Source organism: Bombina bombina, chromosome 4 (genome assembly GCF_027579735.1).
Source record: "Bombina bombina isolate aBomBom1 chromosome 4, aBomBom1.pri, whole genome shotgun sequence".
NCBI lineage: Eukaryota > Metazoa > Chordata > Amphibia > Anura > Bombinatoridae > Bombina > Bombina bombina.
Genome location: NC_069502.1, coordinates 473,299,694 through 473,371,782, shown reverse-complemented (window position 1 = coordinate 473,371,782; position 72,089 = coordinate 473,299,694).

Below are 72,089 nucleotides of genomic sequence, written 5' to 3'. Positions count from 1 at the left end.
CATCGCCGACACCTACCTTCAATTATTAACCCCTAAACTTCTGATCGGAGCTCACCGCTATTCTAATAAATGTATTAACCCCTAAAGCTAAGTCTAACCCTAACACTAACACCCCCCTAACTTAAATATAATTTACATCTAACGAAATTAATTAACTCTTATTAAATAACTTATTCCTATTTAAAGCTAAATACTTACCTGTAAAATAAATCCTAATATAGCTACAATATAAATTATAATTATATTATAGCTATTTTAGGATTAATATTTATTTTACAGGCAACTTTGTAATTATTTTAACCAGGTACAATAGCTATTAAATAGTTATTAACTATTTAATAGTTACCTAGTTAAAATAATAACAAATTTACCTGTAAAATAAATCCTAACCTAAGTTATAATTAAACCTAACACTACCCTATCAATAAAATAATTAAATAAACTACCTACAATTACCTACAATTAACCTAACACTACACTATCAATAAATAAATTAAACACAATTGCTTCAAATAAATACAATTAAATAAACTAGCTAAAGTACAAAAAATAAAAAAGAACTAAGTTACAGAAAATAAAAAAATATTTACAAACATAAGAAAAATATTACAACAATTTTAAACTAATTACACCTACTCTAAGCCCCCTAATAAAATAACAAAGCCCCCCAAAATAAAAAATTCCCTACCCTATTCTAAATTAAAAAAGTTACAAGCTCTTTTACCTTACCAGCCCTGAACAGGGCCCTTTGCGGGGCATGCCCCAAGAATTTCAGCTCTTTTGCCTGTAAAAGAATAAATACAATACCCCCCCCCCAACATTACAACCCACCACCCACATACCCCTAATCTAACCCAAACCCCCCTTAAATAAACCTAACACTAAGCCCCTGATGATCTTCCTACCTTGTCTTCACCATCCAGGTATCACCGATCCGTCCTGGCTCCAAGATCTTCATCCAACCCAAGCGGGGGTTGGCGATCCATAATCCGGTCCAGAAGAGGCTCCAAAGTCTTCCTCCTATCCGGCAAGAAGAGGACATCCGGACCGGCAAACATCTTCTCCAAGCGGCATCTTCGATCTTCTTCCATCCGGTGCGGAGCGGGTCCATCTTGAAGCAGGCGACGCGGATCCATCCTCTTCTTCCGATGTCTCCCGACTAATGACGGTTCCTTTAAGGGACGTCATCCAAGATGGCGTCCCTCAAATTCCGATTGGCTGATAAAATTCTATCAGCCAATCGGAATTAAGGTAGGAATTTTCTGATTGGCTGATGGAATCAGCCATTTAGAATCAAGTTCAATCCGATTGGCCGATCCCATCAGCCAATCAGATTGAGCTCGCATTCTATTGGCTGATCGGAACAGCCAATAGAATGCGAGCTCAATCTGATTGGCTGATTGGATCAGCCAATCGGATTGAACTTGATTCTGATTGGCTGATTCCATCAGCCAATCAGAAAATTCCTACCTTAATTCCGATTGGCTGATAGAATCCTATCAGCCAATCGGAATTCGAGGGACGCCATCTTGGATGACGTCCCTTAAAGGAACCGTCATTAGTCGGGAGACATCGGAAGAAGAGGATGGATCCGCGTCGCCTGCTTCAAGATGGACCCGCTCCGCACCGGATGGAAGAAGATCGAAGATGCCGCTTGGAGAAGATGTTTGCCGGTCCGGATGTCCTCTTCTTGCCGGATAGGAGGAAGACTTTGGAGCCTCTTCTGGACCGGATTATGGATCGCCAACCCCCGCTTGGGTTGGATGAAGATCTTGGAGCCAGGACGGATCGGTGATACCTGGATGGTGAAGACAAGGTAGGAAGATCTTCAGGGGCTTAGTGTTAGGTTTATTTAAGGGGGGTTTGGGTTAGATTAGGGGTATGTGGGTGGTGGGTTGTAATGTTGGGGGGGGGGTATTGTATTTATTCTTTTACAGGCAAAAGAGCTGAAATTCTTGGGGCATGCCCCGCAAAGGGCCCTGTTCAGGGCTGGTAAGGTAAAAGAGCTTGTAACTTTTTTAATTTAGAATAGGGTAGGGAATTTTTTATTTTGGGGGGCTTTGTTATTTTATTAGGGGGCTTAGAGTAGGTGTAATTAGTTTAAAATTGTTGTAATATTTTTCTTATGTTTGTAAATATTTTTTTATTTTCTGTAACTTAGTTCTTTTTTATTTTTTGTACTTTAGCTAGTTTATTTAATTGTATTTATTTGTAGCAATTGTGTTTAATTTATTTATTGATAGTGTAGTGTTAGGTTAATTGTAGGTAATTGTAGGTAGTTTATTTAATTATTTTATTGATAGGGTAGTGTTAGGTTTAATTATAACTTAGGTTAGGATTTATTTTACAGGTAAATTTGTTATTATTTTAACTAGGTAACTATTAAATAGTTAATAACTATTTAATAGCTATTGTACCTGGTTAAAATAATTACAAAGTTGCCTGTAAAATAAATATTAATCCTAAAATAGCTATAATATAATTATAATTTATATTGTAGCTATATTAGGATTTATTTTACAGGTAAGTATTTAGCTTTAAATAGGAATAATTTATTTAATAAGAGTTAATTAATTTCGTTAGATAAAAATTATATTTAACTTAGGGGGGTGTTAGTGTTAGGGTTAGACTTAGCTTTAGGGGTTAATCCATTTATTAGAATAGCGGTGAGCTCCGATCGGAAGTTTAGGGGTTAATAATTGAAGGTAGGTGTCGGCGATGTTAGGGAGGGCAGATTAGGGGTTAATACTATTTATGATCGGGTTAGTGAGGCGGATTAGGGGTTAATAACTTTATTATAGTAGCGCTCAGGTCCGCTCGGCATATTAGGGGTTAATAAGTGTAGGCAGGTGTCGGCGACGTTGAGGGGGGCAGATTAGGGGTTAATAAATATAATATAGGGGTCGGCGGTGTTAGGGGCAGCAGATTAGGGGTACATAGGGATAACGTAGGTGGCGGCGATTTGCGGTCGGAAGATTAGGGGTTAATTATTGTAAGTAGCTGGCGGCGACGTTGTGGGGGGCAGGTTAGGGGTGAATAAATATAATACAGGGGTCGGCGGGGTTAGGGGCAGCAGATTAGGGGTACATAAGTATAACGTAGGTGGCGGTCGGCAGATTAGGGGTTAAAAATTTTAATCGAGTGGCGGCGGTGTGGGGGGAGCTCGGTTTAGGGGTACATAGGTAGTTTATGGGTGTTAGTGTACTTTAGGGTACAGTAGTTAAGAGCTTTATAAACCGGCGTTAGCCAGAAAGCTCTTAACTCCTGCTATTTTCAGGCGGCTGGAGTTTTGTCGTTAGAGCTCTAACGCTCACTTCAGAAACGACTCTAAATACCAGCGTTAGAAAGATCCCATTGAAAAGATAGGCTACGCAAATGGCGTAGGGGGATCTGCGGTATGGAAAAGTCGCGGCTGAAAAGTGAGCGTTAGACCCTTTAATCACTGACTCCAAATACCAGCGGGCGCCCAAAACCAGCGTTAGGAGCCTCTAACGCTGGTTTTGACGGCTACCGCCGAACTCTAAATCTAGGCCTTAATCTGCTGCACTATTTGGTATTCATTTTGTTTAAAATGAAACAAATACTGAATATTCGTGGAACAACATGGGTGTGTGGGTGGTGGGTTTTAATGTTGGGGGGTATTGTTTTTTTTTTACTATTTTGGGGGGATTTTTTATTTTATTAGGGGGCTTAGATTAGGTGTAATTAGTTTAAAATTCTTGTAATTTTTTTATTTTCTGTAATTTAGTGGGTTTTTTGTACTTTAGTTCATTTTAGTTCATTGTAATTAGTTTTATTTAATTGTAGTTAATTTATGTAATTAATTAATGATAGTGTTAGGTGTAATTGTAACTTAGGTTAGGGTTTATTTTACAGGTAAATTTGTACTTATTTTAACTAGGAAGTTATTAAATAGTTAATAACTATTTAATAACTATTCTACCTAGTTAAAATAAATACAAACTTACCTGTAAAATAAAAATAAATCCTAAAATAGCTACAATGTAATTATTAATTATATTGTAGCTATCTTAGGATTTATTTTATAGGTAAGTATTTAGTTTTAAATAGGAATTATTTAGTTAATAATAGGAATATTTATTTAGATTTATTTTAATTATATTTAAGTTAGGGGGTGTTAGGGTTAGGGATTAATTACTTTATTATAGTGGCGGGGGTGTAGGGGGGCAGGATAGGGGTTAATATGTATAATGTAGGTGGCGGTGGGCTCTGGGAGCGGTGGTTTAGGGGTTAAAAAATGTATTTAGTTGCAGCGGGGTCCGGGATCGGCAGGATAGGGGTTAATAACTTTATGTAGGTGGAGGTGGTATAGGGGGTGGCAGATTAGGGGTTAATATGTATAATGTAGGTGGCGGCGGGGTCCGGGAGTGGCAGTTTAGGGGTTAATATATTTATTATATTTGTGGCGGGGTCCGGGAGCGGCAGTTTAAGGGTTAAGAACTTTATTCAGGTGCGGGGTAGGGGTAAAACAGTATAGTATATTGTGGGTGCTTAGTGACAGGCTAGCAAGAAAGCTGCGAATAAGCAGATGAGCAGCGAGATCAATGACTGTTAGTTAACAACAGTCCGCTGCTCATCGCACCGTACTTGGTGCGTGGCTTTTTGACAGCTTTCTTGATAAATTTGGCAAACTTATTCTGGTCCACGGCGGCGATGTTAGGCGAGCTTAGGTGAGCATATTGGGGCCGTCGAATGCAGGTAAGTAGACAGCTTGATAAATAGAGGCCAAAGTGTTTAATGTCCCTTTTTTTTTATTAAGCATCACATTGTTTATTTTTTCCAGCTTTTTGTTGGTGGAGGTTTTGTTAATTTACATATATAGTTGCAAGTGGTGTCCAATACATAATTTCTCACCTCTCCAAATAAAAACTGATAGCAATGTGAAAAATACTAATAATAACCACAACACTTAGGAAATACCTTTGCAAAATGGATTATGTACGTTTGTTAAAGTCTCTAATGGGATTTATTAAATCATTGAATGTTCTGAGGGAATGTAACATTAATATCTGAGAAAGAAAACCTTTTTTCATAGTGATACTGAGAACATATAGTTTGACGTCACTCATACAATGTAAATGACATTAAAATTATGTAAGGGGTAAACATGAACTGGAACTATCTAATATTAACTAAATGAGTAGCAACACAGGAATAGCCATTCGCTTCCATATGCTCAGTGCAACACGTTAAATAACAGCAAAACCACAGTGCAGAGTAATTGTCAAACTCTAAACCAAGGAGACTAGGAGGCTAGTAAGTCGCTTTAATTGGTGAAGATAAGGAGTAAGTTTAGAGGTCAGACTATTTTGGCCCTTAGCAGTACCTTTGCAGTGTCCCATGTAGTCTACTGATGTATGGTCAGTATATAAACCCATATAGTGTGAAATGTTTAGTAGATCCCTCATTTTAGTAGTGTCTATCTAACAAACATATATAGTGAGTTAATTGGTATCAGGTGTCTACTTTATAACTTCCTAATAGCCACTTAAGCTATGGTTGTCATGTCCCTCCGGCCGCAAGAGACACAGCTAAATCTATTCTTTAGGGGTATTTATAGAGCTGACTTGTAAAGGTATTGTTATTAGCTGGAGCATTATATTAGGGCACACATTATATTAGAGACTAATAGAAGCTACTGGTATTTTCCAGCCTCAATGAAGTATACTGCTTGGGATCCTTAATATTATAGACATTATGTAATAGGGTGTTAATATAGTCTGAAATTAGGATACTAATTTCCTACCAGTGTCTTAATATAGACCAGATACTAAAATAAGTTAACACTATAAGAATTTTCTATGTACCATCTTATTCCTGTAGAGGAGACATTTCAGTTAACGAGGTATGGTAATCAGCTTAGACTAGGATTATATGGTGACACACTTAAATACAAACAATAGGCAAAAATTCTGCATTGTCCAGAAAACTACAGTTTACTGTATAAAAACATATATCGGTAGGACACAGTAACATATCAAACAACGACCCGTGATAGATTTGACTAACATTAAGCAAATACCATAAACATTATCATTACAAATAAAGCTGTTCAGGTAAATACCAGAAAGTTGTCACATTGTCCTCCAAACTGTAGGAATAAATTAGCTTAGGGTATGCAGAAGAGTGCAGTGTGATGTTGGGAAAGTAAGGGCAGTCGTATAGTCATTAATATAGTCTCAAACAAAAAGTCCTCATGAACACAACCACTTATTACCCTATTTTAGAGCTCATACTAACAAGGATATTACTGGTGATAGTAGTAATACACTGTAGTTTTTTGGCTGACTGCCAGATCGTGGCACATAAGATGTTAAAAGGGAACATGTGTAGGGTGGAAGTCCAGAACCAATAGGCTGCCTACCAACCGTAGGATTACAGTAAGTGCTGACTAATTCGGACCTCTTCTCCCCATCTGCTGCAAAAGACGTTTCTATAATTCCTGGGTGTCCGGACTATACCTCCCTCCATTTTGCAGACTTTCCGGCAGGAGCTGTGCTCAATAATGCTGTAGCCACGACAAATACAGAGTCCACACTGGTTGAAGACTCGGCAGCATTGATCTTGTCCGTTTTAGTGTTCGTGTACAGGTTTGCCTCCTTTGTATGAGATCCTGTGGGACCTTCAATACTCTCAAGGGGTAGACTATAGTGTTGTGAATGGGGTGATGGAAGTGCAAGCCCAATGGCCCCACTACCTCCTCCCAGTGTAATGATGTCTCTTTCCGCAGTGACACTGATCTGTAGGGCAACATGGGTAGGGTTGAAGGCCTCTTTTATAGCTGCTATGAGAGCCTTATGATGAGCCTCCAAAATGTCTCTGAGTTTAGACACAAGAGATGTACTAGTCTCCACATTTTTGTAAATGAGAGTTTGTTTGATGTCGCATTTAATATAGGTTAGCAAGATCAACTATGTCAGATAATTCAAGTACCTCAATGTGACATCCTGTGTTAATATTTTCATTCTTCAGCACAAATGGCTGGGTGATCTGATTATTCAGGATGCTGGGGGGGTAGATATGGTTCTAGGCCGTACCTAGGCCTCCGCTGTGCACCACATCTTTTTCGGTCTGCTGGGCTGATGACTAATATAAAAGTAGTGTAGATCAGCTCCACAAGTATTCCTTATCATCTAGTCATTAGAAACACACTGGATATATGGAATAAGGAGTGGTAAACAGTGGTTTCATCTGCTCCTTCAATCAGCCAAAATTAGAAAGCAGCTATCTTGGTCGATGGTCGTACACCCCCCTAATGTCCCTTTAACGTGAGGGATCCAAGAGCATGCGCTAAAGGATCTTCTCCTTTAATACAGGCTCTGAAATCCACCCCGCTAAGCTTCCGAATAGCATGGCCTGGAGCTCTATGAAGAAGAGTTAGGATTAGGGTGGCTCTCCAGCACGCTAGAGGTGGGTATTCAACCTCAAAAGCTCATTTAAAGGAAACAAATGCATACTGATGTATTTCATTAGTATTTATTTTCTTTAAATTTTTTAGTTCATTTGTCCGGATATTCCTTGCATGAAAACAAAACAAAAATACGTGTTTTCTTTAAAAATTTGCACAAGACTCCTTCACATTAAGTACATTTTATAAAAATTATCTCTAACCACCATTAACCCATAGCATGACTTAAATCCCACAATTATTAACACTAAACATGGTCATCCAACCTAAAATTACTTCATGCTACACAAGTAAACCTTCACTGTAAACCTTACACACTAGCAACCCCCATTTTATATGATAATGCAATGTCTCTCACCTGTCTCTTCACATATGCTTTTTCTGTAAAGCCCACCAACATGATCTCCTCTTGTTTGTCCCTATCACACTCATTCTAGATTGTAAGTTCCCACAGGAATAGGGCCCTCAATCCCTCCTGTATGTGTTTGTAAATTTTGTTCTGTATCTTACAAGTCTTGTATTGTTTTATTTAAATGAATTGTATCCATGGACAGCGCTGCGGAATATGTTGGCGCTTAATAAATAAAGTATAATAATAATAATAATAATTTGGTAGTCATTTCTTACAGACATTTTTAGTCTAAGGCTTCATTAATCATTTTTTTCACCCTGGCATTCAAATTGATATAATTGGTGCTTTACCCAGCAGCAATCATAATATGATTCAAGAAATAAAACATGGTTTATATCTATCAATTAATAACTTTTTCACATTTGGAACAGACTTGTGGGAAGGCTTTCTTTGATATATATTATTTGCTTTTGTAAATTATTTCTACTTGGTTTGTGTCTTATAGGCCGATTCTATAAAGTTTGCAAGTCTAGACATGGTTTTTGCAATGGGCTTGACACCCAGGCTTGTCTGTGAGGTAAAGTGCCAGGCTTTCTATTTGTTGTGTTAATAATTTTGTTTTGTAATTTTCCCTATGGAATTGACACCAAGACTGTCTGGGGTTAACTGTCCGAATCCCTGAAACCTGTGCAGATGTATGTGAATGCAAGAGAGCATTGTCGTTGGATGTGTACCCAGTCCTATTTGAGAGTACAGTCAATTTTCATATTTTATTTGTGTCTAGAGAAATTACAAAGGACCGGTGTCACCCTTGTTTTAATCTCAGTGTGTTTGGTTAAAGGCATGCATTATGTGGTTGTAGGTTAGGGACATGGAGGAAGAGACCTTGATTTGGTCTTGGGCCTCTCACCATTTGGCCAAATGCTCTAACTAACTCTTTGATTTTGCTTTTAATCTAGCTGTGTGCTTGCAAGAGAGTGTTGTGTTAAAAACCTATGGGATTGGCACCAAGGCTTTAGATAGAGATAGATAGATAGATAGATAGATAGATAGATAGATAGATAGATAGATAGATAGATAAATAGATGGATAGATGGATAGATATTTAGACAGAAAGATGGACATACAGAAAGATGGACATACAGACAGAGAGACAGACAGAGAGATAGATAGATGATAGATAGATAAATAGATAGATAGACCGATTGATAGAGTCCACTTCCCTTTACATAAGTCCCTGGTCACCTTTAAATTCACCCTTTCCCTCACAATCAACCATCTCTTCATACTCCCACTTCACGCAAAGTCTCCTCCTCACTCTCACACCTCTATTCCCCCCACACACATGTTCCTTTACCTCTTACTCCCTCTAACTCATCTTCTTAGCAACCCTCACAATCTGCTCACCCTCATTGTTAGCCCTCTCTCCTTAAACAAAACCTAATCCTCAATCTCTCTTTCCATCTGCCTAATATCCACTATCTCCCCACACTGTCACATAGCTTCCTGTTCACCATGTCTCTTCACAGTCTGATTCACACCCACGTATTCCTCTCTCTCTCTTTACTTCAGGTTTCCAAGTCTGCTTCATTTTTTACACTTTTATATGTTGCACTTAAGCTCAACACATAATTTACCACTTGCAATCTGAGAGATGATTGTGCACCCTTTGCTATCCATTAAAACTATAGAACATGCTAATAATAAAATGTCAGCTGCATTATGTTTCTGATTCACTAGTTTAGTGTCACAATATGTGTATCACACACTGTGTTATTGATAGCAACCCACTTGTAATATAGGCCACTGTAAGCAGGGTTTACCAACACCACTGATTTAAAAAAGGATATTGACTGTAAAAGCACTGATTAGTTAGTAGGACATTGACGATAGTGAAGTGTAATCCCTGTGGTTGGGATGTTACTGTTTGTCTCAAGATCAAACTTGCATACACAATTAGCCCTCGTATTGCTTATTAAAAATCCAATGTTAATTAGGTACGCAGATATAACAATACAATCTTTCCATTATCTGCCTCCAATACTAAGGTTTTGAATTAGCCAACATTAGCATAGATTAAAAATGGAGTAAAACATTTTTTAACAATATATAGCGCTAATACCACTTAAAATAGTGCTCTTATTCTTGAGCTAATATGAAAAGTTGATAGTAAAAGTCATTGGTCGAGTGAAAGCCTCAGATGAACTAAAAAACCCCAGAAGGTGCACTAAGACAAAGTGTACTAAAGCTGAATGTGTAGTATTCTTAATATACTGCAATAACGAGTAAATAATACCATGGGAAGAACCGGTTATAATCAGGAGTGAGCCATTCATGGATTATTCTAATAAGGTAAAGAGATCTCCTATGAAGTTATAATATATTATTTGGAGTTATACATTAGAAATAAAAGGTTACAATATATCGGTAGTGTAGGTTGGATATACTAGAGCCTGTATTTTTCAACTTGCTTGATTGTAAAAACAGTTCATGTTAAGCATTGTCTCAAGTATAGATATTCTGTAATTTGCACATTGTATGCTGCTTCGATGTAGCCATAGTAAATCAGTGATGCTACAAAGGGCAAGAGGTGGATCCCTGCTGGTGACATTGTAGCATAATAATGAAGTAAATAGTTTGACGGCAATCAGATTGAGTAACAGGTATGGCAATGTGCCTGTTTTAAAAAATTACTATTGGACTTTAATTTTGGGGGGGAAAAAATCCCTGGATTGCCACCAAAATGGAATTTTATCTTGTTCACGTGAATGTGATTTCTGAGACAAATTGTGTTTTCAAAAATTTAAGTAGTTTATTAACATTACAGAAATGCAATTATTAACTAATCAACAATATTTTAAGAACACAATTGGTAAATGCCATTTCCAGATGTTGTGGTCGCAATTTCTGTTTTCTCACAAATCTAGCTCTTTTGTGCTTTACAAGAATTCAGTCGGCTAGATTACGAGTTTTGCGTTATGAGCGGTGCAGTAATAACTTGCAAGTTATTGTCACCGCTCACTTGCCTACAGTGCTGGTATTACAGGTTTTCATAAACCCAGCGTCAGCAGGCAAGATGTGAGCGTAAAGCAAAATTGAGCTCCATACCGCACTCCAATACCAGCGCTGCTGAAAGCTGCGGTAAGCCGGTTTTACGTGCTTGTGCATGATTTGCCCATAGACATCAATGGGGAGAGCCAGCTGAAAAAAAGCCTAACACCTTCAAAAAAGCAGAGTAAATCTCCTTAACGCAGCTCCATTGATTCCTATGGGGAAACAAAATTTATGTTTACACCTAACACCCTAACATAAACCCAGAGTCTAAACAACCCCAATCTTACACTTATTAACCCCTAATCTGCCGCCTCCGACATCGCCGACACCTACATTATACTTATTAACCCCTAATCTGCCGCTCCGGACATCGCCGCCACTATAATAAACATGTTGGCATCTATTTATCAAGCCAACAACTTACCTGCATTCAACGGCACCAATACGCTCGCCTAAGATCGCCTAACATCGCTGCCGCGGACCTGAATACGTTCTCCAAAGTTATTAAAAAAAGCTGTCAAAAAGCCGCGCACCAAGTACGGTGCGATGAGCAGTGGACTGCTGTTAACTAACAGTCATCGATCTCGCTGCTCTTTAGCTTTTTTACAGCTTTCTTGGTACCCTGTCACTAAACATCCACACTATACTATACTGTTTACCCCCTATACTGCCTCTCGCGGACCCCGCCGCAACTCTAATAGATATATTAACCTCTAATCCGCCGCTCCCGGACCCCGCCGCAACTCTAATAAATATATTAACCCCTAAAACGCCGCTCCCGGAGCCCACCTACATCATACTTATTAACTACTAATCTGCTGCCCTATACACCGCTGCCACCTACATTATACTTATTAACCCCTAATCTGCCGCCCCCTACACCGTCGCCACCTACATTATATTTATTAACCCCTAATCTGCCCCCCCTACACCGCCGCCACTATATTAAATTTATTAACCACTAAACCTAAGTCTAACCCTAACCCTAACACCCCCTAACTTAAATATAATTTAAATAAATGTAAATAAATATTACAATCATTAAATAAATTACTCCTATTTAAAACTAAATACTTACCTATAAAATAAACCCTAAGCTAGCTACAATATAACTAATAGTTACATTGTAGCTAGCTTAGGGTTTATTTTTATTTTACAGGCAAGTTTGTATTTATTTTAACGAGGCAGAATAGTTACTAAATAGTTATTAACTATTTACTAACTACCTAGCTAAAATAAATACAAATTTACATGTAAAATAAAACCTAACCTGCCTTACACTAACACCTAAATTTACACTACAATTAAATCAATTTCATTAATTAAATACAATTACCTAAATTACAAAAAAACAAAACACTAAATTAGACAAAATAAAAAAGGAATTATCAGATATTTAAACTAACTACACCTAATCTAATAGCCCTATCAAAATAAAAAAGCCCCCCCCAAAATAAAAAAAAAAACCTAGCCTAAACTAAACTACCAATACCCCTTAAAAGGGCCTTTTGCGGGGCATTGCCCCAAAGAAATCAGCTCTTTTACCTGTAAAAAAAAAATTCAAACAACCCCCCAACAGTAAAACCCACCACCCACACAACCAACCCCAAAAATAAAATCCTTACTAAAAAAACCTAAGCTCCCCATTGCCCTGAAAAGGGCATTTGGATGGGCATTGCCCTTAAAAGGGCATTTAGCTCTTTTCCGCACAAAAGCCCTAATCTAAAAATAAAACCCACCCAATAATCCCTTAAAAAAAACTAACACTAACCCCAGAAGATCCACTTACAGTTTTTGAAGACCCGACATCCATCCTCAACGAAGCCAGCAGAAGTCCTCAGCGAAGTGGCAGAAGTCTTCATCCAACCTGGCAGAAGTCTTCATCCAACCTGGCAGAAGTCTTCATCCAACCAGGCAGAAGTCTTCATCCAGACGACATCTTCTATCTTCATTCATCCGGCATAGAGCGGGTCCATCTTCAAGACATCCGGCGTGGAGCATCCTCTTCTCTTGACGTCTAATGCAGTCAATAGGATTGAGCTTGCATTATATTGGCTGATTGGAACAGCCAATAGAATGCAAGCTCAATCCTATTGGCTGATTGGATCAGCCAATAGGATTGAAGCTCAATCCTATTGCTGTCTTGAAGATTGACCCGGATGGATGAAGATTAGTGATGTCACGAATAGTTCGCAGGCGAATAGTTCCCGGCGAACATAGCATGTTCGCGTTCGCCGCGGCGGGTGAACATATGCAATGTTCGATCCGCCCCCTATTCATCATCATTGAGTAATACTTTGACCCTGTACCTCACAGTCAGCAGGCACATTCCAGCCAATCAGCAGCAGACCCTCCCTCCCAGACCCTCCTACCTCCTGGACAGCATCCATTTTAGATTCATTCAGAAGCTGCATTGTTAGTGAGAGGAGGGACAGTATAGCTGTTGCTGATTGAATAGGGAAATCTATAGCTAGGCTAGTATATTCAGTGTCCACTACAGTCCTGAAGGATTCATCTGATCTCTGCTGTAAGGACAGCACCCCAAACATCCCTTTTTAGGGCTAGAACATCTGCTTTTTTTTTTTCCTGTGTAATCTAATTGCAGTTGCCTGCCTGCCAGTGTGTGTGTCAGGCTCACAGCGTATACTGTGCCCACTTGACCAGTGCCACCACTCATATCTGGTGTAACAGTAGTGTAGATTTAAAAAAAAAACACTTTTTTGACTGTGTTAAATAATAGCAATCAGTTTCCTTCACACGTGTGCGTTTAAGTGCCTGCCTGCCAGGGCACAGTTTCACCCCAGTGCAACTCAAATGTGGTTTAACAGTAGTGTAGATTTAAAAAAACAACACTTTTTTGACTGTGTTAAATAATAGCAGTCACTTTCCTTCACACGTGTGCGTTTAAGTGCCTGCCTGCCAGGGCACAGTGTCACCCCAGTGCAACTCATATGTGGTGTAACAGTAATGTAGATTTAAAAAAACAACACTTTTTTGACGGTGTTAAAAAATAGCAGTCAGTTTCCTTCACACGTGTGCGTTTCAGTGCCTGCCTGCCAGGGCACAGTGTCACCCCAGTGCAACTCATATCTGGTGTAACAGTAGTGTAGATTTAAAAAAAAACAACGCTTTTTTGACTGTGTTAAATAATAGCAGTCAGTTTCCTTCACACGTGTGCGTTTCAGTGCCTGCCTGCCAGGGCACAGTGTCACCCCAGTGCAACTCATATCTGGTGTAACAGTAGTGTACATTTAAAAAAAAATACAATTTTGACTGTAATAGATTGAATAGCAGTTAGTTGTCTGCAAGCGTGTGTCAGGCCTACCTCGTCTACTCTGCCAACTTCTGCCAGTGCACAGTGCCACTCATATCTGTTGTCATAGTAGCTTGCATGCATAGTACCACTAATTGAAAAAAAAATTACAGGCAGAGGCAGGCCACCCCGCAGGGTCCGTCGTGTTCGTGGTGCTGTGATTCCCTTTGGCCCTAGAATAATGCCCAGTGTTCAGAGGCCACATACCCCAAACTCGAACATTTCTGAGGACATAGTTGACTGGCTAACACAGGACACCCAATCTTCTACAGCTTCCGCTCGGAACCTTGACGCACCATCCTCCTCCAGCTTATCTTCGGGCACCTCTCAAGTTACCACTCGGCCTCCTGCCGCCACCACCAACACTAGCACCACAGCCGCTTCACTTGATCTGTCAGAAGGGTTATTTACACATCAGTTGGAAGAAATTAGTGATAGTGATGCGCAACCATTATTGCCAGAGGATGTAGATAACAGGGATATGACTCTGTCAGGCAGCATTACACACATGGACGTACGGTGTGATGATGATGATGTTGCACCCGCTGCTGCTTCCTTTGTTGACTTGTCAGATACAAGTGAAGCAGTTGATGATGACGATGCGTCCGTGGATGTCACGTGGGTGCCCGCTAGAAGAGAAGAAGAAGAGGGGAAAAGTTCAGATGGGGAGAAAGAGAGGATTAGAAGACGAGTTGGAAGGAGGGGGAGGTCGTCGCAAGGAGCTAGTGGCACAGTCAGACAGCATGCATTGGCACCCGGGGTCAGCCAGACAGCATGCCAATCAACGCATGCTGTTGCCACCACCAGAATCCCGTCATCGCAGAGCTCAGCAGTGTGGCATTTTTTTTGTGTGCCTGCCTCTGACAACAGCGATGCCATTTGCAAACTTTGCCAAAAGAAACTGAGTTGTGGGAAGTCCAACACCCACCTAGGTACAACTGCTTTGCGAAGGCACATTATCACACATCACAAACGCCTATGGGATCAACACATGAGTACAAGCAGCACAGAAACTCCAAGCTGCCATCCTCCTCCTGGTCCAGCATCTTCAGCCACGTCAACCACTGCTGTCCTCCTTGCCCCCTCTCAACCATCCGCCACTCCGTGTCTTGCCTTGAGCAGTTCCTGCTCATCTGTCCACAGTCAGGTGTCTGTCAAGGACATGTTTGAGCGTAAAAAGCCAATGTCACAAAGTCACCCGCTTGCCCGGCATCTGACAGCTGGCTTGACTGAACTCTTAGCCCACCAGCTTTTACCATACAAGCTGGTGGAGTCTGAGGCATTCCAAAAATTTGTAGCTATTGGGACACCGCAGTGGAAGGTACCCGGCCGAAATTTCTTTGCACAAAAGTCAATCCCCAACCTGTACTCGATTGTGCAAAAGGAAGTAATGGCATGTCTGGCACACAGTGTTGGGGCAAGGGTCCATCTGACCACTGATACCTAGTCTGCAAAGCATGGTCAGGGCAGGTATATCACCTACACTGTGCATTGGGTAAACCTGCTGACGGCTGCCAAGCATGGAATGCGTGGCTCTGCAGAGGAGTTGGTGACACCGCCACAACTTGCAGGCAGGCCTGCTGCCACCTCCTCTACTCCTCCTACTCCATCCTCTTCCATAACCTCCTCGGCTGAGTCCTCTTCTGCTGCTGCATCTTGCTCCACATCAACGCCCCCCCAGCTCCCCAGGTGCTATTCCACATCCCGGATAGGACAGTGTCACGCCGTCTTGGGGTTGACTTGCCTGAAAGCAGAGAGTCACACCGGACCAGCAGCCCTGTCCGCCCTGAACGCACACTTGGATCAGTGGCTGACTCCGCACCAACTGGAGATTGTCAAAGTGGTTAGTGACAACGGAAGAAATTTGGTGGCGGCATTGAATTTGGGTAAGTTGATACATGTGCCGTGCATGGCACATGTGTGTAATCTGATCGTACAACGCTTTGTGCATAAGTACCCATGCTTACAGGACTTCCTGAAGCAGGCCAGGAAGGTGTGTGGCCATTTCAGGCGTTCCTACACGGCCATGGTGCACTTTTCAGATATCCAGTGGCGAAACAACATGCCAGTGAGGCACTTGATTTGCGACAGCCCGACAGATTGGAATTCAACACTCCTAATGTTCGACCGCCTGATCCAACAAGAAAAAGCCGTTAACGACTATTTGTATGACCGAGTGCTAGGACAGCCTCTGTGGAGCTGGGAATTTTTTTGCCATGTTACTGGACGCTCATGCGCAATGCCTGTAGGCTCATGCGTCCTTTTGAGGAGGTGACAAACCTAGTCAGTCGCACCAAAGGCACCATCAGTGACATCATACCATTTGTTTTCTTCCTGGAGCGTGCCCTGCGAAGAGTGCTGGATCAGGCCGTAGATGAGCGTGAAGAGGAAGAGTTGTGGTCACCATCACCACCAGAAACAGCCTTATCAGCATCGCTTGCTGGACCTGCAGCAACGCTGGAAGAGGACTGTGAGGAAGAGGAGTCAGAGGAGGAATGTGGCTTTGAGGAGGAGGAGGAAGACCAACCACAACAGGCATCCCAGGGTGCTCGTTGTCACCTATCTGGTACCCGTGGTGTTGTACGTGGCTGGGGGGAAGAACATACCTTCAGTGAGATCACTGAGGATGAGGAACGGGACATGAGTAGCTCGGCATCCAACCTTGTGCAAATGGGGTCTTTCATGCTGTCGTGCCTGTTGAGGGACCCTCGTATAAAAAGGCTGAAGGAGAATGACCTGTACTGGGTGTCCACGCTACTAGACCCTCGGTATTAGCATAAAGTGACTGAAATGTTACCGAATTACCGCAAATCAGAAAGGATGCAGCAGTTCCAAAATAAATTAAAAAGTATGCTTTACACAGAGTATAAGGGTGATGTCACAGCACAATGGGAATCTAACAGGGGAAGAGGTGAAAGTAATCCTCCTCCTCCCACCACCATGCTGGCAAGGATAGGACACTTTACAGATGTGTTGTTGATGGAGGACATGCAGAGCTTTTTAAGTCCTACGCATCGCCACAGCCCTTCGGGGTCCACCCTCAGAGAATGAGTCGACCGACAGGTAGCAGACTACCTCGCCTTAACTGCAGATATCGACACTCTGAGGAGCGATGAACCCCTTGACTACTGGGTGTGCAGGCTTGACCTGTGGCCTGAGCTATCCCAATTTGCGATAGAAATTCTGGCCTGCCCCACTTCAAGTGTCCTGTCAGAAAGGACCTTCAGTGCAGCAGGAGGTATTGTCACTGAGAAGAGAAGTTGCCTAGGTCAAAAAAGTCTAGATTACTTAACCTTTATTAAGATGAATGAGGGATCGATCCCGAAGGGACTGACAGTGGGCGATACATTCGACTAAAAAAGGCCTGATGAGATGAGCTGCTAAAAATGGTCCACACGCTGCTGTATTTGATCTCTGAATGCCGGATGACTTGCGTGACTTATCCGCCACCAACTAGGGTTCAAGCCGCAATGTTTTAGGGCACTTTCTGCCTGGGAAACAAACATCAATTTTTAGGTATGCTGCAACAATACCTAATTTTTCAGGCATGTGTACATGCCTAATTTTTCTGGCCTCTGGTGCTGCACTGTGGCTTCAAAAACCAAACCAAAAAAAAGGCACATAACAGGGATTAAACTGATAGGAATAGTACTTCTATCTGGTGGCACATTAGATTGCATGCGGAGTGCCCCAAATTTGAAGTAGGAGGACCGACCAAGAATCTTTTTCCATCTCCCAGTTCCTAAAATCAATGCCATATACACGTCCCCTGATAGGGGACGTAACAGGGATTAAACAGATAAGAATAGAACTACTTAACACACCACTCCTATCTGGTGGCACATTAGATTGCACGTGCAGTGCCCCAAATTTGAAGTAGGAGGACCGACCAAGCATCTTTTTCCATCTCCCGGTTCCTAAAATCGATGCCATATACACGTTCCCTGATAGGGGACGTAACAGGGATTAAACTGATAAGAATAAAACTACTTAACACACCATTCATATCTGGTGGCACATTAGATTGCACGTGCAGTGCCCCAAATTTGAAGTAGGAGGACCGACCAAGCATCTTTTTCCATCTCCCGGTTCCTAAAATCCATGCAATATACACATCCCCTGATAGGGGACGTAACGGTTATTAAACTGATAAGAATAGAACTACTTAACACACCACTCATATCTGGTGGCACATTAGATTGCACGCGCAGTGCCCAAATTTGAAGTAGGAGGACCGACCAAGCATCTTTTTCCATCTCCCGGTTCCTAAAATCGATGCCATATACACGTCCCCTGATAGGGGACGTAACAGGGATTAAACTGATAAGAATAGAACTACTTAACACACCACTCATATCTGGTGGCACATTAGATTGCACGCACAGTGCCCCAAATTTGAAGTAGGAGGACCGACCAAGCATCTTTTTCCATCTCCCGGTTCCTAAAATCGATGCCATATACACGTCCCCTGATAGGGGACGTAACAGGGATTAAACTGATAAGAATAGAACTACTTAACACACCACTCCTATCTGGTGGCACATTAGATTGCATGTGCAGTGCCCCAAATTTGAAGTAGGAGGACCGACCAAGCATCTTTTTCCATCTCCCGGTTCCTAAAATCGATGCCATAGGAACTGATAGGAATAGTACTACTTAACACACCTTATAATAACGCAGAGAGAGGCAACGCAGAGAGAGGAGTCTGAAGAAGAGGAGTCAGAGGAGGAAGGTGGCTTTGAGGAGGTGGAAGACCAAACACAGCAGGCGTCCCAGGGGGCTTGTTGTCACCTTTTGGGGACCCTTGGTGTTGTACGTGGCTGGGTGGAGGAAGAGACCTTCAATGACATCAGTGAGGACAAGGAACGGGGCATGGCTAGCTTGATATCCAACCTTGTGCAAATGGGGAGTTTGCGGTTGTGCAAATGGACTGTTTGCGGTTGTTTTTGGTGCATTAAAGGGACAGTCTAGGCCAAAATAAACTTTCATGATTCAGATAGAGCATGTAATTTTAAACAATTTTCAAATTTACTTTTATCACCAATTTTGCTTTGTTCTCTTGGTATTCTTAGTTGAAAGCTTAACCTAGGAGGTTCATATGCTAATTTCTTAGACCTTGAAGCCCACCTCTTTCAGATTGCATTTTAACAGTTTTTCACCACTAGATGGTGTTAGTTCACATATTTCATATTGATAACACTGCGCTCGTGCACGAGAAGTTATCTGGGAGCAGGCACTGATTGGCTAGACTGCAAGTCTGTCAAAAGAACTGAAAAAGGGGCAATTTGCAGAGGCATAGATACAAGATAATCACAGAGGTTAAAATTATATTATTATAAATGTTTTAGTTATGCAAAACTGGGAACTGGGTAATAAAGGGATTGTCTATCTTTTAAAACAATAAAAATTCTGGTGTAGACTGTCCCTTTAAACAGGGAGTTTGGTCTGTCACTGTGAAGCGGGCGTAACCCTTACACTACCTGATCGATACAACATCATACCTGATGTTTTAAAGCACGTTATTCCAAACAATTTAGGAAGGTTAGGTGATTTATGCCCTTTATGGCTTAAAACCAGACTCTGCATCAACTATGTAATTTTCCATGGGAGTTTTGCCATGTATCCCCCTCCGGCATGCCACAGTCCAGGTGTTAGTCCCCTTGAAACAACTTTTTCCATCCCTATTGTGGCCAGAAAGAGTCCCTGTGGGTTTTAAAGTTTGCCTGCCTATAGAAGTCTATGGCGGTTCGCCCGTTCGCGAACAGTTGTGGAAGTTCGCGTTCGACGCTTGCGAACCCAAATTTTTAGGTTCACGACATCACTAATGAAGATAGAAGATGCCATCTGGATGAAGACTTCTGCCCGGTTGGATGAAGACTTCTGCCCGGTTGGATGAAGACTTCTGCCGCTTTGTTGAGGACTTCTGCCGGCTTTGTTGAGGATGGATGTCGGGTCTTCAAAAAGCGGATTTTTGGGAGTTAGTGTTAGGTTTTTTTAAGGGTTTATTGGGTGGGTTTTATTTTTAGATTAGGGCTTTTGGGGGCGGAAAAATAGCTAATAGCTAATAGCTAAAGCTTTTCAAGGCAATGGGGAGATTAGTTTTTTTTAGTAAGGATTTTATTTTGGGGGTTGGTTGTGTGGGTGGTGGGTTTTACTGTTGGGGTTTGTTTGAATTTTTTTTTTACAGGTAAAAGAGCTGATTTATTTGGGGCAATGCCCCGCAAAAGGCCCTTTTAAGGGCTATTGGTAGTTTAGTTTAGGCTAGGGTTTTTATATTTTGGGTGGGCTTTTTTATTTTGATAGGGCTATTAGATTAGGTGTAATTAGTTTAAAGATCATGGAATTTGTTTTTTATTTTCTGTAATTTAGTGGGGTTTTTTTGTTATTTAGCTAATTTTATTTAATTTAGTTAATTGTATTTAATTTAGGTAATTTATTTAATTGTAGTGTTAGGGGTTAGTGTAACTTAGGTTAGGTTTTATTTTACAGGTAAATTTGTATTTATTTTAGCTAGGTAGTTATTAAATAGTTAATAACTATTTAGTAATTATTCTACCTAGTTAAAATAAATACAAACTTGCCTGTAAAATAAAAATAAAACCTAAGCTATATAAAATGTAATTATTAGTTATATTGTAGCTAATTTAGGGTTTATTTTATAGGTAAGTATTTCTTTTTAAATAGGAATTATTTAGGTAATGATAGTAATTTGTATTTAGATTTAAATTATATTTAAGTTAGGGTGTGTTAGGGTTAGACTTAGATTTAGGGGTTAATAAATATAATATAGTGGCGGCGACGTTGGGGGCGGCAGATTAGGTGTTAATAAATGTAGGTAGGTGGCAGCGATGTTAGTGGCGGCAGATTAGGGGTTAATAATATTTAACTAGTGTTTGCCATGCTGGAGTACGGCGGTTTACGGGTTAATATATTTATTATAGTGTCAGCGATGTTGTGGGCAGCAGATTAGGGATTAATAAATATAATATAGGTGTCAATGATGTTTTGGGCAGCAGATTAGGGGTTAATAAGTATAATGTAGGTGTCGGCGATGTCAGGGGCGGCAGATTAGGGATTAATAAGTGTAAGATTAGGGGTGTTTAGACTCGGGGTTCATGTTAGGTGTAAACATAAAATGTGTTTTGCCATAGGAATCAATGGGGCTGCATTACTGAGCTTTACACTGCTTTTTGGCAGGTGTTAGACTTTTTCTCAGCCGGCTCTCCCCATTGATGTCTATGGGGAAATCGTGCACGAGCACGTATAACCAGCTCACTTTTGACTTAAGCAGCGCTGGTATTGGAGTGCGGTACGGAGCACAATTTTGCTTTACGCTCACTTTGTGCCTTTTAACGCCGGGTTTATAAAAACCTGTAATACCAGCGCTGTAGGGAAGTGAGCGGTGAGAAAAACATGCAAGTTAACACCGCACCCCTCATAACTCAAAACTGGTAATCTGGCCGAATATACTTTAAATAGCCCTAAGTCCCTCCCCCTGTGTTAAAAAATTGTGCCAAAAACTAAACAGGTTGTCATGGTGATGTAACAATCAGCAGTTTCTATAATGTGAAACATAACCCTGTCTCTAATAACAACAATATAGCTTGACTCAACAGTTGAATCTGACTATAAAGTATAATCACATTACGTAAAGTATACCCACTAGTTATGCATCACAATTGAAAGGCAAGTGAATAAAGGGGAGTGATGACCAACATAAGGATGATCCAATGGGATCAGTGTAACAAACAGCCATAACTTCACATTGGCCCACCAACAGCATGATTACAAATAGCCTATAGAATCCGGGTATGCTAATAAGCCGTGTGGTGGCAATAACATATTGGCATCAAGTTCACACATGAATTTAATAGAGATAGTATTAACGATCTAGATATGAACATGTCAGGCAGATGTGAAGAGAAAGTTGTCACTAAAGTATACAGGAAACCTATTGCGGGGAATATTCTCCTCCATGCCCAGAGCAGTCATCCTAAACGAGTCTTTAAATCTGTTCTTAATGGAGGAATTGTACACAGGATGAAGAATATGAAAGACAAGCTCTAGAGCAGGAGGAGAGATTCCTCAAAAGAGGTTATAAAGGGCTTGAGATTAGAGCTTCCAGGGATAGAATTGCGGCAACAGACAGAAAAGAATTCCTCAAACAAAGAAAGAAAACCAAGGATAAATTTGGAGTATCCTTCATAACTGAATACAGTAAACAATATCACCAAATTTGTAATATTGTTAGAAAGCATTTTTCTATGCTCAAGGCCGATGATGGATTGGTTAACATAATACCTAAGGGTTATAGATATGCTTTTAGAAAAGGTAGGAGTTTAGGAAATATACTAGCTCCCACACAGCTCAAGTCAGAACATTCAAACATTTAATCCTGGCTTAGATTCAAGGGTACATATAAATGTAGTTATACACATTGTACTGCTTGTGAATATTTGCAGCAAGGGGATGGTTTTGTTAGTACAGTTACAGGGGAGAAATGTAAACATTTTTCCTGTCTAAATTGTAGATCCTTTTATGTTATCTATCTCCTTACCTGCATTGAATGTGGGATTCAATATACAGGACTCACTACAAGAGAAACCAGAGAAAGGATCAGAGAGCAGGTAACAAACATAAAAGCTGGTAAATTAACTACACCTTTGGTACAACACTTTAAACAGGCTCACGGTAGAAGTGCACACTCCCTAAGGTGGACCATAATTGAGCTGGTGAAATGTAAACCAAGAAGGGGTGACAGGGAAAAATTACTGGCTAAAAGGGAAGCGTATTGGATACACAGGCTCAGAACAAGAATTTTTGGGAGTAGAGGTTCTGGGTCTGTGTATCCAATATGGTAAAATTGCATGGATGTATTAATGCATAAATATAAATGCATAAATATAAGTATAAATGTAATTAAACCTGCTTGTTTTTGTTTATTTATTAATTTGCATTATTCATTTGCCAGCTTTACCTTTATAATGGGTCCTTAATTGGATAAGCTAAATGTCACTGACTGTAGTAAACTCTATATTTGGAGTTTTGTGTGTATGTATACGATTATCGTTGTAAAAACTGTTAGGTGACAGCAATTCATTGTACAGCATACTAAGGCAAAGGAGACACGTATATATGTGTTCACATTAATAGGTGACTCTATAATACAGTTCTGTACATGTTCTAAGTACCTGTAGGTGTACAGCAATTATTTTACTTATAGTTAGTTTTTCAAAACATAACAGTAGCAGAATGTTTACATCTTTGTATTTTAATTAGTGAGTTATTGAGTTACATTGTAGAATTGAATGAGTTTTTTTCATTTTACACATCATTGGATACTATCAATTATTGAGCTACAATGGGTGTGTTTAAGTTCTGCTGCAAGTAATGAGAGGTGGATTTGTTTTTAACCTATTAGCTGGTTCTAATTGGTATATAAGGCCACTAATATTAAACTCTGGAGCAGGTTTGCAAGGTTATTTTACATCCCCACACATTAAATCTAGTCTTTTCTAAACAATCTTAGAATATTATTTTGCATATAAGATGCCCCTTAAAACAAGACACACCTTGTCTCTTGATGTAATTGCATGGTGTTTCAGAAATGGACTGCACATTTTTGGACAGAACCAGACTGATATGCTGCAGGGAAATTCTTCTCTGAGAAATGCACATATGGGAAAAAAGGCTGCTCCTGGGATGTTCTCTTGCTACTATGTTGGTGAGGATTTTTTTTTGCTTCCATAATTTATCTTTCTGTTGTCAAGTTTCTTTCACCTTTATTTCTTTCATAAGAGGACAGGAGTCCACAAGCAATTATGTGTGGGATTAAAGTCCAGTCCTGCAGGGAGAGGCAAAACACCCCACACAACAACGCTTGATCCTCTCTAATTTCCCATGGTTCCCATGCCTCCAGCAAGGAATGATAATAAAACTTGAAATGCTGATCTGCACATCAATTGAAAGGGTTCTCAGACTAATGTGAGACCTATTATCCCCTACAGAGAGCCATAAATAGGACAAAGAGGTGTAAAGGAGTACATTGGCAGTGAGAGTAATTCTCTAGCGGAAGTTTGTCATTCGCCTGCCACAGGTGTTGTGGGACTTGTCCTGTAGCCTCCTCCTGTTGTTGTGTCAAAGTGCTCCTCCCTCCCTAGATCCTGTGTTAGTGTTTATTATGCAGAATGGAATATTCTACTGAAAGCAGGTCTCCTGCAGTCTGATAAGCATGGTAAGTGAGTGCTGAAAGGTATTTGCACTCACATAACAATACATACAGTTTTAGGCACTTTTGGGCACTTTTGCACATTTATAGTAAAAATTAGGTACTGTCTGTTTTAAGCAGATACCAGAGCTTAGGGTTCATTTTCAGCAGGCTCTCAAATAATCAGGACCATTTCTGAAACTTGGGATCTTGTTTTCATTAGTTTCTGAACTTTTTCCACAAAAAACTGTGAAGTTTCTCCTTTGCCTCACAGATTGTGACCATCTTTAAATGGATACTAAACCCATTTTTTTTATTTTGTGATTCAGATTGGGCATGCAATTTTAAGCAACATTCTAATTTAATACTATTGTCAATTCTTCTTCATTCTCTAGCTATCTTTATTTGAAAAAGTAGGAATCAAGCTAAGTAACCGGCCCATTTCGGTTCAGCACCCTGCATAGTGAATGCTGATTGGTGGGTACATTTAACCACCAATCAGCAAGCGCAACCCAGGTGTTGAACCAAATAATGGAGGTTATAATCTGTCTCTAAATGTTTCTTTACACTTCAAGACAAGACATTCTATAACTTAATGGCAGACTCACCAATCATTGATTAAGGGAGCCTCATTTTTCTGTCTGAAATGAGTAACAATTACAACAAACACCGTCCTGCTGGGTTGGGACACAGACTGTGGTTCCCAGAAAGAGCAGAGAGATTGGTCTCCTCGGATGGCAAAGTTACCAATCAACATCTTGGAACTGCATGCAGTCTTCAGGGCTGTTCAAAATTGGCCCTTTTATGACAGCAGTCTTTTCTGAGGTGTCAGTAAGACAATATCACAGCAGTGGCTTATATCAATCATTAAGGCAGTAAATAAAGTGCCGTAGCAATGGCAGAGGTGACCTGCATTTTGATTTGGGCAGATTGTCAATACTAATGTGATTGTTCATGTACTCTCACCATCATGAAATAAATATATACATTTTATTTTATTACTCTTGTTTCTATAGGTGGAATATTACATAAATGTTTTGAGAAGCTTTATAAAATATTTTTTTAGGGGAGTTAGGGAACTAAAATAAAACGATTGGCTAGAATACGAGTCTTGCGTTATCAGTAAAAAAGCAGCGTTAAGCCTCATAACGCTGCTTTTTTACTACCACTGCTATTATGAGTCTTGTAGGTACAGCTGTCCCGCTCCCTTTTTTTGCCTTACCGCAAATCAAGTTACGCAATTTGTGTCTAGTCTATTTTCAATGGGACTTCCATAGCACCGGTATTACAAGCTTTTTTTTTTTAGGTCAAAAAGTGAGCGGTACAGTCTATCCCGCAAGATTCGTAATGCATTCTAAAGTCAGTAGTTATGAGTTTTACACTACAAAGCCGTAGCATAAAACTCATGACTAAAGTGTTACAAAGTAAACTAACACCCATAAACTACCTATTAACCCCTTAACCAAGGCCCTCCCGAATCGCAAACACTAAAATAAAATTATTAACCCCTAATCTGCCGCTCCCAACATCACCGCCAGTATAATAAACATATTAACCCCTAAACCGCTGCACTACCGTCTCGCAAACATTAATTAAATATTATTAACCCCTAATCTGTTGTCCCCAACATCGCCGCCACTATACTATATTTATTAACCCCTAAACCTAAGACCCTAACCCTTACACCCCCTAACTTAAATATAATTCAAATAAATCTAAATAAAACCTACTACCATTACCTAAATAATTCCTATTTAAAACTAAATACTTACCTGTAAAATAAAACCTAAGCTAGCTACAATATAACTAATACTTACATTGTATCTATCTTAAGTTTTATTTTTATTTCACGGGCAAGTTTGTATTTATTTTAACTAAGTAGAATAGTTACTAAATAGTTATTAACTATTTACTAACTACCTAGCTAAAATAAATACAAATTTACCTGTAAAATAAAACCTAGCTTAAGTTACACTAACACCTAACACTACACTACAATTAAATAAATTACCTAAATTAAATGCAATTAAATAAATTAAATACAATTTCCTAAATTACAAAAACAAACAAACACTAAATTATACAAAATAAAAAACTAATTACAAGATATTTAAACTAATTGCACCTAATCTAATAGCCTTATCAAAATAAAAAAGCCCCCCCAAAATAAAAAAAACCCTAGCCTAATCTAAACTACCAATAGCCCTTAAAAGGGCCTTTTGCGGGGCATTGCCCCAAAGAAATCGGCTCTTTTACCTGAAAAAAAAAATACAAACAATCCCCCAACAGTAAAACCCACCACCCACACAACCAACTCCCCAAATAAAACCCTTACTAAAAAAACCTAAGCTCCCCATTGCCCTGAAAAGGGGCATTTGAATGGGCATTGTCCTTAAAAGGGCATTTAGCTCTATTGCAGCCCAAAGCCCTAACCTAAAAATAAAACCCACCTAATAAACCCTTAAAAAAACCTAACACTAACCCCTGAAGATCCACTTACAGTTTTAAAGATCCAACATCCATCCTCAATGAAGCAGGGGGAAGTCCTCATCGAAGTGGCAAGAAGTCCTCAACGCAGCCGGGAGAAGTCTTCATCCAAGCCGGGAGAACTGGTCCTCCAGACGGGCAGAAGTTTTCATCCAGACAGCATCTTCTATCTTCATCCATCCGGTACGGAGCGGCTCCATCTTCAAGACATCCGATGCGGAGCATCCTCTTCTTTCCGACGACAACGAATGAAGGTTCCTTTAAATGACGTCATCCATGATGGCGTACCTTAGATTCTGATTGGCTGATAGAATTCTATCAGCCAATCGGAATTAAGGTTGAAAAAATCCTATTGGCTGATGCAATCAGCCAATAGGATTGAACTTCAATCCTATTGGCTGATCAAATCAGCCAATAGGATTCTGCTTGCATTCTATTGGCTGTTCCAATCAGCCAATAGAATGCCAGCTCAATCCTATTGGACTCAGGGTTCATGTTAGGGTGTTAGGTGTAAACATAAATTTTGTTTCCCCATAGGAATTAATGGGGCTGCGTTACTGAGCTTTACGCAGCTTTATTGCAGGTGTTGTACTTTTTCTCAGCCGGCTCTCCGCATTGATGTCTATGGGGAAATCATGCACAAGCACGTACAACCAGCTCACAGCTGATTTAAGCAGCGCTAGTATTGGAGTGCGGTATTGAGCACAATTTTGCTCTACGCTCACTTCTTGCCTTTTAATGCCCATTTTTTAAATATCTGTAATACCAGCGCTGTAGGTAAGTGAGCGGTGACAATAACGTGCAAGTTAGTACCGCACCATTCATAATGCAAAACTCTGGCCAAATATTTGTTAATCTGTTTACACTTGTACAAGACTAGTTGACTCTCACAATTTTTTTTTTAACAAAGTGTTTACATTAGACCATGGTATTCTGCAAATGGGTATGCAGATGAGGTGCACAATGCATAACTTTTTTCTTTTTGCAATCTGTTATTATATCTTGGATAAATAGGCTCGATGCATTGAGAAGTATTGCTAGAATAATTGTTTTGGCACAATGGTGAAAATATTTGACATGTGCAAAGAAAATAGCTGCTACAAAAATGTGTAATGTCTTGGAATGAGCACAAAATGCCTTTTTATTTTCAATTATATTTTGATTTGTTTACCATAAATCAAAAAAGCATTCAGCAAGACAACAATCAAAGGCTTATAGCTTATTGTATGGTAAATTCTACCCTAGGAACCCAACTTTCATAGGCCAGTTCATCACCCAAATTTTCTGTAATTTTCCTTTGAAAAAGATGAACATTTTGCTTTTTTCTATGATGCCCATTACAAATGTGTAGTAAGTATAGGTGTGCACAGTTTCTAGGGATATGGCTGTATCTCACTGATGCTGGTTGAGCATTTCTCTCTTTTGTCTCATATATGTTTTGTTTAGAGTTTACAATTTATAAGTACACAAATAAACTAGGTATATGTTGCTCTTATTTAAGGCAAGGCATGCTGTACTAAAGGTAATAACTGGAGTATACTTTAGATATATTCATACACATGTTCACTACCATACTGTCCATATAAAAATCAAATAATAATAAATACAAATTTGTGTCATCCTACTTACTGTTCCAACCTGAAAACATTATGGAATGACATTTATCATATTGTAAAAAAACATTTGCCTTCAATAGAAAGCTTCTATTAATTTGTTATATCATGCAGGAGGCAATCAGAAGTCCAGTGCTGTCATATATTGTGTTAAGGAAATCATAGACTAATAGCTGTAGCACTCTTCTTGTAAAATCATTAAATTACTAGATTAATTGAGGAACACCCTCATATACATAAATAGGTGTGAGGATACATAAGGCAAGATAAAATTATTTAGGACATGATTTTTTAAAGCTCTCTAGAAATCTCATCAGTATTATAAAGCTTATTTCTTAATCCCCTAAAGGCAGTTTTTACAGTGTGTTGGCAAAAGGGTGTTCCCTGCTTTTAGCTCAGCCAGATTACGAGTTTTGCGTTATGGCTGGCTCGCTAATTACTTGCAAGTCATTTCCACCGCTCACCTTTAATAGCGCTGCTATTACAGGTTTGCAAAAAACGGCTTGTGCGGGCAACATGGTTGTGTTGAGCTCCATGCTTCACCCAAATACAAGGGGTGTTTTGACGTGCTCGTGCACGATTTCCCCATAGACATCAATAGGGAGAGCCGGCTAAAAAAAAGCCTAACACCTGCAATTGCGGAGCGTAAAGCTCCATAAGGCAGCCCCATTGCTGTCTATGGGGGAAAAAAATCTATGTTTAAACCTAACACCCTAAATTAAACATTGAGTCTAAACAACCCTAATCTGCTGCCCCTAACATCGCCGACACCTAAATTACACTTATTAACCCCTAATCTGCCGCCCCAACATCGCCGACACCTACATTACAATTATTAACCCCTAATCTGCCGCCCCCAATGTCGCCGCCACCTACATACATTTATTAACCCCTAATCTGCGGCCCCCAATGCCGCTGCCGACACTATACTAAAGTTATTAACCCCTAAACCTCTGGCCTCCCACATCACTAACACTAAATAAATATATTAACCCCTAACGTAACCCTAAATCTAATCCTAACCCTAACGTAACCCTAACACTCCCTAACTTTAATATAATTAAAATAATTCTAACTAAAACTTACTATTAATACCTAACTAATTCCTATTTAAAACTAAATACTTACTTACCTGTAAAATAAACCCTAAGCTAGCTACAATATAACTAGTAGTTACATTGTATCTATCTTAGGTTTTATTTATATATTTCACAGGTAAGTTTGTATTTATTTTAACTAGGTAGACTAGTTAGTAAATAGTTATTAACTATTTACTAGCTATCTAGTTAAAATAAATACAAAGTTACCTGTAAAATAAAACCAAACCTGAGTTACTTACACCTAACATTACAATTAAATTAAATTAACAAAATACATTTATCTAAATTACAAAAAATAATAAACCCTAAATTATCAAAAATAAAAACAAATTACTCCTAATCTAATAGCCTTATCAAAATAAAAAGCCCCCCCAAAATAAAAAAACCCTAGTCTACACTAAACTGCCAATGGCCCTTAAAAGGGCATTGCCCAAACAAATAAGCTCTTTTACCTGTAAAAAAAATACAAACAACCCCCAACAGTAAAACCCACCACCCACACAACCAAACCCCCCAAATAAAATCCTATCTAAATAAACATAAGCTCCCCATTGCCCTGAAAAGGGCATTTGGATGGGCATTGCCCTTAAAAGGGCGTTTAGCTCTTGTACATTGCCCAAAACCATAAGCTAAAAATAAAAATAAAACCCACCCAATAAACCCTTAAAAAAACTAACACTAAACACCGATGATCCACTTACAGTTTTTGAAGACCAGACATTCATCCTCATCCAGGTGGCAGAAGTCTTCATCCAAGCGGGCAGAAGTCCTCATCGAAGCCGACAGAAGTCTTCATCCAACCGGGCAGAAGTCTTCATCCAGACTGCATCTTCTATCTTCATCTATCCGGCGTGGAGCGGGTCCATCTTCAAGACATCTGGCGCGGAGCATCCTCTTCTTCCGATGGCTTTCGAATAATGAAGTTTCCTTTTAAATTACATCATTCAAGATGGCGCCCCTTACATTCCGATTGGCTGATAGAATTCTATCAGCCAATAAGAATTAAGGGGGGAAAAACCCTATTGGCTGTTGCAATCAGCCAATAGGATTGAGCTTTCATCCTATAGGCTGATCCAATCAGCCAATAGGATTAAGCTCGCATTCTATTGGCTGATTGGAATAGCCAATAGAAGGCAAGCTCAATCCTATTGGCTGGAAGTGGGAGTCTGGAGCTTAAAAACTGTTTCCAGCTCCTTGAAAAATTATGGGTGTAATGCTCATGGGATATTCCACTATCAGACCGAAGTCGGCCAGTAGTCTTCTTATCCTGGCATCGAGCCGGAAAGATAGGGAATATCTTTGGAGACAACAGGCAGGGAATCAGAGAAAGGCAGTTAAGGGGCTAACCACAAGAAGGGTAAGGCAGGCAGGACTTGGCAATGGCAAAGCATTCCAAGGCTATACCACTAGAATGGTCAGACAGGCAGGGTTTGGCAATGGTAAAGCAGTCCAAGGGTAAAGCACTAGAATGGTCAGGCAGGGTTTGACAACAGAGAGGCAATCCAGAACAATAGGGGTTAATCAAGCAGAGTGGTCAGAAAAGCAGAGATCAGCAGCAGTATATCAATCCAGCAATTTAGGGGTTAACAAGCAGAGTGGTCAGACAGTTCAGCAGCAGTATATCAATCCAGCAATTTAGGGATTAACAGGCAGAGTGGTCAGACAAGCAGAGTTCAGCAGCAGTATATCAATCCAGCAATTTAGGGGTTAACAGGCAGTGTAGTCAGACAGGCAGGGTTCAACAACAATAAGGCAATCCAGAGAATAACGATCTATCACACCCAGGAGCACACAAAGTAACACATATACTTGGGCAGTGATAGATCTTTCTGAGCAAATTACATAGGCACATAATTCGCGCTACAGGAATCCGGACCGGCACCAGAGAGAGGAGCGTGTGGCGATGATGTCAGTCGACACAACCCCTGAAAACGAGCAGGGAAGGAGAGGCTGCAACAGCTAAAGCGGCGTGGCGTGACAATGGGGAAGTAGAAGAGGCAGAGAAAACTTCTGTTAGTTTTGGGACTAGTACTTTAAAAAAGCATCGCCTCTGTTGCAAATGGATAATTCTCAAGAATCTCTTTAATAAGGGGTAAGAAATCTAAATCAAAGAAGAAATCTAGTTGACAATTAAGTATTTGTCATCTGCAAGCCACTTTCAGTGTAAGGTGTGGCAGCAAATAATATAAATAGCATTATGTCTGAACAGGCTTGTAAAGTAGCTTTTCTATATTTTATAGACTTGCCCAGGGGTGTACTTTACCTGCAAGAGACTAGATTGACCAGTATTAAGGATGTTCTTGCTTGTAGGAAAGACTGGCTATGGGGTCCATCATTTTGGTCCTTTAATATTGACAAATCTGGGGGTGTGGTGGTATTGTTTAAAGTTATAATGTATCTTGTTATCAGGTTCCAGATATAATGCCAGGAAGACGTTTATTGTTAGATGTATGCATAAACAATCATGAGTACTGCCTGATTAATATATATGGTAAGCAAACTGTACTGTCCTCACTAACTGATAGCTAGACAGCTAGTTAACAAACCAGACAGAAATAGCTTTGTGTTTATTCCAAACTGATTTTACTTCTGAATAGTTATTTTGTAAAACTGCAATACAATAAGAAAAGTTTAAATTACAATATGTACATACACATGGTGTTTGCAATACATACAATAATACATGTTTCTAACACAGAGAGCTTACATTTAAACCTTACAGCAAATAGCAATGCAATTCAAATGTACAATGAACTCTTAGCAAACAATAAATAGCTTACAGGCATATGTATATTTAGAGGCAAATATGAAGAGCTGATTTCCATGCTTCTTGAAGCTAAGATGGCTGCTGAGAAACTGAAAGTAAAACTTTTTATTAACAAACTTTATTAACACTTCCTGTTTTATTCTTGAGAGGAACCAAGCTGTAATTGCAACATGAAACCACCAGATGTCATCAACATGAACATAATAAGCATATAATAGACAGAACACTCCCCGCCTGGTATAAACATATACCACTATTACATGATCTATAAATTATTATTAAATTCAACCAGATAACTTTTTACTTTGAAAAAGAACAATTAAATCTGACACAGGTCTAATGTATACTTTAGCAGTCCCTTGTTTAATGATTTTGACCTCTACTTTGCAAATTTTACCATCACCACTAGGAATGGCTTTTACAATAAGACTCATTGTCCATCCATTGCGCTTTACTTGAGAGTCTTTCAACAATACAAGATCTTATTCTTGAACGTTTTGTTTCTCTTTCCATTTTCTATATTTCCATGTTTGGATACATTTGATAGTCGCTGTTTCAGCTTGCAAGAAATCTAATGAATGGCATAACCCTTTGCAGCAATGCCAGCCTGTACACGACTCCTTTTGAGTGCTGCTGGAAAATGACTTAGCAATGTGAATTAGTGTTGCTATACCTCTCACAGGGGACTTCCACTTTGAGAATCTGAGAAATCTATTGCCTAGATTTAGAGTTCTGCGTTAGCCATCCAAACCAGTGTTAGGGGGTCCTAACGCTGGTTTTGGCCGCCCGCTGGTATTTAGAGTCAGTCAGGAAAGGGTCTAACACTCACTTTCCAGACGTGACTTTTCCATACCGCAGATCCCCTTACGTCAATTGCGTATCCTATCTTTTCAATGGAATCTTTCTAACGCCGGTATTTAGAGTCTTGGCTGAAGTGAGCGTTAGAACTCTAACGACAAAACTACAGCCGCAGAAAAAAGTCAGGAGTTAAGAGCTTTATGGGCTAACGCCGGTTCATAAAGCTCTTAACTACTGTGCTCTTAAGTACACTAACAACCATAAACTACCTATGTACCCCTAAACCGAGGTCCCCCCACATCGCCGCCACTCTAATTCATTTTTTTAACCACTAATCTGCTGACCGCACACCGCCGCAACCTACATTATCCCTATGTACCCCTAATCTGCTGCCCCTAACATTGCTGACACCTACATAATATTTATTAACCCCTAATCTGCCCCCCCCCAACGTCGCTGCTACCTACCTACACTTATTAACCCCTAATCTGCCGACCGGACCTCGCCGCCACTATAATAAATGTATTAACCCCTAAACCGCCTCACTCCCGCCTCAAAAACCCTATAATAAATAGTATTAACCCCTAATCTGCCCTCCCTAACATCGCTGACACCTAACTTCGAGTATTAACCCCTAATCTGCCGACCGGACCTCACCGTTACTATAATAAATGTATTAACCCCTAAAGCTAAGTCTAACCCTAACACTCCCCTAAATTAAATATAATTTAAATCTAACAAAATAAAATAAATCTTATTAAATAAATTATTCCTATTTAAAGCTAATTACTTACCTGCAAAATAAACCCTAATATAGCTACAAAATAAATAATAATTACATTGTAGCTATTTTAGGATTAATATTTATTTTACAGGCAACTTTGTATTTATTTTAACCAGGTACAATAGCTATTAAATAGTTAATAACTATTTAATAGCTACCTAGTTAAAATAATTACAAAATTACCAGTAAAATAAATCCTAACCTAAGTTACAATTAAACCTAACACTACACTATCAATAAATTAATTAAATAAACTACCTACAATTATCTACAATTAAATCAACTAAACTAAATTACAAAAAAAAACACTAAATTACAAAAAAACAAACACTAAATTACAAAAAATAAAAAAAAGATTACAATAATTTTAAAATAATTACATCTACTCTAAGCCCCCTAAAAAAATAACAAAGTCCCCCAAAATAAAAAAATGCCCTACCCTATTCTAAAATAAAAAGTTTACAGCAGTTTTTACCTTACTAGCCCTTAAAAGGGCCTTTTGCGGGGCATGCCCCAAAGAAAACAGCTCTTTTGCCTGTAAAAAAACATACAATACCCCCCCAACATTACAACCCACCACCCACATACCCCTAATCTAACCCAAACCCCCCTTAAAAAACCTAACACTAAGCCCCTGAAGATCTGCCTACCTTATCTTCACCACGCCGGGTATCACGATCCATCCAGAAGAGGCTTCGAAGTCTTCAAGGATTCTATCAGCCAATCGGAATTAAGGTAGGAAAAGATCCAATCAGCCAATCAGATTGAGATCGCATTCTATTGGCTGTTCCGATCAGCCAAGAGAATGCAAGCTCAATCTGATTGGCTGATCCAATCAGCCAATCGGATTGAACTTGAATCTGATTGGCTGATTCAATCAGCCAATCACATTTTTACTACCTTAATTCTGATTGGCTGATAGAATCCTATCAGCCAATCGGAATTTGAGGGACGCCTTAAAGGAACCTTCTTTCTTCGTCTAGTCGTCGGGAGAAGAGGATGTTCCGCGCCGGAGGTCTTGAAGATGGAGCCGCTCTTCGTCGGATGGATGAAGATAGAAGATGCCGCTTGGATGAAGATGTTTGCCGGTCTGGATGTCCTGTTCTTGCCGGATAGGATGAAGACTTCGGAGCCTCTTCTGGATGGATCGGTGATACCCGGCGTGGTGAAGATAAGGTAGGGAGATCTTCAGGGGCTTAGTGTTAGGTTTTTTAAGGGGGGTTTGGGTTAGATTAGGGGTATGTGGGTGGTGGGTTGTAATGTTGGGGGGGTATTGTATGTTGTTTTACAGGCAAAAGAGCTGTTTTCTTTGGGGCATGCCCCGCAAAAGGCCCTTTTAAGGGCTGGTAAGGTAAAAGAGCTGTAAACTTTTTATTTTAGAATAGGGTAGGGAATTTTTTTATTTTGGGGGGCTTTGTTATTTTTTTAGGGGGCTTAGAGTAGGTGTAATTATTTTAAAATTCTTGTAATCTTTTTTTATTTTTTGTAATTTAGTGTTTGTTTTTTTTGTAATTTGGTGTTTGTTTGTTTTTGTAATTTAGTTTAGTTGATTTAATTGTAGGTAATTGTAGGTAGTTTATTTAATTAATTTATTGATAGTGTAGTGTTAGGTTTAATTGTAACTTAAGTTAGGATTTATTTTACTGGTAATTTTGTAATTATTTTAACTAGGTAGCTATTAAATAGTTATTAACTATTTAATAGCTATTGTACCTGGTTAAAATAAATACAAAGTTGCCTGTAAAATAAATATTAATCCTAAAATAGCTACAATGTAATTATTATTTATATTGTAGCTATATTAGGGTTTATTTTACAGGTAAGTATTTAGCTTTAAATAGGAATAATTTATTTAATAAGATTTATTTTATTTCGTTAGATTTAAATTATATTTAACTTAGGGGGGTGTTAGGGTTAGACTTAGCTTTAAGGGTTAATACATTTATTATAGTAACGGTGAGGTCCGGGGTTAATACTTGAAGTTAGGTGTCAGCGATGTTAGGGGCAGCAGATTAGAGGTACATAGCTATAATGTAGGTTGCGGCGGTGTCCGGAGCGGAAGATTAGGGGTTAAAAGTGTAATGCAGGGGTCAGTGATAGCGGGGGCGGCAGATTAGGGGTTAATAAGTGTAAGGTTAGGGGTGTTTAGACTCGGGGTTCATGTTAGGGTGTTAAGTGCAGACTTAGGAAGTGTTTCCCCATAGAAACAATGGGGCTGCATTAGGAGCTGAACGCTGCTTTTTTTTTGTGTGTTTTTTTTTCAGCTCAAACTGTCCCATTGGGGGAATTGGGGGAATCGTGCACGTTTTTTAAGCTGGCCGTGTCCGTAAGCAACGCTGGTATTGAGGGTTGAAGTGGCGGTAAATATGCCTGTATGCTCCCTTTTTGGAGCCTAACGCAGCCCTTCAGACAACTCTAAATACCAGCGTTGTTTAGAAGGTGCAGGGGAATAAAACCACGCATAGCTAACGCACCCCTTCTAATGCAAAACTCTAAATCTAGGTGTATGTGAGTCTAGCTGGCGTTCATACACTCCAGTTTTTAAAACTGTCACTTCAGGTCTGATCTCACTGTCAGAATCTGGTTCAATGAGGTCAAATACTTCAGCTTCAGATTGATCACCTGAATCTGCCTGATCTAAGAAATCTGGGCCTGAGAACCAGTTGGTATGTTTTAGGTAAGCTGCTTGAATTGGTCTAGTACCATGATCTGCTGGATTCTGACTGGTGTTAATATAATGCCACTGATCTGGATAAGTAGATTTTCTAATACGAATTATTCTGTTTGAGACATATACATGAAATCTCCTACAAGTATTGTGAATATAACCTAACACAATTTTGCTATCAGTGTAATATTTAACTGCATAAAGTTCAATGTCCATTTCTTCAGTAATAAGTTCAGCTAGCTCAACTGACAAAACAGCTGCACATAATTCTAGACGTGGCACTGTATGGGCTGGTCTTGGAGCTAGTTTAGATTTGCCCATAATAAAGCCTACATGACATTGACCATTACTGTCTATGACTCTGAGATATGCCACAGCTGCTATCGCTACAGTGGAAGCATCAGAAAAAACACATAACTCCTTTCTCACTGTGGACGATAGTGACACCGGCACATAGGGTCTGGGAATACTGAGATCTTCAAGATGGATCAGGTCTTCTGTCCATGATCTCCATTGAGCTTCTCTATCTGGTAGGAGTGGGGAATCCCAGTCACATTGGTCTGTTGAGAGTTCTCTGACTAAAGATTTACCTTGCATAGTGATTGGAGATGCAAACCAAAGTGGGTCATAAAGACTGTTTACTGTAGCCAGGATACCTCTCCGTGTGAAAGGTTTTAACTCTTTAGACACTTGAAAGGTGAAACTGTCGGTCTGTAAGTTCCAACTTACTCCTAAGCTCCTTTGGAGGGGTAGAGGATCGACACCTAGAACAAGGTCCTTTAGATCTTTAGCTCTGCTTCCATTACTGGCCTTCTGTTGGATGCCACTTTGTGTAGCTTGAGATTCGATCCTGCGAGCATGTCCTTAGCCCTCTGCAGAAGACTGATTGCTTCAGCTTCAGTAGGCACAGATGCGAGTCCATCATCTACATAGAAATTCCTCAAGATAAACTGTTCTACATATTCGCCATACTCACTTTTTCCTTGCTTTGCTATTTGTCTTAGACCATAAATGGCTATGGCTGGGGAAGCTCTGTTCCCAAAGACATGTACCTTCATCCTGAACTCTGTAATTTCTTTGTTAAGGTCATTGTCACGAAACCAAAGAAATCTCAAATAGTTACGGTGATCTTCTCTAACCATGAAACAGTAAAACATTTGTTGTACATCAGTGGTAATTGCAACTTGCTCTTTGCGGAAACGTAAAAGGACATCTAGTAGTGTATTATTTAAATCAGGCCCACTGAGGAGTGTGTCATTCAGTGAGATGCCTTCAAACTGAGCACTTGAATAAAAAACTACTCTGATCTGTCCTGGCTTCTGAGGGTGATAGAGACCAAAGATTTGTAGGTACCAACACTCCTCACCTGGTTCCAATGGTGGGGCAGGTTCTGCTTGGTCATGGTCAAAGATCTTTTGCATAAAATTAACAAAATTTTCCTTCATTTCAGGTTTTTTCACAAAGGAACACTGTAGAGCAAGGAGTCTTTTCTGGGCTTGCTCTAAGTATTTTGGTAGTCTAAGACGAGGTGAGCGAAATGGTAGGGGTACTACCCAGTAATTTGATTAATCAATAAACATCTCTTTTTCTACTACATCAAGGAACATACCATCTTGAATAGACATAGCAGGTTTGTCATCGTTTGGAGTAGTAATAAACCCATTATCATCTAAACTGCCCACATTGTGAGTTGCAGTTCCTAAATAACACAATGAGGGGGTGTATGACTGTTGTTTACAAGCATCAAAAGTCTCTTTTACCTGTATATAGCTAGTGCATGGGCTGAACAGAGAAGTGCGTCCACTAGGCAGCACATTTGTCTTGAAAGAGTTCACATCTGCTGGTCTATGAGCTCCTCCTAAGCATACTTCCCCAACTATGACACAACCTAAGTCTAAATGTTGTGCATAAGGACTGTTGTGAGGCCCATTAATCTGCTCACATACTTTGTGCACCTTCAGAATGTCTCTTCCTAACAAGAGAAGTATTTGTTCATTAGGGTCAAGTGCTGGGATCTTGTCTGTTAAGGATTTCAGATGAGGGAGATGCTGTGTAATCTCAGGTGTTGGAATTTCTGACCTGTCATCAGGTATCATGTCACATTCAATGAGTGTGGGGAGTTTTATGTGTGTTTTCCCGTCAATAGACTGAACAGTGAAGTTGGACACCCTACGCCCTGTTTTCTCTGTAATGCCTGAGCATGTTCTTAGAGTGTAGGAAAATGTTTCACCACTAATGTTAAACACATCAAAAAACTCTGATTTGGCTAAAGAACGGTTACTTTGATCATCTAACACTGCATATATTTTTACAGAACAGCCAGGTTTGTTAGAGGGAAATACAGTCACTAAACAAATCTTGGAACATGTCTGGGCCTTGTCCCTTTCCCACATACCTCTGTACACTTGGATACAATAGTGGGTGGAGTAGCTTCCTCTTGCTCCCCGCCTTGCTCTCTCTTTGGTAAAGGAGTCTCTACTGCCCAGGGAGCTGGACCTGGATGCAAAGCTGAAGTATGCTGGTCACTGTTGCATTCTCTGCATCTTATTTTATTTTTGCAGTCTTTGGCAATGTGTCTGGTGGATGCACAACATCTAAAGCAGATAGAATTCTCTTTCAGGTATTTTACGTTCATCAATGTGCTTGCTTCTGAACCCACGACACTTTGACAGTGGGTGTGGTTTATTATGAATTGGACATGGACTGTCTGGTTCCATGGATTTCCTTGCAGGGCTGTTCACTTGTGGAGTTGCATTAGTAGCTGACACTTCTGTCTTTCTTACTGACACAGTTGGTCTGTTGCTGTACCTGGTTCCTGTCTTCTCTGTATTTACTGGAACTTGGTTGCTGCATGTTGAGAATATGAAGCTTGGATCATTTCTGGTCTTTGCTTGATTGACAATAAATCTGGTGAAGAAACTGAATGGTGGAAAGGAGACATGATGGTCTTCTTTGTACTTGGAACCTTGAAAAATCCACTTTTCTTGCAGGCTATATGGCAGTTTTTCAATAATTGGTTTGATGCCACGGGCTGTGTCTAGGTATGCCAGTCCTGGCAAAAAGCCTCATGTCTTAGCTGCATTCACCTCCAACAACATGTCACCAAGTTCTCTTAACTTTATGTTGTCTTTGTTTGAGATTTTGGGGAAGTTTTCTAACTTCTTTAACAGTGCATTCTCAATAGCTTCAGGGCTGCCATAACATTCTTCTAGTCTCTGCCATACCATTTTAACTCCATCAATTGGGTTATGAACATGCACTGACCTGATTCTCTTAGCCTGTTGAGATGACTCTGGACCAAGCCACTTAGTCAAAAGATCTAGCTCTTCACTGGCTGTAAGATTGAGATCTCTGGTGACAACTTGGAATGATTCCTTCCATGCCCAGTAGTTCTCAAATGTTAATAGCCCTGTACTCACTAACTCTCGACGAATCAGGTGCTTTGCTAGGTCAGTAGTCTCTGAAGTTCCTAATGTGCTATTTCTGAGAGGGGATATGTGAGAGTTCATATAATGTGATGGATGTTGTGGATCAACATAGACTCTGCTTTTTTGAAAGCGCACCCTTGGTGTTGAGACATTTGCAGTGTCAGTCTGGGAAGGAGGGTGCAAGTCAGGAATATTTGGAGTAGACTGACCTTTTCACTCAATTGCTGCAATAGCCATCTAACTTTCTACAGTCTCTCCCAGAACACAGAAAAAAACCCACAGACCTTTTCACTAAATTGCTGCAATAGCCATCTAACTTTCTACAGTCTCTCCCAGAACACAGAAAAAAACCCACAGACCTTTTCACTCAATTGCTGCAATAGCCATCTAACTTTCTACAGTCTCTCTCAGAACACAGAAAAAAACCCACAGACCTTTTCACTCAATTGCTGCAATAGCCATCTAACTTTCTACAGGTAGCCTTCTGGAAAACAGCTTCCCTCCCACCCTACCCCTCACCCCACCCACCCCAAGCTCATTTCCTCATTTATAGATAGTCTCCCACACAACTTTAACTCTCCTAAAATGACAGGTGTAAACACTGATCAGCACATCCTTCCATTCCCTTAACCCCATAGAATACACAGTACTTTTATTATATTATGTTTCACATACCTTTTGTTCCCTTATGCAATTGTTACAGTAATTCTGTGTCTTATATTTTTAACTGGTTCCCAATTCTGTAAAAATGCTCAATATAATTATATTCCTTTTTGCTACCCTTTGTCTCTATAACAAACTACACTATTCAATTACTCCTTCTCCCTCTCCACCTGCACTGTTCATTAGCCCATCTCTCTTAAACTCACCTTACTTTTCTACTCATGAACTTTACCTATTCCTAAACACTCTCTCTACCCCCTGCAGCTCATCTCAAAAGCAGTCTCACTACTGCGAATCTGTATCTCATCTCATGTCACTCTTCCTCTTGCTTCTACTTACTGCTGGTGACATCTCCCCTAATCCTGGTCCCCAACCACTGACAAGCCGTGCACATCCATGTGTACCATCCCATAGACTCAGAAAACAAAACTCTGCACACCTTACTCACATTCCTCTTGCATCTAAAGCCACTACCCCTTTCACTTGTGCACTCTGGAACTCTCACTCTGTTTGCAACAAGCTCACTTCTATACATGACCTCTTCATCTCCCGCTCCCTCAACCTTCTGGCCCTAACAGAAACCTGGCTCTCTCCCCTAGACACAGCATCCACTGCTGCTCTGTCACATGGGGGTCTCCACTTCAGCCACACTCCTAGGTCTGGTAATAGACAAGAAGGTGGTGTATTTCACTTTCCTCTCGTTGCACCTTCCAACAAATACACCCTATCTCTTCCCTCACTTTTCCCTCATTCGAAACCCACATGATTCACTTATTCTCCCCTCTCTCTGTACGTGTTGCAGTCATATACCGACCCCCTGGCTCCGCAACTCAATTTCTAGATCACTTGGCTGCCTGGCTACCCTACTTCCTTTCCTCAGACACCCCTGCCCTCATTCTTGGCGACTTCAACATCCCCCTTAACAATCCCACTGCCTCATCTGCTAAACAACTTCTGCAACTCACTTCCTCTTTCGGTCTGTCACAATGGACTGATTCTCCCACTCACAAAGATGGTCACTTCCTTGACCTGATCTTTAGCTATCGATGCACTCTCTCAAACTTCTCAAACTCCCCTTTTCCTCTTTCTGACCACCATCTCCTTACCTGCAACATATCATCCCTTCCTACAACTCTCCCACCTTCTACTCCTCACACCAAACTTCACAGAAGCATTAGGTCTTTAGATCAGCAAAAACTTGCTAATTCCCTTCAACCACTCCTCTCATCCTTCTCCACCTTTTCCTGCCTTGAACAATCTATCTGCCACTATAATTCCACCCTTATATCCGTCCTTGACAATCTCGCCCCTCTTACCATTGCTAGGAAATCACACACTCATCCCCAGCCCTGGCATACTCCTCTGACACGGTACCTATGCAGCTGCTCCCCTCTCTCTCTGCTACCCTTACCCTTATGCTAACACACATTTTCAACCTCTCCCTCAGCACTGGTACATTTCCCTCATCGATGAAACATGCACTGGTCACACCTATCCTCAAAAAACCTTCCCTTGATCCTACTTCCCCATCCAACTACTGCCCAATTTCCCTCCTCCCTCTTGCTTCAAAGCTTCTCGAAAAACTTGTATATGCACGCCTATTCCATTTCCTTATGTTAAACTCCCTTCTTGACCCGCTGCAATCTGGATTTCGTCCCTATCACTCCACAGAGACAGCTATTGTTAAGGTCACCAATGACCTACTTACAGCTAAATCAAAAGGCCACTTCTCTCTGCTTATCCTCCTTGATCTGTCCGCAGCCTTTGACACTGTCGACCACCCTCTTTTGCTCCAAACCCTCCAATCCTTCGGCATCTGTGACAAAGCCCTTTTGTGGCTCTCTTCCTACCTGTCAAACCGTACCTTCAGTGTAGCCTTCTCTGGGGCCTCCTCTGCCCCGTCACCACTTTCTGTCGGAGTACCGCAAGGCTCTGTCCTCGGTCCCCTTCTCTTCTCAATCTATACGTCATCACTAGGTTCCCTAATTAAGTCCCACGGTTTCCAATATCATTTGTATGCCGATGACACCCAAATCTACTTCTCTGCACCAGAACTATCTCCTTCCTTGCTAACCCGTGTCACTAACTGTCTTTCTCACATCTCTTCCTGGATGTCCTCTCACTACCTCAAGCTAAATCTCTCCAAAACTGAGTTCCTCATTTTCCCCCCTTCTTCCAAAATCTCCACCCCCAATATCTCTATAACTGTCGACAACTCCATCATTACCCCTACCCCGCATGCCCGATGTCTCGGGGTCACATTTGACTCAGATCTTTCCTTCACTCCTCACATTCAGTCCTTGGCTACAGCCTGCCGCTTCCTCCTTAAAAACATCTCTAAAATTAGACACTTCCTTACACAAGACACAACTAAGATTTTAATCCACTCTCTCATTCTTTCCCGCCTTGATTACTGCAACTCTGTCCTCTCTGGTCTCCCCACCTGCCGCCTAGCTCCTTTACAATCCATAATGAATGCCTCTGCCAGACTCGTCTTCCTTACACGTCGCTCCTCATCTGCTGCGCCTCTCTGCCAATCCCTTCACTGGCTTCCTCTTGCCTCTAGGATCAAACACAAAACTCTCACTCTGACATACAAAGCCCTCAACTGCACTGCTCCCCCCTACATCTCAGACCTTGTCTCCAGATACTCTCCCTCCCGTCCCCTTCGCTCTACTCATGACCTTCTACTCTCCACCTCTCTTGTCACCTCATCACATTCCCGTTTACAGGACTTCTCCAGACTGGCTCCCATCTTGTGGAACTCTCTGCCTCGCTCCACAAGACTCTCTTCTAGTTTTAAAAGCTTCAAGTGCTCCCTAAAGACTCTACTGTTCAGGGACGCATACAACCTACACTAACCTTTCCTGATACCAGTTCCTCTCCTCCACTGCAATCCCCTGAACCCCCTTAGCATGTAAGCCTAAAAGTCCAGCTGTTTGCAGATCACCTTCTTAAGAGCTGACAACAACAGTGCAACTCTTGGCAGGGCCCTCTACCCTGTAATTGTTTTGTTGTACTCCCCCTTTGTTTATAGTGCTGCGGAATCTGTTGGCGCTCTACAAATAACCGATAATAATAAATAATAATAATAAAATATGTTGAGTCAGGAAACTGTGGTATTATGCTAGACATAGGTTGAATAGGAGCATGCTCTGTTTTATCTTGGTCCAGAGCATGGTTCTGTACATACTCACAAGTCCTTTGTACAGAATCATGGCTAGTTATTTCCGCAAAATCTTGAAGTGGTTCCTCTTCTAGTTCAGCTGCTGCATCATAGACTGCTGCTTCTGCAGATGCTGCAACTGCTGCCCTTTGAATCTTTAGCACATGCATATTAGCTTCTAACTCTGCCTTGCGTTGCACTGTTTCAGCTTCCATATCTGCTTTGCGCCTAGCTGCTTCTGCTTCCATATCTGCTTTGCACCTAGCTGCCTCTGCTTCCATATCTGCTTTGCGCCTTGCTGCCTCTGCTTCTAGTGATGCTTTCTGCTTTATCATGTCTGCTTCTTTTTCAGCATAAGAAATGTGTGCCTGGGCTGCTTGCGCTTTAGCACGGGCTATGAGTCCTGCAGAACTGGCTGATGATCTGCTGGGGCGAATTGAATATTTAGAGCCAGAGGCATAGGATCTGGTCTCAATAGTTTGCTGCATCATATCAACACTCTTATCTTGGTTCTTAGTGATCAGGTTAAAGTAGTGCAATATTTTAAATGCAGTTCTTGTGCAAATTATTTTTACTGCCTTTTACTTTAAATTGCAGGTCTTGTATGTTTACTTGTTATTTACTGATTTTTACTTTAAAATGCAGCCTTTGTATCTTGCTTGTTATTGCTTCTCACTTTACAATGCAGCTCTGTATCTTCCCTTGATATAGCATGCCTTTTTACTTTACAATGCAGCTCTGTATCTTCCCTTGATATAGCCTGCCTTTTTACTTTAAAATGCAGCCCTTGTATCTTGCCTTGATATAGCATGCCTTTTTACTTTAAAATGCAGCCCTTGTATCTTGCCTTGATATAGCATTCCTTTTTACTGTACTGTCCTCACTAACTGATAGCTAGACAGCTAGTTAACAAACCAGACAGAAATAGCTTTGTGTTTATTCCAAACTGATTTTACTTCTGAATAGTTATTTTGTAAAACTGCAATACAATAAGAAAAGTTGAAATTACAATATGTACTTACACATGGTGTTTGCAATACATACAATAATACATGTTTCTAACACAGAGAGCTTACATTTAAACCTTACAGCAAATAGCAATGCAATTCAAATGTACAATGAACTCTTAGCAAACAATAAATAACTTACAGGCATATGTATATTTAAAGGCAAATATGAAGAGCTGATTTCCATGCTTCTTGAAGCTAAGATGGCTGCTGAGAAACTGAAAGTAAAACTTTTTATTAACAAACTTTATTAACACTTCCTGTTTTATTCTTGAGAGGAACCAAGCTATAATTGCATCATGAAACCACCAGATGTCATCAACATGAACATAATAAGCATATAATAGACAGAACACAAACAAAGTTTGAAAGAAAATAAATTTTAACTAATGTTCAACCTTTTTTGCATACTTCAAAATTGTTATATTTGCAGGTGATTTTAACTGTACCACTCTTAGCCATTACAGAGAAAATGTGATAAACTTCAATATTATTCTAGTAAACAGACAGGGCCAAAAGATGTGTATGCTATACAGTGTCCTTATAAAAGAGGTTATACCTTATTCTTGGTCAGCTTTGAAGCCTTATAGATAGAATTTATGTGCAGTCAACTGCTTCATTTTGTAATGTCTCCTTAGCCCCTGTTGTATTTTTTGCTCATGCTATAGTGGGTATTACTCTTAATCTTAAAGAGTCTAAAATTCATGGCCGTGGCTGTTGGAAATATAGGCCTAGATTTGGAGTTTGGCGGTAGCCGTGAAAACCAGCGTTAGAGGCTCCTAACGCTGGTTTTAGGCTACTGCCGGTATTTGGAGTCAGTCAAAAAAGGGTCTAACGCTCACTTTTCAGCCGCAACTTTTCCATACCACAGATCCCTTTACGTCAATTGCGTATCCTATCTTTTCAATGGGATCTTCCTAACTCCGGTATTTAGAGTCGTGTCTGAAGTGAGCGTTAGAATTCTAACGACAAAACTCCAGCCGCAGAAAAAATGTGTAGTTAAGAGCTTTCTGGGCTAACGCCGGTTTATAAAGCTCTTAACTACTGTGCTCTAAAGTACACTAACACCCATAAACTACCTATGTACCCCTAAACCGAGGTCCCCCCCACATCGCTGCCACTGGATTAAATTTTTTTAACCCCTAATCTGCCGACCGCCATCTACGTTATACTTATGTACCCCTAATCTGCTGTCCCTAACACCGCCGACCCCTATATTATATTTATTAACCCCTAACCTGCCCCCCACAACGTCGCCGCCAGCTACCTACACTTATTAACCCCTAATCTGCCGTCCGCACGCCGCCGCCAGCTACATTATAGCTATGTACCCCTAATCTGCTGCCCCTAACACTGCCGACCCCTGTATTATATTTATTAACCCCTAACCTGCCCCCCACAACGTCGCCTCCACCTGCCTACACTTATTAACCCCTAATCTGCCGAGCGGACCGCACCGCTATTATAACAAAGTTATTAACCCCTAATCCGCCTCACTAACCCTATAATAAATAGTATTAACCCCTAATCTGCCCTTCCTAACATCGCCGACACCTAACTTCAAACATTAACCCCTAATCTGCCGACTGGAGCTCACCGCTATATTAATAAATGTATTAACCCCTAAAGCTAAGTCTAACCCTAACACTAACATCCCCCTAAGTTAAATATAATTTAAATCTAACGAAATAAATTAACTCTTATTAAATAAATTATTCCTATTTAAAGCTAAATACTTACCTGTAAAATAAATCCTAATATAGCTACAATATAAATTATATTTATATTATAGCTATTTTAGGATTAATATTTATTTTACAGGTAACTTTGTATTTATTTTAACCAGGTACAATAGCTATTAAATAGTTAAGAACTATTTAATAGCTAAAATAGTTAAAATAATTACAAAATTACCTGTAAAATAAATCCTAACCTAAGTTACAATTAAACCTAACACTACACTATCAATAAATTAATTAAATAAAATACCTACAATTACCTACAATTACACCTAACACTACACTATCAATAAATGAATTAAATACAATATCTAAAAATAAATACAATTAAATAAACTAACTAAAGTACAAAAAATAAAAAAGAACTAAGTTACAAAAAATAAAAAAATATTTACAAACATAAGAAAAATATTACAACAATTTTAAACTAATTACACCTACTCTAAGCCCCCTAATAAAATAACAAAGCCCCCCAAAATAAAAAATGCCCTACCCTATTCTAAATTACAAAAGTTCAAAGCTCTTTTACCTTACCAGCCCTGAACAGGGCCCTTTGCGGGGCATGCCCCAAGAAATTCAGCTCTTTTTCCTGTAAAAAAACCACATACAATACCCCCCCCCAACATTACAACCCACCAACCACATACCCCTAATCTAACCCAAACCCCCCTTAAATAAACCTAACACTAAGCCCCTGAAGATCTTCCTACCTTATCTTCACCATACCAGGTATCACTGATCCGTCCTGGCTCCGATATCTTCATCTAAGCCCAAGCGGGGGCTAGACATCCATCATCCGATGGCTGAAGAAGTCCAGAAGAGGCTCCAAAGTCTTCATCCTATCCGGGAAGAAGAGTAGATCCGGACCGGCAACCATCTTCTTCCAAGCGGCATCTTCTATCTTCATCCGATGAGGACCGGCTCCATCTTGAAGACCCCCCAACCCAGACCCATCTTCTTCCGACGACGATTTCCCGACGAATGACGGTTCCTTTAAGGGACGTCATCCAAGATGGCGTCCCTCGAATTCCGATTGGCTGATAGGATTCTATCAGCCAATCGGAATTAAGGTAGGACAATTCTGATTGGCTGATGGAATCAGCCAATCAGAATCAAGTTCAATCCGATTGGCTGATCCGATCAGCCAATCAGATTGAGCTCGCATTCTATTGGCTGATCGGAACAGCCAATAGAATGCGAGCTCAATCTGATTGGCTGATTCATCGGATGAAGATTGAAGATGCCGCTTGGAAGAAGATGGTTGCCGGTCCGGATCTACTCTTCTTCCTGGATAGGATGAAGATTTTGGAGCCTCTTCTGGACTTCTTCAGCCGTCGGATGATGGATATCTAGCCCCCGCTTGGGCTTAGATGAAGATATCGGAGCCAGGACGGATCGGTGATACCTGGTATGGTGAAGATAAGGTAGGAAGATCTTCAGGGGCTTAGTGTTAGGTTTATTTAAGGGGGGTTTGGGTTAGATTAGGGGTATGTGGGTGGTGGGTTGTAATGTTGGGGGGGGTATTGTATGTTTTTTTTTACAGGAAAAAGAGCTGAATTTCTTGGGGCATGCCCCGAAAAAGGGCCCTGTTCAGGGCTGGTAAGGTAAAAGAGCTTTGAACTTTTGTAATTTAGAATAGGGTAGGGCATTTTTTATTTTGGGGGGCTTTGTTATTTTATTAGGGGGCTTAGAGTAGGTGTAATTAGTTTAAAATTGTTGTAATATTTTTCTTATGTTTGTAAATATTTTTTTATTTTTTGTAACTTAGTTCTTTTTTATCTTTTGTACTTTAGTTAGTTTATTTGATTGTATTTATTTTTAGATATTGTATTTAATTCATTTATTGATAGTGTAGTGTTAGGTGTAATTGTAGGTAATTGTAGGTATTTTTTTTAATTAATTTATTGATAGTGTAGTGTTAGGTTTAATTGTAACTTAGGTTAGGATTTATTTTACAGGTAATTTTGTAATTATTTTAACTATTTTAGCTATTAAATAGTTCTTAACTATTTAATAGCTATTGTACCTGATTAAAATAAATACAAATTTACCTGTAAAATAAATATTAATCCTAAAATAGCTATAATATAAATATAATTTATATTGTAGCTATATTAGGATTTATTTTACAGGTAAGTATTTAGCTTTAAATAGGAATAATTTATTTAATAAGAGTTAATTTATTTCGTTAGATTTAAATTATATTTAACTTAGGGGGGTGTTAGTGTTAGGGTTAGACTTAGCTTTAGGGGTTAATACATTTATTAGAATAGCGGTGAGCTCCAGTCGGCAGATTAGGGGTTAATGTTTGAAGTTAGGTGTCGGCGATGTTAGGGAGGGCAGATTAGGGGTTAATACTATTTATTATAGGGTTAGTGAGGCGGATTAGGGGTTAATAACTTTATTATAATAGCGGTGCGGTCCGGTCGGCCGATTATGGGTTAATAAGTGTAGGTAGGTGGAGGCGACGTTGTGGGCGGCAGATTAGGGGTTAATAAATATAAACATGAAAGGAGGGGGGAACAGTTTGGGTGTGTGTACTGTCCTTATAAGTACAAAGGATAGATAAAAGGTTGAAAGTTTCTTATCAATGATATCTTGTGAAAAGCTGCTGTGCAAAAAGACTGTATGATGTATATATATATATATATATATATATATATATATATATATATATATATATATATATATATATATATATATATATATATATATATATATATATATATATATATATATATATATATATATATATATATAGTGTGGTGGCGGTGTTCCCCCTACACCCCCCACCATTCAAAATTCCAGTGAAGCAATTCCAGTCAACTGTCAATTAAAGTTACTTTTATAAAGGTGACTCACCACTCACTGCCTCCTTGGAAAGGGCTTCCTTGGTTTCAGGTGCTGTATCCCATGTGTTGGGGATGTTAATCCTGTTCTTCTCACCTCCAGCTGTTTAACATTTAGTTTAGCCAATTGCTTTAGCTGGACAAGTGCTGTTTTTTCCTCCTTTATAGCATCCGTTATTACCAGCTAGCCCTTTTTAAAATACAGTCTATTGCAGCATGCTGTTAGCTAACCTCTTGCAGTATTTATCCATACCTGTTCTCTCTGTCTGGCCTTTATATGAACTTCAAAAAATGTGTAACAGGAGCACCAGGTAGAGTGATAAAAATTATAAATTTTATTGAAATACAAAGGGTATATTAACCCCGGGTAAGAACACACAAAAAGGAAAAATTTGAACCAACAAACAGATGAACAAAGGCTGACCGGTTTCGGCTGTTGCCTTACTCCTAGCCTGCTTAAAACTGATTAACAGTTACTGCTTTAAAAACCCTCATCTGTATTGCCATTGGTTCAGGGGCTCACACCCCATGATCTCCAGCTTCATTCAATTATATACTCATTAAATGACACCAGAATTCCTACGGTACATTGTTGTGAAAAAAAGCATGTAAATGTACAAACTAAACAATAACCTTTTAATTCTTTAAATTTTTAATAATGATAAACTCTTGTTCTAATGGTATATCCATTTATAATTGGATGTGCATAGCTTGTGTACATGCTGAAAACCACTCTAGCAAATGCTAGTGTTATAACAAAGGTTGCCGTGTACTCCGGCTGTGCAAAGAAACACTTTATATTTTATATTTTGTAGGGACACTTTAGTCAGTTGTATTATGCACTGATGAAGTGTTAGTTTCAATAGGTTTACCTTTTAACTTTTAACTTTTATCTTTGCTTGATATCGTCTGCATAGCGCTGTGAGGCTTGTGAATGATTGCCCAGGTCTCCGTTCTAAATTATTCCCATTGGATGGATACCATGTGTTTAGACCAATCATTCCGTAAGTTTCAAAGCGTGAGCTTCGGACGTATAGAACACCCTGTCCTATTGGTCCCATGCGCCTGCTATGTCCTCCTCCCAAAGGGGGAGATAGGACTCGGAAATTGGGTGAAAGAGAGGCCTTCTGGATATTTCGTTTAAAAACGAGAGTTCCAGATGGCCTCAACTCAGAATTCGATTTAATTAACTTTTGGTAATCTAAGTAATCTACACTATTCTGAATAATCTATATATTGTCATGCCAGGCATTTACAGATTTTCCAACACTATTGTTCCCTTCTAAATACCCCTCTTATCAAACCACTGTATATTGTAGACATTCTTCCCATATTTTAATATTTAACTTCTTCACTTATGAATCTAAGTACATAAATAGAGTTTAGGAATAACCTGTCAATGGAAAGCGGGCATACAGATCAGGGGATATTATTCCCCCTAACTAGTAGTGACTAATCCCTTACTAGGACTTCTACACATTTATAATTTCAGCACATAATTAGTTAAGGATAAGGGAGACTTCACTTTATGCTTTTTATCCAGAACAAGCAAGTTTTATTGTATAGATAACATTCCCCTCTTAACTAGCAGTACAAATCCCTTACTAGGACTACAAAGGGTATATTACCCGGGGTTAATATACCCTTTGTATTTCAATAAAATTTATAATTTTTATCACTCTACCTGGTGCTCCTGTTACACATTTTTTGAAGTTCATATAAAGGCCAGACAGAGAGCACAGGTATGGATAAATACTGCAAGAGGTTAGCTAACAGCATGCTGCAATAGACTGTATTTTAAAAAGGGCTAGCTGGTAATAACGGATGCTATAAAGGAGGAAAAAACAGCACTTGTCCAGCTAAAGCAATTGGCTAAACTAAATGTTAAACAGCTGGAGGTGAGAAGAACAGGATTAACATCCCCAACACATGGGATACAGCACCTGAAACCAAGGAAGCCCTTTCCAAGGAGGCAGTGAGTGGTGAGTCACCTTTATAAAAGTAACTTTAATTGACAGTTGACTGGAATTGCTTCACTGGAATTTTGAATGGTGGGGGGTGTTGGGGGAACACCGCCACCACACTATATATATATATATATATATATATATATATATATATATATATACATCATACAGTCTTTTTGCACAGCAGCTTTTCACAAGATATCATTGATAAGAAACTTTCAACCTTTTATCTATCCTTTGTACTTATAAGGACAGTACACACACCCAAACTGTTCCCCCCTCCTTTCATGTTTATATCTTTGGGAGGAGGACATAGCAGGCGCATGTGACCAATAGGACAGGGTGTTCTATACGTCCGAAGCTCACGCTGTGAGACTTACGTAATGATTGGTCTAAACACACGGTATCCATCCAATGGGAATAATTTAGAACGGAGACCTGGGCAATCATTCACAAGCCTCACAGCGCTATGCAGACGATATCAAGCAAAGCTAAAAGTTAAAAGTTAAAAGGTAAACCTATTGAAACTAACACTTCATCAGTGCATAATACAACTGACTAAAGTGTCCCTACAAAATATAAAATATAAAGTGTTTCTTTGCACAGCCGGAGTACACGGCAACCTTGTACCAATATAGGGGTCGTAATGATTGGTCTAAACACACGGTATCCATCCAATGGGAATAATTTAGAACGGAGACCTGGGCAATCATTCACAAGCCTCACAGCGCTATGCAGACGATATCAAGCAAAGCTAAAAGTTAAAAGTTAAAAGGTAAACCTATTGAAACTAACACTTCATCAGTGCATAATACAACTGACTAAAGTGTCCCTACAAAATATCAAATATAAAGTGTTTCTTTGCACAGCCGGAGTACACGGCAACCTTTGTTATAACACTAGCATTTGCTAGAGTGGTTTTCAGCATGTACACAAGCTATGCACATCCAATTATAAATGGATATACCATTAGAACAAGAGTTTATCATTATTAAAAATTTAAAGAATTAAAAGGTTATTGTTTAGTTTGTACATTTACATGCTTTTTTTCACAACAATGTACCGTAGGAATTCTGGTGTCATTTAATGAGTATATAATTGAATGAAGCTGGAGATCATGGGGTGTGAGCCCCTGAACCAATGGCAATACAGATGAGGGTTTTTAAAGCAGTAACTGTTAATCAGTTTTAAGCAGGCTCGGAGTAAGGCAACAGCCGAAACCGGTCAGCCTTTGTTCATCTGTTTGTTGGTTCAAATTTTTCCTTTTTGTGTGTTCTTACCCGGGGTTAATATACCCTTTGTATTTCAATAAAATTTATAATTTTTATCACTCTACCTGGTGCTCCTGTTACACATTTTTTGAAGTTAATAAATATAATATAGGGGTCGGCGGTGTTAGGGACAGCAGATTAGGGGTACATAGGATAATGTAAGTAGCGGCGGTTTACGGAGCGGCAGATTAGGGGTTAATAATAATATGCAGGGGTCAGCGATAGCGGGGGCGGCAGAATAGGGGTTAATAAGTGTAAGGTTAGGGGTGTTTAGACTCGGGGTACATGTTAGAGTGTTAGGTGCAGACGTAGGAAGTGTTTCCCCATAGGAAACAATGGGGCTGCGTTAGGAGCTGAACGCGGCTTTTTTTCAGCTCAAACAGCGCCATTGTTTTCTATGGGGGAATCATGCACGAGCACGTTTTTGAAGCTGGCCGCTTCCGTAAGCAACTCTGGTATCGAGAGTTGAAGTTGCGTTAAATATGCTCTACGCTCCTTTTTTGGAGCCTAACGCAGCCATTCTGTGGACTCTCAATACCAGAGTTATTTTAAAGGTGCGGCCAGAAAAAAGCCAGCGTTAGCTACGCGGGTCGTTACCGACAAAACTCTAAATCTAGCCGTAAATTCTAAATTAATGAAAATTATATTATATGGGTAAAATTACTTTATTTGATTGAAGATCAAAAAAGCAACGGTATGTTTTATAAAATGCTGGGTACATTGGTGGGAACAGTCCTCAATTTGTTCTTTTTTCAAAAGAATTCCAAGAGAGTTTGTAGAGCCCAATACATTAATTATTGTCATATAGAAATAAATTACAGTTACTTTTTTTCAGATGTGCAAGAAAATAAAAATGTTTCCCAGCAGTTATTTACTAAAGTCCAATCTGAACTAAGGAAACTAGAATATTGTTGTTTAAAGTATGAGCAGAATTGCTGTTCTATAGGCAGATTCAATTCTGACCCACTTGAATGCTTTAAAGAAAGGAGAGAAAAAAACGTAATTTCTGCGTTACATGATAATGGGAAGGTATTCAAGGATACAGCTAGAATAATTAAGTTTATATATGAATATTATGGGGGGCATCTTGATAAAATTGACCAGAATCAGTTCTGCATTGACAAATTACTTGAGGCAGTCACTGTGCCTCAGTTGCAGTCAGATGAACAAGATTTGCTTACTGCTCCCATTGACCATTCTGAAGTAATCTTGGGTATTGCTTCTTTAAATAACAATAAATCCCCAAGTTCTGATGGCTTAACTGCAGTGTTTTATAAATAGCTAGTAGTGTGTTTAGTCCAATTCTTACTAGTGTTTATAATGAAGCTCTAGAGGGGAGAAGCCCTTTTGTTCTTTGACTTTGCTTTATAAGAAAAGAGAATGTACTGATATTAGGAATTGGCGCCCCATAGCGCTCTATAATGTTGATTATAACATTTTGTCATCAATTTTGTGTAAAAGATTTGAGAGGTTAATGAAGAAGTTAATTGGTTAAGGCTCTTGCTGGTATCAGGGAGATTTTTCAGTGTGTAGTAGATGCAGATTGTACAAGATATGTTTTGAAAGATCTCTGATGAAGCGCATGTGAGCATGCGGGAAACGCGTCAGATCCAGCCCTGCACACTGTGACTGTGTCTTTGGAAAAGAGTCTGCAGCTCCTCGTTTTTCTTTCTTCTAACCCTATATATACAAGTATGTGCAAATATATATGTACAAATTCTAGCATTAATAATCATTTATAAAAAAAAAATGACATAAAAGCATATCATGACTTCTAGAAATACAAATACACATTAATTTATGTGAAAGTATCATATCACAGTTTTTTTTGTATAACAAATCAATATAAAAATAACTTTCTATGAGATATTGTTTGTTGAGGTATAAATGTAGCTATGTCTTGTACATTTACAGATGAAAAATAAAAGATTAGCTTTAGAGAAATGTGCTTGTTCATGGACAGTAATGAAATGGTATAAATAAAGTTGGGAAAAACCCGAATAACCGTGAAATCGATGACTGTTAGTTAACACCAGTCCGATGCTCTTCGCACTGTACTTGACGCGCATATTTCTGACAGCTTTTTTGATAAATAAGGAGATCGTATTCAGGTCCGCGGCAGGAATGTTTGGCGATGTCTGGCGAGCGTATTGACGCCGGCGAATGCAGCATAGTTGACGGTTTGAAAAATAGGCCCCTAAGAGAGGAATTACATTGGAGGTTTTATTGCTGGTGACCCTTCTTTAATTCCTTAATATATATATATATATATATATATATGTGTGGGTCGGAAGAGAATATTCTCAAAAGTAAATAGGCGCACTGCTATACAATTATGAATAATGTGGTATTAATATACTGTATGGTGTATACAAAAACAAAGTTCAAAACCAATCAGTTGGTACAGGTTAGTTCTTTCCCAGTAAAGTTCTGGTATAGGGTAAGTGATAGCGCTTACCAGAGCCAACCTCAATCCTATGAGGTAAGTGATCAGCAATGGAGTATAGATGATCCCTTTGGAACTGTGTGCTCTCGTGGAAATCTTTTGGTATCTGTTGCTCCTTGCCAATGAAGATCCTGGACTCTCTTATGAAAGCAAGAATGATTCTTTGGTTCTCTCTATGGTATTTGTTGAAGTCCTGCTGGTTTTTAGAGGAACTTGTTGGTGAAATGGCAATCTTGGACTCTCAATGGATTCCTTCTTCTTTCAGAAGCTTGGATGTCCGTAAATTCTAAATTAATGAAAATTATATTATATGGGTAAAATTACTTTATTTGATTGAAGATCAAAAAAGCAACGGTATGTTTTATAAAATGCTGGGTACATTGGTGGGAACAGTCCTCAATTTGTTCTTTTTTCAAAAGAATTCCAAGAGAGTTTGTAGAGCCCAATACAAGGAAGGAAGAGAGAGAACCAATTGCACAAGCCAGGCCTCTAAAGACAAGCAAAGGACAAGTGACATCCCAATACCAAAAGAGAGAATAAATACTCAGAGAGCCCAGGATTTCATTTGGATATAAGTCACTCAAGACACATTTGTATAATACCAACAAAGAGTGAACCAAAGGACCATCCCTACTCTAATAAGAGAGTCCAGGATTGCCATTCCCTCTGATGAAAAAAGACCAGGAATTTCTTGGAACATCCAAAACACCATCTTTAACACCTTGCTGATCACTTACCTCATAGGATTGAGGTTTGCTCTGGTAAGCGCAATATACTTACTTTACACCAGGACATACATTTAGTTTCTGCTTTAATCATTTTGCAGTACTACTCTATGTTGTTTTTCTCTTTTTCTATTCATCTAATAGAATATTGGACATCCAAGCTTCTGAAAGAAGAAGGAATCCATTGAGAGTCCAAGATTGCCATTTCACCAACAAGTTCCTCTAAAAACCAGCAGGACTTCAACAAATACCATAGAGAGAACCAAAGAATCATTCTTGCTTTCATAAGAGAGTCCAGGATCTTCATTGGCAAGGAGCAACAGATACCAAAAGATTTCCACGAGAGCACACAGTTCCAAAGGGATCATCTATACTCCATTGCTGATCACTTACCTCATAGGATTGAGGTTGGCTCTGGTAAGCGCTATCACTTACCCTATACCAGAACTTTACTGGGAAAGAACTAACCTGTACCAACTGATTGGTTTTGAACTTTGTTTTTGTATACACCATACAGTATATTAATACCACATTATTCATAATTGTATAGCAGTGCGCCTATTTACTTTTGAGAATATTCTCTTCCGACCCACATTTTATTCAGTGACACGGGTACACTGACTCACACTTTAGGCTGCACGCTCAGTTTTTATACTTATCTATATATATAAGTTTTGGTGCACTTCCGACCAACCAAGTGAGTGCAGTCTCATAAAATCATCACATCTTTAATCACTGAAAGATCTTTTTTATAAAATCTATAACTTACTAGCTATTTCTCCTATAGTAGTTTTAGCGCTGGTGACCCCCCTTTCTTCCTTATATATATATATATATATATATATATATATATATATATATATATATATATATATATATATATATATATATATATATATATATATATACTGTATATATATATATATATATATATATATATATATATATATATATATATATATATAATTTTTAGATCTTTTTAGTAGAATTTTTTTGTTTAGTTATATATTTTAACAATTTAAACTGGTTCACAATAGAAACAAACTGTACATAAACATATTTTTCATCAGTACCACTATCTCAAATAGCAGTCTGTAATATATATATATCCAATAATGCCATCATTAAAGTCACTATTCCCATGTCACTAATTTCTGACTTTAAATATAATGAGAAGTGATTAATTTAGGTGCAGAGGAAAATGTCTTTAATTAAAAATAAAATGCTAGAAAAAATGTAATTTTAAGGGTGGTTTCATTTGGTTAAGCAACCTAATTATGTTTGCAAGTTGTTTTCAGAGGATACCCTTTCTGTAAAAGGAACTATTCAAAACCTTTGGTTAAATATTTTATATTGTATAAAATACATTTTTCCCAATTTTGTATTTTTTGAGCATATTTATATAATGACATATTATAAAGAAAATAAACCAATACTTTGTAAAAATCTTTACAAAGTAGGTATACTTTTATTTTAATGAACCAAATCAACTCAATATTATATTCATGGACAGTTTTCACTGACCTGACTTCCAAGGTTATTTAATACTAACATTGACAGTGAAATCAGGCAACACATATAAAACAGAGTTAATCTGGCTCTTTAGAATGTGAGTATATGTTATCTCCTAAGAACAGTAAGGCATATTTAGAAAGCAATGCTTCACTATATCCAGTTTAATCTCATTGAGGAACAACTTAAAGAAACATTTTGTGGAGAATCTCACCTAGTAGTAAAAACAGACACCGCATCATAAATATAGCTGATCAGAGCTCTCTCATTGTGATTATTTACTTATCTTGGAAGCACATTATTTGAATTATTTAATGGACTTCATTATTATAATATTTTTTGTGTACATTTTTGCCACATTGTTAAAAGTGCATCATTTACTGCAACAATGATAAGTGTCATTGCAATCATAGGCTGCCACCTTTGTATTACATTTATGGTCATAGATCACATTATCTTTTTTCTTCTGTTTACTGATTATCCATTAAGATAATAATATAGTTTAATCTAATGCAAGTCTAACAATATCACAACCTCTCATCTCAATACCCATAAATATAGTATTCTAGTAACTAGAAAGATTCTATTTGTAGGTCGACAAACAGAATCATAACATTTGTTGTGAATGAGTAATTAGTTTTTTAAAATTGTTCACAAAGACAATTAGGTTTGCACATATTCAACAGGTCTTAAAATTAGATGACTTAATATGCAAATAATCTATATAACGTAGATTAAAATATTTTATTTGTAAAATCATCTAAATCTCATTTTGAAGAACCATTAACCTAAGTGACTAAGAGAATGGCCATCAGTATTCATGTGAGGGCATATAGAGGGTCATATTACAAGTAGCACTAACTACACCCTAGTTCAAAAATTAGTGTGGCCAGGTAAACCCACGTTTTACAAGTTGAAAGTAAAAGGATAGTGTATGAGTAAAAGATCCGCTAAGTTTAAGAATTCAGATATCTCGGGACCGCACTAACTCCCTCTTTTTAGTTATCACTTGCACGCTAACCCAACACTCTGTGCTGAAAGTGTGTTAGGAATACTTCACATTCCTTTGTTCTTCACATAAAATAAATACAAATAACATTGCACATTTAAAGGTATTTGACTAGAAAGAGCTCAATATTGTTTGTGTGTATGTATGTATAGTCCACAGAAAAGCACACTCAAATGTTCCATCTGCCAAGTGAAGGAGGCACTCACTGGTCTTTTAAAAAAATATGGTTTAATCCATGTTATCCATGTGTGTGTGTGTGTGTGTGTGTGTGTGTGTGTGTGTGTGTAAGCAGCAAAGAGACTGCACTAACTGGATTACACAATTTGTGCAAAAACATTTTTTTTATTTATTCATATAATAACATTTCAGGAATAATCTCCCTTCCGCAGACAAACTAAAATCACAATGAAAAACAAACTTTTAAACCAAAATTTCACCAATGTGGCCATTAAACAATAAAGAATACATAGAAATTGCGTCTTAAAAATCAAACAATCCCAAAATTATTCAACATTCCAGGATAGTGCAAATATATCAAGTTTCCATTGAGGGTAATTACAGTAAAAATTACAAGCAGAATACAAGGAAAAACTAATGCCCGTTGTGTATAGACACTGCATAGTATTTATAATTAAGGATTAGTCCACTCGTGATTCACATTGTCTAATGTGTAACAATCTATTGACAGAAAATGTGGATACTATTAATGCAGTAAACCTACTAGGGCTGTAGCATCTTTGTATCCAAATTGGGTAACTCTGTGTATATTAACTATCAGAACCTCAGTGATGGTCCAGAAACACCTTAACCCTTAACCAAGCCCCTCAATGGGCGGTGTAAACTGTCAATCAAGTAGTAGTTCTAATCTATGTTACTGTTTATTGGTTCCCTATGGTGCATGTATTAAGTGTCATTGACTGAATTAGGCACACCTCCAATAATGAATTATGCATCACAGTGCTGATAAATGAAATATATTAATGTTGTTTAACTTTTGTAGTTACCCCCCATGATGGCTTATAGGGAAGTCACTGGAACTCAAAGTATGACACATAAGTTAGATATTATGATTACTTAATCAAATAGGAACACTCAATGGCTATTTATCAATATGTCATTTTACTAAGCCCACCTAAACATATATTGTTTATATAGATGGTAAATAAAAGTTAAAACAATAGCTCCAGCTAAAGCTGAGATATCAAGAGTATATATCGATTAACTCTCCATATATAGTGCATTCAGGATAATATATCTAATACTGTGCCAAATTCCTAATAAATGTTAACTTGATCTCATCTTATTGGTGATAGAGTAATGCAGCAGCTTGCTGGCCAAAATTAGAAGTGAGATTGGTACCTTTAATGACACAACATTGCATATATTAAAATCTGATATATCAAATGACTTGCTGGATAAAAATAAACAACAGATACAGATATACAAAAAAGAGGTAGTTACTTTTAAGAACAGTAAATTAACCACAGTGGATAATGATTATAAAGATAGAAGGGTATATAACTGGCTGCTGAACCCCATTGAAAGATGTCCCCCTAGACAAAGAAGAGTTAGACAATTTAGATGCCACAACTTAAATACTATTGATTCTAGCTGTGGTTCAGACTCAGATACTCCAATATATAAAAAAACTGGTAGAGACATCAAACACACAGCAACAGGATAATTTTTTAGGAATGACAACACGCTCTGGAGGCCAGGGAAGAAACTGAGGAGGGGGAACATTTCTAAGAGAAAAACCTCTGCTACCCTCGAAGTAGATGACATTGTGGTAAAGATTAGTGACAGAATTTTGACAAATACAGAGACCCGTTTACTTAACAGGGGATTGAATGCAATACCTACCTTTAGAACGGATAATTTTGAGACTGTTGTGAATGTACACAAATTTTAGAGAGTCTTGAAACTCAGGGATCACTCTCTCTGGGTAACCTTCATGCTGTGATTGTTTGGTTGTTTATTTATGATACAATGTAAGAGGTATAATTCTAATATTAAACAAGACATGTTTCCTAGACGTGGCTGGTTGGGTCTTTGTGCAAATAGATCAGTAGTTTGGGGATTCTGGGAGGTAGACAGAGAGTATTGGAGAGACTGTACCAATGTGCAGTGATTAACTGTAGTCTATTCAGATTTATTATGGAAAGCTATTATAGCAATATGTGTGTATTCATTTCTCTACAGTATTCTCACATAGATGCATGTTATACCTTAGTATTAGGGTTACATTATTATTAATAGGTTTAAAAATGTTTTGTGCCATTTACAGTATCTAGCTGTTTTATTGTATGTTATTCTGTTAATAATAAAATGGGGTAATGTAAGAATATATAACTTTTGCATTTTTTATCCATTTAGTATTTCTGAACTGTTGTTTTTGTTAACTTAGTCTGCTGACATATGTTCTTAGAGGCTAATTTTCTTATCTAGTTGTCATGTGTAACCATGCCCACTAGTATCAACATGGTCTCTATATATTTCTTCTTATCTTATACCAAGGCCGAATGTCTGCAGTTTTCTTGTCTTTTACATAAACAATTATTTGTCTCAAATGCTGTTATTTTCCACTGAGTATGGTATGATAAGGGGGTATGTATGAAGACCCTCTGTGTCAATTTATGATGTATGTTATGTATACTATATAACCGCATTGTGGGCCGTCAATAAACAGAATAGTTGTTGCACTTCATTTTTGTGGGCTGACAGTCTGTTCCCGAGATCTCATATCAGGTGTAAAATTCTGCTCCAGCTGAGGTTAGAATACTTGTTGGTGATAAGTTGTATCCAGCCTCAGAAAGTTCCCCTAACAGTAGGCTTTATGACACCTAAGAACTTAGCAATCATTCAAAAAACTGAAAAAGGTGGAGCTGTTGTAGTTATGAATTACACGTCCAATAGGGTTGAGATTTACCAACAACTGAATGACCATAGGACATTCAAACTCCACTCTGGCGACCCTACAATAAGATTTAAATACTTAATTGAAAGACAGTAGACAAGAGGGGCACCTCATGTGTGTATCAATATGCAGAACCAAATGATAACATATAAAACCAAGTGGGTACTCACATTTGAGTACTAGTAGGTGCAGGCTAGTAGCTTAGGGTTTACCAGCTAACCCTCTCCAGGTGTAGGTTGGTCGAAGCAGGGGGATCGTGCTATACTTGATGGTAGGTGGAAAGTCAGTTACAGCAATTAAAACTGCTAGCAACAGCTGTACGGGAAGTAAATGGGAGGGCTCCCATTTACTTCCAGTGCAGCTGTTACTGGCGGTTTTAACAGTTTTAATCATGATCAGAACTTTGCATTACACTGAAAACACTTCATATTCGAGAAGAAATGTTATGAGCAAATCTCGGGGACAGCTATGGGTTTGAATGTAACACCTGCATATGCAATTGCTTTATGGAGTACTGAGGTTTTTGTGATGAAGATTTTTTATGATCTCTGTATTAGTAACTACGGTCGCTACATTGATGACATTTATTATTTGGACAGGAGATGAGGAATCCCTAAGGGTCTGGGTTGACCACTTGAATACTATTGATTCACAGATATGCTTTAAGGCACATGCTAATACTCAAATTGTAGACTTTTTGGATCTGCAGATTTATAAGAAAGGGAAATAACTCATGACAACACTTTATTCAAAACCGATGAATAGGAATTCACTTTTGCATGCCAGGAGCTACCATACAACATCTGGTCAATACCAAGATGTAAGGTTCACCTGGTGATAGGTGAGAGATAACAACTATGAGTGGTTGTTACAAGTGGAACTGGTTGCTTGCTAGTAAGTAAGCAAACTCCAGTTGCACTTGAATTATTGTAGCCTTATAGAGAAAACCAAAATAATAAATGTATTAATGGTACACAGTAGAAGGCTTAACTAAACAAGTGTTTGCAGAGGTAAATACAGTAGCAGGTTTAGTATAAGCAAGGACTGATCGCTACTTAGTATATGCAATACTGACTGAGAAGGAGGTAATGGCAAACACAATACAGCACAGAGTACAGATCCTAAGCAGTTCATGAAAGTAACAGTAGGTTATGCAGACAAGTAAAGGTAACAACTACAGACAGTCTCCTACTGAACCTGATAACTTCCCCTGTGATGCGTAGCTTGTAATTCAGGAGCGGAGGGCAGGAACACTGAGTGAATCCATCCTGCTCGTAAGTGCCTCAATCCGGATCTGTTGAGAGCTCTCAGGGCTGACCTGTGTGCTGTGTGCTCCGAGTTGTGGCTACGCTCCCTGAACCAGCTGGAGCAGGTGACGTCAGTGCAGAGTAACTTCGGCTGAAGCAGAGTGGCTGTGAGATTTCCTTCCGACAGAGAAGGCTGTAAGAGAAATTGCTATAAATACTTTAGGCTCTGGTTAGAGCTGGTGAGGTGTAAGGCTAACACTTCAATAAACCAGCAATGTGGTGTTGCGGCTTGTTTCATTTTTAGATAGAAACAGGAAGTGGTATTAGCTGTAAGGTGGAATTGACAGATGTAAGAGCAACTGCATAAGGTGGAAATGCAGACACACAACACAAGAGCCCAGTTTGCTAGCATAATCAGGAAAACTTTGAGATAACTAACACCAGGGAACTGTTACTAATGATGTCTAAAAAATTCTAACAAAGGGCATACTTTTGTGGATAGGTTAGAAGACCTTCAAGAGGTGCAACAGATTAACCAAGTGTCTCTGTTGGAGGATAATACTATAACTATACAGGATTGGAGACTTACATTTGTCCCACAATACAATTAAGATAATACTTGCATTCAAAGGCTTTTTAGAGACTGTTGGGAAATGTTCTCTATTGATCCTGAACTTCCATTTCAAGGTTTGAATACACCTATAATTGGATATAGAATGGGAAGTAGCCTAAGGGACACCTTTATGAAATCTGATCCAACTCCTTGTTATGAGACAAGAACTAAGCTATTCACCTCAAAAAAGACTGGAAGCTATTGATGTCCAAGCTATACTACCTGCAACAGTAACAAATTTAGACATCTGCATACCAACAAGCAATTTATAATTGAACACTTTTTTACCTGTACCACTAAGCTTGTCATATATCTTCTAAACTGCTGCTGTGGGTTATTTTATGTTGGAAAGACCTCCGATACAATAAGGACCAGAATGGTGAACCGCAGAGCGGCCATTAGAGCAGCAATTAAAGAGGGAAAAAGTAAGCAACCGGTACCAAGACATTTTCTTGTGATGAATCACACAGTGAGTGACTTAAGATTCAGTTTAATTGATCATGCACCACCGCCACAAAGAGGTGGTGATTTCAATAAGCAGTTAATCAATTGTGAAGCCAAATGGAAAAACAAGTTGTATACTCTACACCCAAATGGATTTAACAATCAGTTAGACTGAAGTTTGATCAATAACAGTCTACAGGCATACTCCCTCCTACTCTCTCCATGGTGTGGACATCTATGACTGCTTGCCTCCTTTGGCAGCAACAGGGTGTAAACTGGGGGATGGATTGATAGTCTGCCCCTAGTTACCATATTGGGTTTGTTGTATCTATGTTTACTGGTATATAACTTTATGTTCCTATGAGTTATGGCTCTCTGTGCTGAGGGTATATGGTGTAATATTTGTATTAACTAATATATGATCATTTATTTCCTCGGCTACCTGCTCCTGACTTGTTTCTACTGCTTGTTGATCTGTCAATGAGTGTGGACTATCATTAGAATAGTTGCACTAATAGCCTGATTTTCATTTATATGAGGGGATCAATCCTGATTTATATTGATATACCTCCTTTAGACACAGAACATGATTAATTATATTATCCTGAATGCACTAGATATGGAGAGATCATTGATGTATAACTGTGTTAACTTTTTTTTACCATCTATATAAACTATATCTTTTTAGGTTGGCTTAGTAACATTACATATTGATGCATAGCCATTGAGTTCTCACATTCGATTAGGTAATCATAATGTCTAACTTATGTGTCATACTTTGAGTTCCATTGACTTCCCTATAAACCATCATGGGGGATAACTACAAAAATTAAACAATATCTATATATTTGATTTATCAGCACGTGACGAATAATTCATTATTGGAGGTGTGCCTAATTCAGGCATTGGCTTATTACACACTTAATTCAAGCCCCATAGAGAACCCATAGACATTAACATAGTTTAGATGTACTACATCATTGACAGTTTAAGCCACCCATTGTGGGGAGTGGTTATGGGTTCACGTGTTTCTTGACCATCACGGTTTCCAATGGTTACTATGCACAAAGTTACCCAGTTTGTATTGTAGAGGATGGATACCAGACACTACAGTCCTAGTAAGTTTAATTAATTAATAATATCAACATTTTCTCCCACTAGATTTTTAAATATAACTCAAACAGACAATGTGAATCGCCAGTGGACTAATCCTTAATTATCACTACTATGCAGTATCTGTAGACAACGGGTAATTTTTTTCTTGTATTTTCCTTTTATTCTGCTTGTAATTTTTATTATACTTACCATGGATTTGAAACTTGATATATTTGGACTTATCCTGGAACTTTGAATACTTTTGGGATCGTTTCCTTTTGAAGATGCAATTTCTAGGTAGTCTTTATTGTTTAATGGCCACACTGGTGTTACCATAGTGATTATTTGGGTGCAATTTCCACATGGGGTGGGGCTCTTTGGGTTTAAAAGTTTGTTTGTCAATGTGATTTTGGTTGGTCTGAGGAAGGGAGATTATCCCCGAAATGTTATCAAATGAATAAATAACCTTTTTGTTTTTGCACTAAATGTGTTATCCAGTGAGTGAGGTCTTTTTGCTGCTTATATTATTTTATTTAGTAGCACCCTGGCTGCTGGCCTTTTGTCTGTGACAATGCAGAACCAACAGCAAGAATATATATATATTTTGCACATACATATCTACACTTAAATATGTATATATATATATATATATATATATATATATATATATATATATATATATATATATATATATATATATATATATATATATATATATATATATACATATACATACATAAACACATTGGATCCCTTTCTAGTCAAACACCTTGCCATATACCATATCCTTTTTAACCCTTTTTAAAAAAATATTTTCAATATTAAAGTGATATTTTTAATAAAAATGTGTATATATGAGTAATACTTTATGGTAATATGTTTTTGATTTGTTGTGTGCAATTTTTTTTTAACCCTTAAACTTTACTTCATGGGGCCGATATATGAAAGTGCGAGCGGACGTGATACGATGTAGCGTATCATGTCCGCCGCACATCGATATATGCCGACAGCATATGCTGTCAGCATTTGTCATTGGAAAAAAGTTAAGTAAAGAAGATATATCTGTTTGCAAATTTCTACTTGTAGGCCTTGTTCTAATAATGTGTATTTTACTTTAGGTCTGAGACAAGTAGTTGTTCGGGAAGCATGTAATATGTTAACAAGCAGGGGCGGACTGACAATTCGGGCAATTCGGCCCTTGACCGAGGGCCTTGCATCTTAAAGGGCCCTCAGTCACCACAGTTGCATCATGCAGCCCTAAGATTATTTTTTTATTATTACTATTGTTTTTCATTAAAATATATTTATTTTTTTTGGCTGAAGCTTTTTTAAGGTGAGGGGCGGGAGCGCGCTCAAGTGTGCTGTGGAGAGCTGGGGGTATGAGCGCTCTGTCGGCGAATGCAGAAAGTGGAAGGAAGGAGGTAAATCTTGTGGCAACTATTTGAGGGTACCAAGTGGGGATACTGGGTGGTTGGAGTGAGCGAAGATAAAATGATATGGGAATGTGAATGTCTGTACCTCTGTCACATGCACATATGAATCACTGTTTAAACGAGTGCTAATTAATCTCAGACGCAGATGTTACATATCACAGAACTACTTACCACTATTAAGTGAGACTGCAACTCAAGTTTAACCTGTTGAAAATCTAAATCTATTGGGACTGTTTATCTTGAAAGATCCAGTAAGAGACTGGTTGATAAAACTGGAGAAGTGTGAAAGGGATATCTGATTTCTAATTCGATTCGATTAAACAACTCCAATACATTGGGAATGTGTAACTTGAGAGACTTGTCAACAGGTGCATCATCACCTATATTCGGAATCATCTGTATTCAAAAAGCTAGAGTTTACTCTAAATTTGATTTGCAGGTGATGATGGTCATTGCCCCCTTGGGACGCCTTGGGGTTGCACAATTGTTTATTTACTTTCTTTTTTTCTTTTCTTGTTAAATATTGACAATATGTTTTTGTCAATAGATTGGCAACTTGTTGAGTTTTGTTCTGTTTTGGTGGATGTGGGTTTGAGTGAGGAGGAGTATGTGAATGAGTTTAGCCCCACACATGATGTTATTGCTGGTATAATTTAAGTTGTTTTTAAATAAATCGCTTTTGACTCCAGTGCTGGGGTTTTTTGTGTTATATATTAGTAGGGTGGTTAGACACAGGCACATTATTAGTGGTAAAAATTGTTTTATCATATTTGCAGTGCTGTCATTTAATCTAGTTTATATATATATATATATATATATATATATATATATATATATATATATATATATATATATATACATATACATATATAAACAAACAGAATATTACAGCGCTACGAACCTAGGAAGTCCCAATCAATAAAAGTATATACCAGTATTGTCCTATGTGTATAGGTCTCCCTTTCTTTTTTCCAATAAAACCAGTAATGATATCTGGAGGGAGATGAGGTCCATCACTTCCACCTGCAGCCTAATCCCAAAGGTAAACGAAGTCCTCCTGTATACAGGAAAGCTCCTTAGGAAAATAAATTCTGGAACAGAAGAGGGAAGGGCGCACAGCAAAAGAAACCTCCTGGTGTAGTATACCAAGACACTTATTTAAATTTCAATAGTGCAGTAACAAATGCAAACTCACGTGTTTCCACCTCAACCTTATGAGGTATAGACAAGACTCTGAGTAGTGAATATCCACTAAAGAAGGCAATCCAATCCCCTTGTGCTTGTGACTTATACTTCTCTCCTTGAATGCAATCCTCACCTCTCCAGCAGAAGATTAACCACTTCGAAAGGTGGCTGCAGTGTTTATCCTGGAGGAAATCCTTTGTCCAGAGTGTATGGGGAGTAAAAGAATGGGTATTGCACACCACAAAAGGTCTTGAATAAAAGTGTGCTTTAATTCAACATTTTATACATGATTGTAACATTAAAAAGTATTTTTTCATAAAAAAACGCATATAGTTGGTTATATAGTAAAAGTGTCAGTCAGTGTCCCAAGGCCACGCCCCCTCACTAGCCGAGATTCAGGAACTAAGTGCTACGGCACGGTTTGTCAAGTACCCAGAACTGCTGGGGATTTTAAAATCAACTACACTGTTTTTTTTACATATACAAGGCGGTTTGTTTTATAACTATTGAAGTTTGCAAACATTGCACAAGATCCTTGGGACACTGACTGACACTTTTACTATATAACCAGCTATATGTGGTTTATTATGAAAAAATAATTTTTAATGTTACAATCATGTATAAAATGTTGAATTAAAGCACACTTTTATTCAAGACCTTTTGTGGTGTGCAATACCCATTCTTTTACTCCCCATACACGCTGGACAAAGGATTTCCTCCAGGATAAACACTGCAGCCACCTTTCAAAGTGGTTAATCTTCTGCTGGAGAGGTGAGGATTGCATTCAAGGAGAGAAGTATAAGTCACAAGCACAAGGGGATTGGATTGCCTTCCTTAGGGGATATTCACTACTCAGAGTCTTATCTATACCTCATAAGGTTGAGGTGGAAACACGTGAGTTTGCATTTGTTACTGCACTATTGAAATTTAAACAAGTGTCTTGATATACTACACCAGGAGGTTTCTTTTGCTGTGTGCCCTTCCCTCTTCTGTTCCAGAATATAAATATATATATATATATATATATATATATATATATATATATATATATATATATATATATATATATATATATATATATATATATATATATATATATATATATATATATATATATATATATATATATATATAATTATTATACTTTATTTATGAAGTGCCAACAAATTCCGCAGATAAAACAATGATAAAAAAAACTTGTAGGAAATGGCGCTCATTAGTTAATCACACGTTAGCAATGGAAAAATTTCACTACCATATTACAAAAAGATTAGATGATTTCTTAGCAATGAACTTTCTGTGGGAAGAATATTGTCACTCTACGCAAAGTAGCGCACACAACACACCAGACAGAGGGAGAAGTAGACCTACCATTATACAAGATTTGACCTAAGTGACCAAAAGGAATATATTATGTCATGTACTGTGGATATAATTAAGGGGACCAGATTGTATTGTTATTGACTCCACTTTATACGGAATCACTCCCCGCACTATATACTATTATATTGTATTGTATTATTTTGTATTCTATTACGTATACTGTAACCTGTATTGTTGTTTTATTAGTTTCAATAAAAACTTTAAAAAAAAAATAAATAAATAAGGGCAGTTGGGGGGGCTTAGGGCAAACAGTTATGTCTGTAGGTGTACAGTGTACTTGATACGTTCATGAAATAAAAAAATGTTTCATGTCCCTTTAAAAAAAAAAAAAAAAAAAAACTTGTAGGAGACAGGACAAAATTTACAAACACATACAGGAGGAATTATATATATATATATATATATATATATATATATATATACATCAAAACAAGCAGCACTCCAAAGGTCTTATATCCATATGTCACCTTTATTTACGTGAACGTTTTCGGGCTACAAAGAACCCGTCCTCAGACTTACAAGGCTATGTAAACTTACCACCACGCTGTGTTATATCCACCACCAAACAAACAATGAACTACGCTCTCCACGTTAGATGCGCCTCCCCTGCGAGTGACGTCATCCGCCGTGGCAACGTAACAGGGACTGAAATAAAATGAATACATTTAGACAACAAATGCACAAATAAACAAGCATAGGCAATACACATCATATTCAAATATCAGGAAATAGAAATGGGCAATAGAATATAACCTGTAATAATGTTGTTCAGTTCCTAGTGCCGTACCACACATGTCCCGACGGTTACCATGGCAACCTATATCAACAATGTAGCACATTCAATGCGGCATATGTGGAGGGCAACATGAGAACTACAAACATATTGGTGAAACATACTGCAACCAAAACATAACAGCAATAGACCATTTATATATGAAAGGACCAATTATAATAAACTACCCTGTAATTGTAATATAGGACTAAAGCATAAGGGTAAGACAGTTTTGTCAAAACTAACATAGGTTGCTAAATAAACTCTATTAATTAACTATATGCCACACCAAAAATAAAAATAAAAATAAAAAATAAAATAATAATTAGAATGATTCTGGACTCTCAACAGAGACATCCATTTTTAGCAGAGACTTATAAGAACACATGCCAGTCCAAATGAGTATTCAGTCCATAGGGGACCAGAGTATTTAACTCAAATGTCCATTTGGCTTCCCTTTGTAGCAGCATACGATTCCTATCTCCTCCTCTGGATAATGGCGGTACATGGTCAATGATCGTGTATTTAAGATCCATAACAGTGTGCTTCATTTCCAAAAAATGTCTGGCTACTGGTTGTTCCGATGTTCCTTTCTTAATCGCTGTCTTAATAGCAGATCAGTGATTTGCCATGCGTGTACGTAGGTCATCTGTAGTCTTCCCTACATAATATTGTCCACAGATACAGTGTAAAAGGTACACTATATGTGTAGTGGTACACGTCAGGCGGAATCTGTGTTTGTACATTTTGCGTTTGTGTGGATGAGTGAAGCATGATCCAGTTATCAATCCTCCACAAGTAGTGCAGCCAAGACATTGAAATACACCTGGTTTTTTTATGTCCTGCCATGTAGCTGTTTTGTAGCTTTGTACAGGGTCAGTGTTAATCAATAAGTCCCGTAAGGACTTCGACCTTCTGTAGCCCACCCTGGGTGGTTGTGAGTTGTACAGAGGTAGGGATTTATCAGTATTGATGATCTTCCAATGCTTGTTTAGGATATCCATTAAGGGACCCTTATCCCCTGTAAAAGTAGTCACAAATTTCATTCTTCCATCCTCAATCTTAGGATCTTTATCTGGACGTTGGCAAATATTGTCACATTGTTCTCTCAACAATTTATAGGGATAACTCCTTGTTCTAAACCGCTGTACCATCTCTTCCAATTGTAAATCTCTGTTACTTAATTCTGAGTTGTTCCTACTCACTCTCAGCAATTGCGATTTGGGCAGTGCTCTCTTCAATGCCGGGGGATGGCAACTGGTGTAATGTAATAGGGAATTTCTGTCAGTTTCCTTTCTGTACAGTGTCAACTGGATTTTCCCATTCCCTTTATATAATCTAACATCCAGGAAATCGATTTGTGTTCTACTATGCACCATTTTGAACTTCAGAGCTACATTAGCCTCATTCAATTGTTGATACCAAGTCTCCAGGTCCTTCAAAGTACCAGACCAAATGAGAAACAGGTCATCTATATACCTCTTAAAAAATCGGATGTTCTTGACCTGAAACAATGTCGTCCCAAACTCTTCAAAATGGGCCATAAACAAGTTGGCATACGATGGGGCCATATTCGACCCCATCGCCGTCCCTTTCCTCTGTAGGTAAAAGGATTGTTCAAATCTGAAAAAATTGGTAGTCAGACAAAACTCTAGAAATTGAAGTAGGATCTCAGGAGGGGTTCCAATATAGGGATGTCTGCAGAGATGGAAAAAAACAGCTTGTAGTCCTTCTTCATGTGGGATTACAGTATATAGACTAGTCACATCTAGTGTGACTAGCCATATATCCTCGTCCAAATCCTCCAAATCTTGTAGCATCTCAAGAAGTGCCATAGAATCTCTCAAATAAGATGGTGTATGGTATACAATAGGCTGTAGAAATTTATCTACAAACGTAGCAAGAGGTTGCTGTAATGAGCCTATAGAGGACACGATTGGTCTTCCCGGTGGAGGAGAGATTCCCTTATGTATTTTAGGAAGGGTATATAGGACAGGAGTTCTTGGATATGTCACTAATAGATAGAGATAAGTATCCCTATTAATGAACCCCTGGTCATATACCAATTTAGCATATGCATCCAGCTTTTTCTTGAATATTTGTGTAGGGTCACCAGTTAGTGGTCTATACGTGTTCTCATCCGCAAGTTGTGACAAGATCTCTGTCCTGTAGTCCTTATAGTTAAGGATGACCACTGCCCCACCCTTGTCGGCCTCACGTATAATTAGCTCTTTATTGCCTGATAGATTTTTTAATACCTTCCAGTCTTCTTTTGAGAAGTTATTGAAAGTCTCTCTTTGATGTGTACTAATAGAATGATTCATATCATCCTGTATTAATCTCGTAAAGGTATTAATGCTGGAATTGTTGAAAGGAGGGGTATATGTCGACTTCTTTTTCAGTTGGTCATATTCCATTTCAGATTCCCCAAATTTCTCCTTTAAAGAGAGTAATCTTTGAAATTTTTTGGTGTCAATATAGAACTCAAATGGATCAGTCCTGCTGGTGGGAACAAAAGTGAGTCCTTTATTCAAAATTTTTATTTCAGAATCACTCAAGGGATAATCACTCAGGTTGACTACTATGTTATTCGTCATTTCCGAAGGTGTAAGGGTGGTCTTCCCCTTGTACCCCCCTCTCCTTGTC